The 62,596-nt window shown below is 41.2% G+C and overlaps 1 protein-coding gene and 1 long non-coding RNA gene across 2 annotated transcripts; both read left to right on the forward strand.

Moving 5' to 3' along the window:
• On the forward strand, positions 39,733-53,380 carry PHAX (phosphorylated adaptor for RNA export). Its single transcript, XM_021381054.1, has 5 exons — positions 39,733-39,913; positions 41,348-41,967; positions 48,177-48,297; positions 50,031-50,114; positions 52,083-53,380. Exons 1-5 carry the CDS (start codon positions 39,809-39,811, stop codon positions 52,350-52,352), a joined length of 1,200 nt encoding a protein of 399 aa, XP_021236729.1. The 5' UTR covers positions 39,733-39,808; the 3' UTR covers positions 52,353-53,380.
• LOC110390196 lies at positions 56,465-59,815 on the forward strand. Its single transcript, XR_002433626.1, has 2 exons — positions 56,465-59,128; positions 59,470-59,815. It is a non-coding gene; the product is annotated as an uncharacterized LOC110390196 (long non-coding RNA).

The raw sequence follows: 62,596 nt of genomic DNA on the forward strand, positions 1-62,596 counted from the left end.
GTATTTGTCTCGATTCCTGAAGCTGTGTGGTGCAGTCATCATATGTGTTCCTGCTTTTTTTTTTTAATAGCTTGGCAAGTAACAAACTTTTATTTCAACTTCACATAGAAACTGTGACTATCATATATACACCTATCTCCAGAGGCTGAAGTTTAAAGAATGAAACTAAACAGGTAAGACAGGACTTTGGGTTTCAACCCTGTGATCTGAAGGATCACAAGAAGCAGAAACTATGACAATAAAATGGGTGTCTTTATTTAACCAAAATACTTGTGTAATAATGCCTAAAGAAGTCATGTCATTTGAGTTAATTTGCAGGCACCATTTCAAGTATAAGCACTCTGCATTATATGAGGCCAAAACTTCTCCTCCATGGGTAACATGACTTCCCCTGACAGAGGAATAAACCACGCAAAGGAGATGGGAAAGGATTTTTTGACCTCATCCTCCCAATCCCAACTTGCTGGCAAAACTCATCTCAGCAGCTGCAGAGAAGGAAACGGTCACTATGGATCATTTCTCTTTGCAAGGTAGTGCAATCACATGCTGCTTCTCACTCGGGGTCACAGCAGAGGCAACAATGAGCTGCCTTGCATTTTCTTCTGCAGCTTCACTCTGAAATGCTCCAGGCTCGTTATGATATCATCTAAGCTTCACAGTTGTCTTAACATAAAGAGTAAACAGTGAAGGCTACATCCTGATTTTTTTCTTTTGCTTTGCATACCCTCGCATTGAACATGCTTGGTTTTAGTGGAGAGAGACTGGGTGTATCAGGAGTTGGTAATCATTTGTCTTATTTTCAAAATGCTCATAAATAAATTTTGGTTATGGTTACACCAGACTCGCAGTGCTTTTTCTGCTACACACTCTTCTTTCTGAGAGAGTAATCGTAGAGTAGCAGTATAAAGCAATTATGAAATGCTAATCTTTAACTCTGTTCATCAAACATGTTTACTTATGAATTTTCTCCTGAATAGCTGTAAATATTGTTTAGCATATTCTTCCAGAAACAGTATCTGTCTCCCCTGACAGCAACACTGCAAATCTATAATAGATAAAATATCAGTTCTCTTTACTTAAAGTGTATTCCTACAGAATTCACACAAACTCTGGTAAAACATTTGGCCATACCCCAGGATCCCATGTTTAGAGCCTTGGTACTGCAAGCCATTGCTCATATGAAAAATCCTTAGAGTTTTTTGTCAACATTCTCACACATATTTATTAGACATTACTCAAGGGAGTTACTCAAAGTCAGGAATAAATATTGAGCAAAAATAAGTGTGTTTAGCTCCGTAGAAATGAGTAAAAATGTGGACAACTGAAAACAAAACAAATATACCTCAACTTTAGCACCTTTAAAATTGAGAACTTATTTTGTAATAGTTCATAAGTCTATGTGAGCCATAATGTAAATAGCCTTAAAACTCAAAGTACATCAAATTGAACAGACAGAATTTTAATTGAGAAAACAATTTACGGCCACATAAGGCTCGGTGCTCAAATAAAGGAAAGTACACAAAATAATCAACTTACAGTAGTGGAGACAAAAGCAAAAAGAGAGATTGTGAACAGCAGATAAATATTTACATGAAAAGATATTTCTCTTTCATTTAAAAGAAACAACAAGTGTTTATTGATATATATTTTGCAATTAAATTTTTAAGTAAGCTTACATGAGAAGAATCCCAAATTAGGTAGGGCATCACAGCGCCCAGTAAGGCATGATTTATTTCCTGGTGTTACCTGACTGAATATTATGTTTCAAGGTTGCACGTTTATTTGTCAGTAAGCAGCATTTTCCCACTTTAGATTATAACCAAATGCGTGGAATTTGTGATTCCCCCACATCTTCATCTTGATACCAGACCCCAGCAGTCAAAGATGAATAACTGAGGTTGTAAGTCTGGTGATTGGTGATCTGGACACAGGCACTTTGCCTTGTAATCTTATTTGTGCTGCAGAGCTAGACCTACCACTTTTCCTCTGAATTCCTACTTGATTTTCTCTTGTTCATCTCTGGGTAGACTATTCAGGCTGTGTTCAGACTTTGAAGTGAAACATCAAAGTGTATGTGTAAGTATTTATTGCCAGGCCAGGCAAAGAGACTTGACACTGTGGAGAGTTTAATCTTTATTTATGCTTTTAAAATCCCTGTATACAATTAATTATTTGCACACTATACAGTAGTCTGCAACTGAACTTTTGTTTCTAGGAATCAAAGCATGATGTTAAGAAAAGAGAAATTCAAGCAGAGTGCTGGGGTTCTCTGGTTCTCTGGGCTTCCTTTGTTTTGTTTAGTTCAGTTTTGTTCCATTCTCTTCTGCTGCCATCTGTCACAGGAGAACAAAAAAGCAAGACCAGGCTGGATGGGACTTTGAGCAACCTGGTCTAGTGGGAGGTGTCTCTGCCCATAGCAAGGAGTTTGGGACTAGATGATCTTAAAGGTCCCTTCCAACCCAAACCATTCCATGATTCTGTGATTCTGTGTAACAGGGTACTGGTGGGAGGTTCAGCCTCTACTGCCATACCACCAGTGTCCACCTCTGATGTCATGGGCCAATGTCATAAAGTAAGAGGCATTATTTTCAGCAGTGGCAACAGCAATATGAAAGACAAGCCATGTTCTATATGGCCTTGCAGCTTGTTATGAGCACAGCATGCAGCGCCTTGTTCATCGCTGGTGAAAATACATAGATAATGGTGGTGACTATGTTCAAAAGCAGTGCTTTGTAGCTGAGAATTTGCTCTATCAAACAGCATAATTGTGCTCTTTGTGTCTGTTGTAGTTTCCATGGAAATAAATACAAGGCATTACTTTCAGAGCAACCTATGTACTTTTGTTTGGCTTTACCTTCAGATATTGCTATTTTGATAAAATATCTTTTCTTTCTTCCTAATTGTGCTCCAAAATTTGGACCTGCATCTCCTGATGATTTTTTTTTCCATCTATGTGCACTATGAAGCAGTACATACAATCAAGAGGAAAAAAAGTAAATCTTACGTTATCTTGATTGTGTATTGGTAGAACAGGCATTCTAACTTTCTTTTCTATTAATATAAACTAATATTTATATTTTGTAGTTACAGTGTCCGTATTCAGCCCCCAAATGACAATTAATTAGTTTGAATTCAATTGAGTTAGGCTGACAATCACAGGAAGATTTTTAATCCTTTGGATCTGACTGTGTATAAAATGAGCATTTTATGAATTAACGCTATAAATGTAATTGTTAGTGATATGCAGATTTATGCAATTGTATAAGGATTTCAAGTATGCAAAAAACCTGAAAATTGTAGAGGAGTTTTATGTCAGACAGTAGATTTATGATGATTTAAAGATCAAAATCTGGTAATGCATGTGTCATTGCACATTTTGTGAGCGTTGTTCTTGTCTCATTATGTAGCCATTTCAATGCAGTCTTCTATTCACCCCACATCCTTGTGTTCCACCTTGACCAGTGGATATCAGCTCTGTACAGAAATATTTCATGTGATTTCCACTCAAGTCCAGGCATGTTAGAAGATAGGTATGGACGTAAAAATTTCCTCATCAAGTCAGGCCATGGTGAGCATTAGAGATGTTCCCATCTTTGGCTCTGGTACACATGCTGCCTAGCATTAACTGGAATTTTACAATCATTATGACTTATGCAGTTATTTGAAAGTAACTTATTATGTGAAGTCAGCTTCTGTTGGAAGTGCCTCCTGAAAAGCAGAGTGATAGTTGCATTGTGCTCAAGGCTGAAACAGAAGCAGCTGGATTAACTTTGTACCACTACAGGAAGTCATCCGGACCAATCAGCATGAGGAAATTTGCACCAGGCAAATTTATATGCATCAGGCATAATTCATTCTAACGTAGAGAAAAACAGTTCCAGGTAGTGAAGGCTTCCATGACTGATATTAAACAAAACAAAACATAATGAAGGTTATCGGTTGTAAAATCCGTTCTTATTCTTCTTCAAAACCACAGCACATGTCATGTTCATAAAACCAGAGACTTAAGCAACTCCTTTTTATTCCTGTAAATAGAGAAAATATTAGGTAGTTCTTCCTGCCACTTGGCCAACAACCTTTGGAAATGGCTATTACACACTGGGAGAAGAGAGTTTCCAAAGCACTGTAAGGATAGGAGTTTTGAGAGAAAAACGTTTCTAAAGACATTAGGGTCACTGGTCTGTTGGCTGATTGCCTGTATCTGATAGCAACTTTTGAAAACTTCCTTCTGTGTCAATATTCATGGCATTTGTTCTGATCCTGTTGCAGTGTTGTTGGAAAGCTCTGCTATGTAATCCATGGCCAGGACATTAAAACAAACACGGTTTCATGTGTCAGGATGGAGAGCCTTATCTGTATAAAAGCTTGCCGAAGATAAATGTAAGGAAGGAAGGATACAGAAATTTTCACCTTTTGATAATTAAAAGGTCTTTTTCTCTAAGAAATGGAGCCAAATTCCAGCAGTCTTCTCCTTTCCTTACCACTGATATGCACTGTCTCTTTTTCTGTATGTAGATGGCTTAACCAGGAACCATAAGGTTCTGGTTCCTGTTCACAAAGTGCTACCATGATCCCACAGCCAGAAAACTGGGTAAGATTAAAGTTACCTTTCAGATGTTCAAGAAGGCAGTTTTCTGCACTTGATAAATAAACAAACAAACAAACAAAGAAGATACATTATCAAAATATTATTAAAATATTTTCTTAAAGGGAAGGTACGTTGGAGGGATGCCTGGTATTTAATGGCTGGAGTAACTCTTGCTATTTTACAGTCCTCTCCTATTTTTTTCTTTTTCCTGAGGATATCCTTGCAAGACCAGACAGATATTTTCTCCCTCCTGAAACAGGACCTGCTTCCTGATGAGGAGCATCAAGCTGGGAGTAATCTCACCGGTTCTGTAGGGCATCAAAGCCCAAATTGAAACAATGCTGCTGTGGCAGTGTGAGACACTTCTCCACCATGATCTCCCCACATTGCTTCTTCTCTTCAGCTGCTCTGCTAGCTACTACAGCCTCCCCTGGGCTTGGTGTTGAATCAGCTCCCCAGCCAGGTCACACACAATATTTAGGAATATATTATCTATTTACACGTGCAGATCGCTCTAAAGAAGACTTCCATTTCTTAGCCCCCAGGTAACACTTAATTTTAAAACAGTTTTCTCCTTCCATTAAAAGGAAACTTGTAAGCAAAGACTTTCACTCTCTGAGTTCTTTTTTAGCACAAGGTTGGAATCTGTTCCCTGAGATGTGATGGGAACAGGCTTACTTAAATCTTGTTATGTAGGCCAGATTTTCATTTCCATTACTGCTGCAAACCATTACCATTTTTCCACTTTCTGGAATTCCCCTTCCATTTATTTTTAACAGAATTCCTCCCATACACAATAAAACAACATATGTAAAATGTTCAGGTCTGTCTCTTAGCCCTTTCTACTTATTTCCTCTTCTTTCCACTGGATGCCTACAGGGTATTTTGCTGTTTTATGTAATCTTTTTGGAATTTGTTTGTTTTCCTTTCTCTTTTGGGCAGATGATTTCTCTATCAGGTGCCAGGGACCAGATTTTTATGTCCAGTATACAGTATATGCAGAATCCAAAACTGATGAGGCCTTAATAAGAAGTTCCCTATCCTCTTTTCTACCCCAAAATCCAGATCTTGGAAGATCAGAGAGACAGCCTGGAGAAGAGAAAGGGAACAAAGGAGGGCAAGTGGACATGCCTGAGTGTAATTTGGTTGCATTTCCATTTTAAAGAGTGGTCATGTCATAAAGGAGCAAAAATATTGTGGATAGAGTTACATCTGCAATTCTGAGAAGGTATGCTTCTAATTGTGCTGGGTTGGGCTTCCACCCTCATCTCATGTAGAACCATGTATCTCTGGAATGAAAAATATATTGTAAGAGAGATTTGTCAAAGATTAGCCAAGAACAGCAAACTGGAGGAATTACAGCAACTTTTTAGGAGCTGATAGCAATTGATCACATGTAGTTTAAGTGATACTTTACTATCCAGCAGATTTGTAACAATGCCACAAGATTTGATGTTAAAAGAAGCACTAGAAGGCTCCTGAGGTTTGATAGCAGGAACTCTGGAGAACTTTGAATAATTAATATTCCACTTTAACGAAGGAATAGTTTCTTATGATGCATTACACTAGCTGTATTCCTTTCCTACTTTCTGAAAAGTAGTTCTATTTTCTATTTGTTTCATACTTGCAAGCAAGCGTTTCTCAAGTTTCTACAGACAAATTTATTTTCATTAGTAAAGAAGCTGCTGAATCTTGCAGTTGAGGATAGGTAGTCATGTAAGAGTATGTGACTACAAGTAAGAGTTGACACAGTAAGTCAACACGAGGATGGAGATTTCTATTTTTTCTAAATCCTGTAGCTGCTGAAGAGTGCTTTGTTCCTCCTTACTTAGTCCTTTAGAAACAGAGAGCAATAAATAGTACAAATGTTGCTGTATCCATCAGGAAAGCAAACCACCTTGGGTTTTTCTGAATATCAGAAATCAAAGCTTTTGCAGAGAGGTTTCATTCCTGTTAACGTGTATGGAGTACAGGCAGGGATTTGGCTGGAGCAGCCCTTGCTGTGAATACATTTACAAAATCTTGCTGTGCCCAAGCTGGGGCACCATACCTGCAGGTCCTGGTTCCTCCATCAAGGAGACTGAAAATCCCCCCAGCCCCCCAGGGCAAACAAAGGAGGCAATACACATCACCATCTCTGGTGACAGAGCCTACCTGCTCCACCTTTACAGGCTTTGACACTGCAGAAGTGAGCTGCTTGATGAAGACTACAAGCTGTAGAATCCCCAGGCTACAGCTGTTTCCAGGTATGGCAGTGCCCAAGGGCTACTGAGTTGTGCTGAGGTGTCAGAGGCCTTGTATGTGAGCCTGGCCTCAACTCGTTCAGATTTGTGCCTTGGGAAACATCTTTAAAGCCTGATCTGAGGCTTCAGCACTGTTCTGGTGGCTTTGCATCTCCAGGTCTGCGACTGTGGTCACTGTTCTCCCCCATGTGCCAATAATAATAATAAAAGTCTGAAATCCATGTGAGAAAGGAGAAGAAACAAATCATATGGGCAATTTGATTTCCCACAAGGCCTTGGTCTGAAAGGCAAAGTTTCCTCTTCATACTTTTTAAAATTGAAGGGCCCAACATCCTTGCTTTTCCTGATCGTCCTTTTCTTCTTTCCACATTGGCTTGGCTCTAAGAACTGAAAGAGAGGGTCAAAAAAACTAGGAGGGAGATATATATGGAAAGGAAGAAGACTTACTTGTCCTACAATGGGTCTGAGTATTTCATTGGATATTTATTTTTATTGGTTTGTTGTTTTTTTAAATTTGGTAATAGCAACCTCTGGTGGTTCATAGCAACTTCCACAGTTCTGTAGTGAATGTGTTTCTATAGAAGTGCTTGTTTCAGAAACACCACTATCTACTCCCAGATGGAAATTGTATTTTACTTTGAGCCAGCTTTCCAAGATTGGAAAACGATCCCACTCTCTTCTCTTACGCCCAAATTTACTGTGAAGTACTGACCTCTTCCCCAAACAAGACCTAGTATTTCCTTTTTGAGTTGGTGATATGCTTCAGATCATGTCTTATTCAGAAAAAGCAGGGGGATGCAATTGAAAGTGATCCCACATCTGGCCTCTGCTTTGAAAGCTCTGCCAACCAGCTAGTGAAGGCGGATGCAGGAAGTATTGTTATCCCAGTTTTACAGATGAGAAATATAGGCACAGAAAGATTGGTTCCCAACCTGAGTAGTGTATACAAGGAATGGAGGTGAGCAAAGTGGCAATCTGTACTTCAAAAACTACGGAGAAAACAAAACGCACCCAACAGCTGCCTCTGTTCTGGTTTTGTTATCAAAGTTTACAGCTCAGAAAAAAAAAATGGGAAACCTGATTACAACAAGAAAGGTATAAGCAGAAACATCCTAAACATTTCCTGCTGTATTCTGCCTTTTTAAATATTAGATGCACATGCTTCAGGCCTCGTGTGTCTGCTGTAATATTGTGTTAAAAATGAAAAAACAGGAGCATATTTGCACAGTTCTTTCAGTGAGACTGCGGTCCGTGAGCTCTCCCTAGTGGGATCACAGGTGCCTGCACTGAAAGAGCTGGCACTGTCTGTGCTATGTTTCCCCCGTGACTTTCCTCCAGTACTCACATCTAATGGCCAAGTATTCACAAGAGTCCTGTACTGCAAATGAATTAGGTGCAACGAGGAGCAGGGCTTCAATGAAGAATCTTAATTCTGAGAGATGCACGCATCTTACTGCATGTGACCCTCCTGGAGAACTGAGGATCCTTGAAAAGATTTTTTCCCATGCCTGCAAGAAAGATGAAATGAGTGACATAGACAGCAGCTTCCAATGAGAGAATAATTTCAGTTTCTCTGTGTTATTTGGTTTTAATGATAAAATTTTGTATCACTGATTGCTAAACAGAGTTCTCCTTTCTGCCCCAGAACCCACATGTACTGCAAATGATAGTACTAATAATAAGCAAATCTCTTTCTCAGCGCTCTGAATCCTGGATTTGAAAAAGTCAATGATTGGAACAGACTGTGATTTTAGATGAGGGATCTGTCACATAAAATTTGAAAGTACAGACACATCAGCTAATCCCTTGTTAAAAATCTTGCCAATTTTCAAACTGAACTGTGATTTCCTGATGGTTCTGCAGTGGTCATGGATATCTCTTCCTAAAACTGCATGTGTTTTTGAGGTGTGTTAACTTTCCTGAGGGTGAAAACAGAGAGCTGGCAAATGAAGATAGGGACGTTTAAATTAGAAATAAGAAATACATGTTAAACACTGCAGGAGATTAATCAGTGACAGAGCTAATACAGAAGAGGACATGTTTGCCATCTCCTAATGCTTTTCATGCAAGTTGGGTTGTTGTTCCAGAGATAGGCCTCAGCCCACAGCCTGAGTGGTTGAACAGGGTGCAATAGTAACTGCACAGATTTCCCTGGCCTTTAGTCTGACCAGATGAGTTAATGGTCTCTCTGGCTCTTAAACTATGAATATATACATTACAAAGGTTTAAAGAATTGATCGAGGGAGTTATTTGTGGTACAGATGTGCTGGATTTCTGCCACAGTCACTTTCTCAAAATGAAGAATATATTGATTTTAGTAACTGTTCTTGAACAACCTTTTGTTCATCATGGTTAGGTCAAAATGTGGGTTTTTTTAGATAAAGCCTGGACTATCTGAAGTTATATTTTTGAAACTATGAAGACAGCTGACTTCTAAAGAGTACTGCAATTAACTAGAGAAGACACGATTTCTGCAGAGTAGTGTAATCACATGCCTTGGCCTCAATAGCTTAATGTAAACAACACAGTCTAGGAGTATCTGTTCCTTAAGTAACTATCCTCTTACATTAAAATAATTCTGCTATTGCAAAAAGTTCATTGATAAAAAAAATTCAACGAGATGGACACATACGCACAAGTTGAAAATATTTAGACATTAATATTTCCAAATACGTCTTTTTAGAATGTCAAAGTCTAAAACAATCCAATGAAAACAGAGATCCCATCATGGTCTTTATCTAATGGAGAATAACAGTATTTTGGAGGAAAGTCATTCAGAGTGATGGTTTTAAATTAAATTCTTGTCTTCTGAAGTGTCCCTGTGGAATAGAGAGGAATCTCTACGAAGTTTATTTGAAAATGAACAAGCACATTCAATGCCTGAAAAACTACAGATGACTCGGCGTTCAGCTCAGCACCTTATCAGATGTTATCTTTGTAGGTGTCCTATCTGCAGATGATTTAGAAAAAAGAGGCTTAACCTCATATCCCATTGGAACAATCACTTCCTGGCCTTCACATATATTCAAAGAACTTCTCTTTAACATCTCTGAAGTTGTCTGATTTAAATGTTCCACTTACATAATGCAGCACAGAGCAGTAATACTGAGGAATTGTATTCCAAAATCCTGCAGGGACTGTGTGAGGTTCAGTGTGCATCTCTTCGACCAGGACTGGAACGTATCAAAATACCAACTCAAGCCAAAATGTTGAACCCATAGCATTTCTAGGAGAAACAGTTTGGCAGAAATTGCGATCAAAGAGGGAAAATGCACAGCGCTGACTGCTTTTCTTTTCGCTATATAATTCATCTTAACATTCCTGTTCTAAAACTTCTCTTAGACAGCCTATGGGCTCTGACAGACGAGGTAGTAGCTATAGCTTAAGACCCTGTGGAGCAGACAGAGCAACGTGAACAGGTTTCTCTGTTTTTAAATTTGATTTGTTGTTAACTAAAATCCTCACTCAATCCTCACATGGTCTTCTAACCTCATGTTCAATCCTTCTTTCACATGGAAGACTGATGGTTAACACCTGCAAAAGGAGATCACATTTTTCCCTGTTGCTCCAGAGGTCTGAAAGCTGAGGAGAGGAGAGAAAACAATAAAACATGTTTAACTGGCATCACGTTTTTGATGTTCATGCTGCATATGATAACGCAGACTGTAAATAGGGCATAAAAAGCATTGCTGTTGAAAATGTGAGAGTATATCAATATATCAACATGTAAGTGGAATACTCTTCTTTGTGAAAGAACCAGCTCACCTTTTCACTTTGAGGGGAAGTAATAGCTCAATCAGCACCTTAATTGTTTGATTCTATTTCAACAGGCATATGGACAAAGGCCTAATGGTGGTGGTGACTGCTGTCAGGCCCTCTCACTGCCAGCTGTGTGCTGGCAGAAGGGCTACACCTCAGGGGTCTGTATACACTGCTATTACCTGCCTGTTCTCACTCCTAGTTGATTTCTGCAGTGTCTGCAGTGAGGGACTCCTATGCCAGAAAAGCTTTATGGTCTCCACCTCTGTCTTTGAATCCACAGTCAAGATTTGACCTAAAGGACATTGAAGTTAATATAAACCTTTCTTTGACATCATAAATAATGTTTTTTAATGAGCTATATCTACGAATACACTGATTAGTTTGAAATGCTTTGTGAAAGGAAGACAGCAGCTAAACTAGGTCATGATTTTCCTTCAGAAGGAAAACCATCCAGGTGAGGGTCATATTGCAAGACACAGGTGTGTCGCAGCTATCAGTGACTGCTTGGCTTTTATGCAAATCTGCACCGTGCATTTGAAATACAAGATTATTCTTGTGTTGGTACAGCTCTACTTCCAAACTCTTTTTGTTCTCTGTTATATAGAAGGAAGAGATTTTCCCCTTCTTTAGTTCATGTGCATACCATATCATCCCTTTCCTGAAAGGCTCAGAATTTGTTACATATTTCATCTGTACCTTTACCTGCTTTGCACAGTCACCCTCTCTGAAGAACCAGCACACCATGGTTCTGAAGTGGAAGATGAGACCTCAGGGTACTTTTTCATTACCATACATAACTTCTTCCATGATCAGTGCAACATTCATTGAGTGTCATCTGTGACATGAGCTGGAAATAGGGGGCACCATAGGAGTAAGGTCCATCTCTGCCAGGACAGCATCCACGGAACACAACTGGAGCCATCCCACCAAATTCTGTAGAAAAAAAAGAACATTATGCTGGAGAAAACATTCAGAATTAAACACTCACTAAGAAATGTAAATTGTTGTTTATAGTCTATATTCTCATTCAGTGCTTTCTCATCAGGCAAGGAGACACAACTGATTACAATACCTTACACTACCTTGTGTTCTAATCAGTGCATACAATAACTGTATTTGTACCTCTGCTAGGTGCAAATGAACTCTTTGTGTCTCCTCCCTAATTTAGAAATCAAAGTGTGGAAGAAATCGTAGTCCCCTCCATGCTCTTATACTGATGTAATTGAAGTATATCCATGCACAGAGATTGAATGTGTGCTATGGTGTCAGAATGACTATAATACAACAATGCAGAAAATAATCCATATCTTGGGTTGATGGGCTCCTGATCTTGGAAGAAGTAATTGCCTGTGTATTTGAAGAAACAGTAGCATATGTAAAAGTAATTTTTCAGCTGAAGAATCTTGGCAGGAGGTAGGAAATTATTTCTGATGTACCACATAATGGAAAAGAACAGCTCAGATCCTGGACCAGGACCATCCAGTCCTGAGGAAGGTGGTGAGACAGCCACTCCTGCTTATGTGTGCATGCACAGTCTGCATGTGCACCCACGCACGTATGTAAACAGACTTTCATTATGCAGGACAGAAAGGATGCCTGACTTTTCATCATGATTTCTGCATTTGCTGTCTTTCACAGGAGGTAAGAATGACAGGATAAAATATGCCTATGTCGAAATGTAATTGCAAAGAAGAAAACTGTCTGGAAAAAGTAAAACTAGCTTTCATGATACACAAAGAATAGTGTCACTAATGAATTCCATACCAAGAGATAGAAAAAATGGGCATTGAAAATAGAAATAGATCTTCAGTAGGACTCTGTTTTTGTCCTTTCAGCCCTTCCTTTTCTTTATTCATCACTTGAGGTTTAATTTTTCACCATGAGTGTCATCCCTAAATTGATAATAAGGGAAAGACAAATATCCTTTTCTTTTTTCCTCCCTATTCATTGAATAATAACAATAATTTTAAAAATCTGATGTTCTGCTTTGATATCTTTCCAATTATTTATGTGTAAAATTCAGGAAAATATCAAAACAGGATTCAGAACTACAAATGTGTAATTAGCAATTGTATCAGAGGAAATAGTTTGAAGCAGAAGAAACCATTAATAGACAGGGGACAGCAGTGCTGGGAAGTCCCAGCCCCGCTGAAATTGGCAGGACCAGAATTACAGTCAGGTAATGGCTTCTTCTTATTTTAGACCAGCCCTTTCTACTCCACTCCAAATCTCTTAAAAACAATAAAATATTTTGATTTGCCTTTCAGTGAATGGGAGAGTAACACCTGTTACAAAGTGACCCCTGCACATTATTTTTGCGGAACTACACGTGTGATTGTAATCTGTTCAGATTGCCTCTGCTTCTGTTGTTTGCATTCTTTAATCTAAGATCCAAGAACAAAGGGATGACAGAGGGCACTCGGAGTGTTTCTAAAAATGTCTTCTTCTGTGATACTCTCTCCTGCATGCTGAGGCAGGAAGAGTTGAGGGCTTGAATCTCTGTACAACTCAGTTTTCTTAATGCCAGTTTGGCTGCAAGAAGGGGCATTCCTTTTCCTGCTGTCAAAAGGAAATACTTTAAAATCATTTGAGTTCCAGTGTGTCAGGACTCCGTGCATACCCATTCCACCCCAAAGGTCTGCCTGCTTAATCTCACGGTAGTGTGTACAGTCTTGAAAAGAGCTGTTGAGGAAAGCAGTGAGAAGTCTCCACAAGACATGCCTTCCTTCTCTGGAGCTCTTTGCCTGAGCTGTGCTGCAGCTATACCTGAGCCTGATGCTGTGTACTGTAGATCACAACCCACTGACTTGCCTTCCTGGATTGACCATGGACCTACCCCATCCTTACAGGCTTGCACTCATTTTCTGCAAACCTTCCATAAGCACATGACTGTCTCAAAGTTCTTCCCATTCACAAGAGCAACCCCACACCTGGATTTGGTGGAACCAGACGCTTTTGTATCTTTGATTAGGGTGAATCCAGCAAACACGCTTCACATCAAGGCACGCAACACCGCACAAGACTGCTCTCAGGTTTCTGTGTTACATAAGCCTTAATCTTTCGTTAAAAGAACCGGTATGTTTATCTCCCTGAGTTAATTTCCCACTGCTGGGAGAGGCTGGGAGAGTCTACCTGTCCTGTCAGTGCTTGCTCCTTTCATCTCCCCTGGAGCCTGGCTGGTCTCATCCATGCTTCCTAGGTGGTCCCTTCTCCTCTCCTCCTGGGACAGCAGCACCTTTAGCCTCCCCATTCACAGTCAATTCAAGGCTATTTTCCAGTAAAACATTTTTCCCTGAGGTTTACTGGAACCTCCTATTGCTATGTCAGTTGCACTGTAAATATCACTGGGCCTTCTGTCGGGGTAATATTTTCAAAAGAAATTGATATCTGCATACCATTTGTGCAAGAAAAAAAATTACTCATTCCTTCTACACCACATTTTGCATGATCTTCATTTGCCACATCCAGGGCTGAGTCCAAAACCATTAGAAATATTGCTTAGAGCAGCTTCTTGAACAGGCCTCCACTGGAAGCAAAATATGGGGGGGGAAAAAAAAATCCCACTTGTCTGCAGATGTTAAAGGGCTGATTAGCCTCCTCCTGCAGCTCGTGCCTGCCATATGTCTGGAGGGCCACTGTGGCAGCTGCTGCTCATGTTGTAATGGACACGTGAAATAGCAGACTGGCAGCAGTCTGTCCCTGCAACAGTTGGGCAGAGGATAGGCAATGCAGAACTGCTTTCCACACCTACTAGATTTTGAAACAATGATAATAAAAGTAATATTCAAGGTGTCGTCTGTTCTGCCCATCCCATCCCATCCCATCTGGCCTTTTTTTTTTTTTATCCTACTTCTTAAAATACCAAAGCAGTCGCGAACTTCAGGCAGAATGGCAATTATGTCCTAACAAATTAGAAACCTGGAAGATAATGCAAGGGTAGTTACCTTTAAGCTATTCTTTCTCAAATAGCCAGCCAGTTGCCAGGCAAAGGGTAGAAAGGGGAGCTGTACAGCTGTCACAAAGAAACAGCGTGAGAAAAGGTATCCTTCTCAGTTACAGTGCCGCAGTGTGGGTTAAACTTGGCTCTGTTGGTTTGTGGTGTTCACTTGCCCTTTTGGGAGAACAAATGTCAACTTGTATCATGCTTGTCAAAGGGGTAATGTCTAGTGCTAGATTCTCAAATGAAAGTACACAAATTAAGAAAAACAGCAGCAGTGAGCTCTAAATCCTTCATACTCCGTTGCAGAAGATGCTAGTCACCTCCTGTGAATTAAGTGTAAGCAGGAATCGACAGCACTCAGTGCTGTAAGAAATGATGGCCTTTGCTGGCTAAATAAATGTACTGTCCAGAACAGCGACAAAAAAAATCCTGTTAAAAGAGATCACACATCCTCTGTTAAAAGGGATCAATGGTCAAGGCAACAGCATGTGCTGGTATATTAAATCCCATCTGAGAACATTAAGCACCTCTCTAGTCCTCATTGACATCTAAATGCTCTCTATCTGTATTTTCATTTCAATTCTCTGAAATCAGGATGATCTATCAGTCTTATTTTATAAATCAGATGAAGTTGCAGCGTGTATCATGATTGTTCTTCTGCACAGGCATCCTCAGCACAGCAAGCTACACTTTGGTTTCTACAGGTAAAAGGGTCTAATATTTCCAGCTTGCTTATTCCAAGTGGCTTTTTTCTACTTGTTTTGCATTCAGCAAAATATATTATTTTTTTAATAAGGAAGTGACTTTAAGTATTTGAAAAAAAAAAGATATTTGAATAGTTTTTGTATTCTCCCTGTCCTTTTAATATCCCAGCAGATTCTTAGACCAGTATTCATCCCACTGCAATTAAATAGAAGATAAAGAGATTGATAGCCCAAGGATTACATCCTCTATCGTATTTTCATTTTAACATTCCTGGTGTCTGGCCTGCCATGAAAAAAACTCTGTCTGCCTTGATTCCATGCTGCCAAATTACTGAGCTGCACTGTTTAACTCAAAATAAAGAAAAAAAAATAAAGCTATTAACCATGATTGGAATTTTGACTGCTGTTTGTGTCACCAGTGTGTCTACTTCCATGCAAGAAAGTATTTACATGTTCACATTGTCACAGACCTCCCCTCATTAGAAACTGACTGCTCCCATGGCTGATACAGCCTGTGACAAGGAATTGGCTTGCCTTGCCTTCTCCAAACATTAAACTGTATTCAGTAGTCCTTGTTTTTACTTGCATCTTGACTCCCGCATTAGCTCAGTTTTGCCTGCCAGCACAGTCATGACAGACTCTGTCCATTTTGTATGTTTTGTTTCTTTCTAGAACAATTGCAAAGGTGAAAAAGATTTCATTTAGAGGAGGCATTTTACCCTGTACTAACACTGGTTCCCACTACTCTGTCATGTCAGAGTAGCTCTGAAAATCAGGATGATCAAAATAACAAAACATCATACACTTTTTAGATTAAGAAGCTTGTGAAGTAACCTACATGTCTCATGCTAATGCTGCACTTCAGAAACAGAAATCTAGAATTTTTAATAGACCGAAAGGGGAAAAAGTGATGGGCTTTTATAAATGAGTCAAGAATATCTTATGGAATCTTCACAATTATCAAAGTAAAATTGAGGAATTTAAGTTGTCCTTTTTATATTTGCTATCAATTTGTGGACATAAATTATTCTTCCTGCAATGGACACAGTCTAACTAGGAGCAGTTTTTTCCACAAAGAAAGATCTATCTGCAGCGACTATTTCCACAGTACTGTTTTGACTGCTACGACCATGATATTTTCTCTTGCTGAGTGGAGAAAAGCTTGCTTTGCAGTTCATTCAACTGAACCTCATTGTCACTCCAAGGTGACTTTGCTATCATTTTTGAGGACAGACTCTCTGTTTGGTTTGCCCTTCTCCCTGAGCCAGGAAGCACTGCTGAAGGGGGAAGGAATCCCAGCTGACTGGAACTGGACTTGAATTACACATTACAAGCAACTCACTAAGCCCCATGTGCAACTCCAGCAGTTGTTAAAGTCACTAACCAGAACATATATTTGTATTGTTTACGCTGGAATTTAACAATCTTTTAGAGTCACTGAATACTGTAATTCTTATGATATTCATCTGGTTATGCAATTATTTATGTATTATTTAAATGAACAAGTGCCTAGAATGAAGGTATCTCATATCTCTAATGTAAAAGCTGCAATAACGGGTACCAATAAAAGTTACAGCAGAAAATCTAAAAGGTACTAGAATTTATTGTGGAAGGTTTTCATTTTCTTTGTTTGGAAGTTGTTCATTTTTGAATGCCAACGGATGATCATTTTCATTAACACATGTCGCTTCCTGAAGATGATTTTCTAAACTTTTGCTGACTTCCGTTTGTCTGTATTTTGTGGAAGTTTTATCTGCAGATTCCTCTTCACTCACTGCATTCCAGGTAAGCCAAAGACTGGACACCCATGCTCTAGATCATTACCAGTTTGAGTTCCTGTGGCTGACAAGAGGGTCAGCTCTTCCTCTCACCATTGGCAATGTGCTCCTGTCCCCAGTCTCACATCAGCACTAGGGTGTTCATGGTTACACATAGATACATTACGGTAATCATGGCCTGAGATGTTTAGAAAGCATTTTTTTTCTTCAAGCACTAGTTGTCCTTCTTTCACATCTCATAAACCCTCATTGTTACACTGATCCAGGTCCCAGAAGGACTGAGGTGTAAAAGGGAGAAGTGAGCTAAAAAAAAAACAACCGTGCTGTTTTAACTGGGATTATTGCAGTGCAGCCTTATTAAACATTATTCTGGCAGAGGAAAGAGGTTAATGGACCTCAGCACACTACAGATGGAGCAGCTGGAGGAAGAAACGTTTTCATCTGCTTCCACTGCCAGAGAAAACAAAGAGGAGCCCTTGTCCTTCTGTTGTTGTACTACGTTGCCATTGTTCCACTGATAAAGCCAAAAGAAAGGCAGCCTTAACCAGCATACACTTAGTATTTCTGAGAATCTATTGACAGCTAGATTATTCCACAAATCTGGTTTACAGAGTCATGCAATATCCACTTAGTTTGACCTACCATGTCTATAGCACTATAACTGAACAAGTCAGCAAAGGAATCAGCTTGTAAGAGCAGTTAGGTTTTAAAGGGAATTTTCCAAGATTTCATAGTTTATTTTTGAAGATTTACTTTGAAGCTACATAACAGGAATGGTTAGTTCTTTTTTTCTTTTGCTTCTATCCCCAAACACAAGTCCTCTGAACTCCAGCACACTGGTGTAATAGCAGAAGTCTCACTTGAGTAAGTATTTACAGCTTAAAGCCATGACAAACCAAAGTGTAAAATCTGTTGTCTGTCTTCCACATTTTTGTGCTCATGCAGTTAACAGTGTGGGGCAAGATTAGGGGCAGCAGTATAGAGTAGCTTCCCAGCAGCTGCAGTGCCCAGTGAAGCACCTCCAGGCCACCAGCTTTTAGGTAATCCTTGTTCCTCCATCATCTGAGCCAGCTTCTGGTGCAGGTATCTCACCTTTCCTGCCAGGACAGCAGATTGTACTTTAGATCTAGTTCTGATAAGATTGTCAGGTGAGACAGCTGAGCTGATCTAATAGCTGAATCTGGAAAAATCCTGTGAAGAGCCACGTGTCCCCTCAAGCCCTCCATCACTTCTTTTGTTCTTAGTGAGCCAGATCAGATAATGAGCATGGCTGGCATCTCAGACCCTTTTGGAGGAAGTAGGCTTTCTGCTGGAATTGAACCTTTCCATCCCCTAGGCCTGAGTGTGAGAGCCCATGAAGAGGATGTCACAGCAGTATGCATCTGCTGCACCTCAAAAATCTGACTGCTACAGCATGAAAGACCATTTGGCAATGAGTTTTGATTTAACATATGACAGAAAAATAATGATAACTGCAGGTCCAGTCTCATGCATTTGACAGCTCAAGCATTAGTCAGTCTTTGGTTTAGTTAGTCATCGATAAGTTTTTGGTTAGGTGGCTCATGCAAACTAGTCTCACATTTTCTTCTTTTAATGAAGATTTCATTTTTTTTAGTGAGGGAAGAAAACAAGAGCAAGCAGATATGAAGCTGTGGCCATGGCTGTTCCCTACCTGTCATAGTTAAGATGCATTTTAGAAATTCAAGGCAAGCGGTATAAATGAGCACAAAACAGAGCTCTGTTCTGCATTTGCGATATTTTTCCTGCTAAAACACCAACGCTATGGCTTTCTAGAATAAACTCACAGAAAAGACATATTTGGCAGCTTTTGTATGTCTGGAAGGAACAAGTACAAATTATAATGTTCTAGGCAAACACTGCATTGTACTGTACCTCAGAGGGATCCAGGACCTGGGAGTTGTCCAAACTGCTGCAACTGGTGAGTAGGAGTGGTACTGACATTGTTCTGCAAACACAACTGAACTTGTCCTTTTCTGTGAGGAGAGGGCTTTAGAGAGGAAGAGGGGAGCCACCTGAACCATCAAGTGGAGATGCAAAAGGGAATAAAGCTGCCTTAAGAAGCAGCTGGAGTGATAGGCTTGTGCAAGGTAAACAAGAAAACCTTAAACTGCAGCTGTGCCTGCGAATTCATGAGAAGGGTCTTTTCCCAAATAAACTTAGTAATGCACAGTTTTCAGGGTAAGAAATAGAAAGAATTTTACTTAGCCATTGACCCATGCAACATAAAAAAATGATGACTTATTTGACAGAGATACAAACTTAAAGGTTCATGTGCTGTATTTAACTGAAAGACCAAAAAAGAGAAACGCATATTCAGTTACACTTTCAAGAGCTCAAGCATTCACACATCACAACTTCAGCATGAGTATAATTAAGAGAAACACAAACTTTTGTGAGATCTCTTTTTATTATGCAATCAATATAATGTGTATGCATCACTATAAATGAAGTGATATGTATGTTTAGAGACATCTCAGCAATTCAACCATTTCCTTGTGACTTTTAACTAGGAAATCTCTCTCCTCTCCTCTCTGCTCCGCTCCCCCTCCCCCTCCTTCCCTTCCCAGACTCCTCTCTCGTCTCTTTTCCCCTCTCCTTGCATTATTTTACTTTCTGCTAAGGTAAGGATAAAGACTTGGAGTTTTTTATAAACCCTTAGCCTGGCTTGGATTTCAAAATACCGTTTTTCTGATGCTGCCTCTTGTCTTGTGTACCATGGTCAAGAGAAATGGCAAACTTACAGGTTTCCCATAAAAGCTAAGTCACATGGCCTAACCCCAAAGCCTTAACTGTCCCCTGCTCAGTGACAAGATTCCATTTACTGTTTACTCTCAACTCACTTATTCCACCACAATCATCATAATAATCTGGTGGAAGACTTGGTTAAGTCCAGTCAAGCACCTGTGGGAATGTGCTAAAAGCTGAGACAGAGCATACAAAATAATCACTTAATTTGATGCATACAGAGGCTGAAACTATTAAGTCAAAGGAAATGTTAGTATTGGCAGGGTGAAGGACCCAGGAACTTGCTTTCAGCTAGTAAAAAACCATCAGTGGTGTCTGAATAGCCACTACCTCTAGAGAAAGATGACCTGCAGCTTAGTAAAACCTGTGGTTAAGATTTTTTGCCCCTGGGATCCCCTTCTGGGAACCACAAGGGGAGCTCCCAGAATTGTTCTAAAAGTTACGATTCAGCAGAAACTTGCAGTGGGAAAGAGATCTGGGGTTTTAAAATACAACCAAAAGAGGATGCTATGAGTTTCACTTTAAGTCATTAAATTTGCACATTTTAGGAATGAAAAACTGTTTACCATTTGCAAACTTTTTACTCTATATAGTCATATGGGTTGAAGGCAATTAATCTGACTCTTCATGATAATATTTTCATTTTCCATCAAAGGACTGGTTAAAGTCCACGGTTTTAAACCACCAGCTGAATAGGTAAAAATGTGCACCAATGTCAGAATAGTTTCTTCAAATTTATTTATTTACTTATTTCCATTTTTTTTTCCATGTAAGACAAGTAGAAAAGTCCAAGGCAGTCTGTGATTGCAGTTAGTGACAGAAGGGAAAAACAAAAATTAAAAATTTCATATATAACTTAAATTTTCAAAATGTGCTACCCTTTTGGAACAGGTGGGAGGAGAGAATTCAACCAGTAGATTATCATGAAATAAGTGATTACTGTTTTTAATGGCTATTTCCTAATCTTGGTTCTCATTTTTATGCCTTGTACCAAAATTTGGCTGCGGTAGATACGCCTGTGGCATAGCTGCTGCATAATTGCTCTCCTGGTTAGTAAATACAAAAGACTGTTGTATATTAGTCTGGAAATACCCCAATGTGCGGAGCGGCAGTTCTAAGGCAGTGAAAACATCACTGCTGCTAATTGTCCTTGCTTGTATTTATATAATGACTAGTAAGTTTATACAAAATCTCTGCTCTCTTGACAGGCATGCAAGCTCAGCTCCAAAGAATGGAGGAAAACTAAGTGGTTTTATTCCACCTACAGGGAATTTTTCAGGCCCAGCTCAGACCAGTATCTGGGTAACTCTCAGACTACACAGGCAGGCTTCTGAAGACAGGCACTCACGCACAGAATGTCTGTTTAAAAGAAAAAAACAAACAAAGCTAGTTTATTTGTATCTTGACATAAAATATTGATCTCATGGGGAAGCAAATATCTTAAGAGTTGGTTATAGCGGAAGAAGTCCCTGTTGCAGGGACTTGCAACCTACACTGCTGAATAACAGTTTTTAAATTATTCTTGGCACAGCAGGAACTGCCCTGAGATTAATTCTTCAGGACAGTCAGAAATTCCTAACCAGAGACCTCCTGCACCACTTAGTCAGATCTGCTGTGAGGGTGGCTAGGAGCTCAGCCACTCACCTGCTTCCAAACTGGTCCATTTTTATAAACCAGTTCATTATCTCATCTATGAAAATATCTAGAAATTGAGTTTCTGGACCACCCAGGGAATTAATGACTAAGGTGAACCAGGTGTGCACACAGGCGTTGCCCTTATACCCAGGAATACTGTAATTACAAGTAAATGATTACTCATACCTCACTTCTAACTTAAGTCCCATAAATCTTGAAAAACTTTAGTATAAATAAAAGCAAGAGGTTCAGCTTCTTCTGTGAGGGGCATGACATTAGTCCTAGTCACCAGCAGCAATTCCACTCACTGCTCAGCAGACAACAGAGTGAGTAAATCCTGACTTCATAGAATCATAGAATTGCTTGGGTTGGAAGTGACCCTAAAAGACCATCTAGTCCCACTCCCCTGCGCAGGGACACCTACAGCTACATCACATTGGTCAGAGCCCCGTCCCACCTGATCTTGAATGTGTCCAGGGATGGGGCATCTACTGCCTCTCTGGGCAACCTGTGCGAGTGCCTCACCACCCTGATTGTAAAACACGTTTTCCTCATATCCAACCTAATCCTCCCCTCTTTTAATTTCAGATCATTTCCCCTTGTCATGTCACAACAGACCCTGCTAAAGAGTCTGTCCCCTTCTTTCTTACAGCCCCCTTTAGATACTGAAAGATCATTATCAGGTCTCCTCAGAGCCTTCCCTTCTCCGAGCTAAACAGACCCAGCTTTCAGCCTGTCCTCACTGGGACATCTGCTGCATCTTTAGATGCAGCCCAGGATACAGTTGTCTTTCTGGGCTGTGAGGGCACATTGCTGGCTCATGCCCAGCTGCCATCCACCAGTACCCCAAGTTCTTTTCCCATCAGTACCCCCAAGTCCTTTTTGGCAGGGCTGTGCTCTATCCTTTCATCCCCTAGCTTGGACAGATAGTGAAGGTTGCCACAATCTAAGTGCAAGACCTTGTACTTGGCTTTATTGAAACTTACGAGGTTCTCCTGGGCCCTCTGTTTGAGCCTGCCTAGGTATCTCTGCGTGGCATCCTGTCCCTCAGGCACATCAATCTCACCACAGTTTGATGCTATCCACAAACTGCTGAGAGTGCACTCAATCCCATTCTCAGTGTCACTGATGAGGATGTTAAATAGCACTGGTCCCAGTACTGACCCCTGGGGAACACAACTTGTCACTGACCTCCATCCAAACACTGAGCCACTGACCACCACTCTCTGGGTCCTATCTCACAACCATTTCCTTACCCATCAAACAATCCACCCATCAAACTCATATAGTTACCAATTGGAAACCAGGATGTTGTGGGGTACCATGTCAAAGGCCTTACTGAAACTAGATAGATGACATCAGCGGCTCTTCTCTTGTCCAGTGATGCAGTTATGCTGTCCAACTTTGACTTTAGGTTTGTAAAAATTGTTCAGAACAGACCAACCTTCCTTAGGAAAGTGACCTTCAGAGAAATCCTAGTAGCCTTCTGCAACATGTGAAGGGAAACAGAGAAAGCAGGACCCCACGGAAAGCATGGTTTTTCTCACGGGTATAGATGGGCTGGATGGAACTGCAGATCAGTTTTGCTCATTTCTCTGTCCACCTAAGTCCTGCCACACAGCCAGCCCCCACTCACAGCTGAGTCACTCAGAAGGTGTCAAGTACACTGTGATATCAAACCCAGAAAACGTGGTTATTTTCCACCGTACTGGTATGTCAGTGGTTTCCTAGAAGGAAGATGCTACCATAAAGTGTGTATGCAAAAGTGGTGGTTCAGCTGAAGAAAAGGTAACTAAGAACTTCATCTGGAATTAAACATGAATGCCTGAGTGAGCACTGAATTGTTTTTCACATCTTTTTCCAGCTCTGAACTCTTTAATTTCCGTTGTCACCTTTTCCAGTTCTAATTGGAATGTAGACAAAAAAAAAACCTATGAAGATTTTTTCCTCAGTTTGCTAATATTATCCAGCTTTTACCAAATGCAGCAAATCAACAATAATGTCAGTTATAGGGACAGTGTGGCTTTGTGACAAGCCTGGTTTTAAACCACTATGCTGTTGCTGTTGGAAGGAAAAGTGGTGAATATCTTCATGTATTTCTGTATTTCCTACTTATGCAGGCTCTACCCCAAACATTCCTGACATTTTCCTTAGCACTTTTGTGTCTTATCTGAAAACAGACGGCTGTGGTACAGTCACGAGATATTTTCTGCCCTGTTTTGCCTTCATAGTAAAGCATTACGTAAAAACAGAGACAAGTAAGATATCATGAACATTTTGTCTGAAATATCCATCAGTTGGTATGTTTAATGCTCCCTGCAACAGCCTGTTTCTAACTAGAAGTGAGCAGATGCTTCCAAGGACATAAAAAGCCCAAGACTGCTCACCAAGCAATGTTAGACTGACTCCTCAGTGCTGGCGGTTGAGAAGCTTTATTGGCAAAGCCCTAGCCTCCTGGAAGCATCAACTGCTACAGCTGCTTTGTACTTTTACTGATGTAAGGGATCTGGGTAGCAAGTGTTGCTCAATCGGTGTTGCTCAATCAGGCAACAGATTTGTACTGGGCCTAGTCTTACTCAATTTTTTCATCAGTGACCTGGAAGAAGGCACAGAGTGCACCTTCAGCAAGTTCACTGGTTATACCAAATTGGGTGGAGTAGCAGATACATCAGAGGACTGTGCTGCCATTCAGAGAGACCTCAACAGGCTGCAGCGACGGGCAGAGAAGAACACCATGAAATTCAACAAGGGCAAGTGCACAGTACTGTATCTGGGGAGGAATAACAGCATGCATTAGTACAGGCTGGGGGCTGACCTACTGGAAAGCAGCTCCGCAGAAAAGGACCTGGGTGTCCTGGGGGACAGCAGGTTGGCCATGAGCCAGCAGAGTGCCTTCCTGGCAAAGAAGGCCACTGGCAGCCTGGAGTGCATTAAAAAGAATGGGGCCAGCAGGTCGAAAGAGGTGATCTTCTCCCTCTATTCAGCCCTGGTGAGGTCAAATACGGAGTAGTGTGTGCAGTTCTGGGCTTCCCAGTACAAGAAAGACATGGAGCTCCTAAGGCAAGTACAGGAGAGGGCTACAAAGTTGATTAACAGGCTGGAGCATCTCTCTTATGACGAAAGGCTGAGAGACTTGGGAAGGTTCAGCCTGGAGTAGAGAAGACTGATGGAGAATCTAATCAATGTGTAGAAATATCTTAAGGGAGGGTGCCAACAAAATGGAGTCAGGCTGTTTTCAGCGGTGTCTGGTAAGAGGACAAGAGGCAATGAGCTCAAACTGAAACACAGGAAGCTCCATTGGCACATGAGAAAAAACTTCACTGTGAGGGTGATAGAGCACTGGACCAGGCTGTGCAGAGAGGCTGTGGAGTCTCCTGCTCTGGAGATATTCAGAACACACCTGGATGTGATCCTGGGCAATGTGCTTTAGGTGACCATGCTTGTAGCAGGGAGGTTGGACTAGATGATCTCAAGTAGTTCCTTCCAAACTTAACCTTCTGTGATTTTGTGGAGCAGTAGGCTCTACAGAAGGAGCAGTAAGGCTGTGCTAGTTGGCCTGCAGACACACCATTCAGATCTACTCTTCCACAGACTGCAAGTAGGTTTTTCTCATGGATTCTTTCAAAGATTGCTGTTTATCCTTTTCCAGATTTCAGTAAAGCCTTGGGAGCCGTTTCAGTTATGGTTTGGTCAATTTTTAACCACAATATTTCTAAGAGATGATATTTCTTTTTAAATAAGTAGTAGTTTCTTTCGAAATATTTCTTTTGAAATGGCAAAACAGAATTGTCAAAACCAACGAACCCCTTTGCAGCATGCAAACAAGGATTTTACCACTTGGTGTCACTGTAGCTTTTGATGTTTGTAACTTCTTGCCCGTTTCTGGCTGTACTGTTCCATCGTTCTTCTATTTTTTTTTTTTTATTTTTTTTTTACCGTAGTTATTGCTGCTGCTCTTTACAATAATGAAAGTCATCGATTAAAGAGGTAGTTCCTAGCAGCCCTCAGATCTAATAATGAATTTCGTTGAGCCTTCAGGCAACAGCGTAAAGCCTTGGGCACCGAACTGATTTGCAGTAAGCTGATTTAGCAGTGAGCGGAGCCTGCATAATTCAAGGCGCGGAAATCTCTCAAATCTATTCATGTAGTTATAGATGAAATTGAAAAACTACACTGTACTCTTCCCTTTATGGCTACACCCTTTTCAGTCTTCTTAAAATCAGTATCTTCTGACACTGATGCCTCTGTCTATTACTTTGTGCAAACTCCCTTATTTGAAAACCATTCAGACTGTAAAAAAAATCCACTTCAGTGACCATCTCTGTCCTTTGTAAAGTGTTTGGCATGTGAGACAGCTCTCTTGTCTGTCTATCCTAATACCCATAGGCATTCATCCTTAACTTTCTGTGAATTGAAAAAAAGAAGCAAATGAAAAATTCCATTATAAAATAAGAATATCCTAAAACTAAGGCTAGTAGATGATGACATGCTTATGGAGTAAATGCAACCCCTTGGTGCCAATAGGTAACCGTTCTTTTCCAAAGGGTGCAAACACATGGATGTTTTTAAATGATTTTTCACTACAGCTGTTATTACATATATGTTATTACATTTTTCCCCGCATGCTCCATCTCACTGACCTCACTTGCTGCACAGGCATACTTCATACTTCATCCCCATTAGTTCCACAGTAAAATGTACAAATGAAGGTTCTAGTAGAAATACATAGTCTGCTTCAAAAATAATGCCTCCTGCTTATTTCCATGGAAACTACAACACATCCAAAGAGCAAAATAACACTATTTGATTGCGCAAATTATCAGCTACAAAGCAGTATTTTTATCATCACCACCATCATTAGCCATGCATCTTTTACTAGTAAGAAACGAGAACTGACTGCTACACAGCAACAAAATGTAACAAGACTTTGGTGGGAAGGTTCAGCCTCTACTGCCATGCCGCCAACATCCACCTCTGATGTCATGGGCTAACATAAAATATAAGGCATTTCTTTCAGAGAAGCCATCAAACGTAATTAATATTGGAACAGACAAATATTTTAAAACATGATTTGTTTTCATTTTCATCTTCAAACTTTTGCAATATTCTGGCAGATTAGCAAGCTTATTTCTACCAGTCCATAATCCATAGTCTTTTTCTAGTGCAAGAAAACAGTGATCTAGGGATTCCAGTTTTATTTACTCTTCTAAATTTAATACTCTCTACACTCAAACATAATTCTACATGAAAAAAAAGTCATTGTTACTTGCTGACTGAATAAACTGACATCAGAGAAGACCAGAATGTACTGACAAGATTCATCAGAGGGCTGGTAAGCTAGCTCTAGGCATTTAAGGTGAAACATAGGAAAGAACATTGTCTGATCGCAATTTGATGAACAGAATGTCAGATTTAGTGCAGGATGGAGATAATTCTTTAATCTGTAATAAGTCTTTGTCTGCTTAACAGTTTCAGAATGTTCTGGTGTGGAAGGCTACTTCCACATGAATTTCTAGCTTTGAATTTTTTTCAGTGTCACATAAAGGACTAATCTAAAAGGACTTGTCTAATATGATCAATATCTTTTCGCAAACAACATACATTTTCTATTAAAAAAATGGCTATATGGACTTATGTCTTCTGTTCTTACACTACAGTTTCAGAAGAAATTGAAACAGACATTCTATTCTTGAGACCTATCTCACTGTACCTTGCTTGTTCCTCCTCTGAGTGAGCCTGAGGAGTTCAAATGAAGAACCTAAAACACATCTGGAAACCTCACCTCTTGTTTTCAGGAATGGGATCTGATAGGCAAGCTGCAGTCACAGGACATAAGAGTAATCACATCCCTTGAAAACAGATTTTCAGATTTCAGTACTTACAAAATATGTGGCTAAGTGATTCTATTTCAGTGAATTCCTCTGAAAGCATTCTGTAACATTTCTTTGAGAGTAGTAGACTAGGGAGGGCACAGGCAAATATAAATGTTACAGCAATTCTGTTATATAACAATAATTCGTCATTCTTACTCTCATAAAAAGATCCCTGAAGGATTTTTTAACTTAATACAGGGCAGGGAGTGGAACACAGGCAGCTGGAATAGGGCTTTAACCCACACTTCACCTCTAGAATTGGATACTCAAAGTTGATTTTGAAGTATACATGAAATAGGAATTCTGTTTCCAAGCCTTTCTTTGTTCAGGCATGAAAACCAAAACAAAAAATACCTATATACAACACAATTTTGAAATAAACATGCTAGTAAGGTCAAAATGTAGCATCTTGATGTTTCTCTTTTTAACACTGGACAAGAAATTTAAGTCAAAATAAGTTCTGAGTTGCAGAAGAGATGCAGAGGAATGTTTTACTGATTACTAATATTTACTGCTTCAAACTGGCAGGTCTCAGGAGGGAAAGAGGAGTAATTTCTCCCACCATCCATGTCTTTTCACTTCAGTTACCTTACCTAACATAGCCTGTTTCTTGCAACTGCTTTCAAAGACAGAAGCATGTGAAGCAAAAATCAACTTTAAGCCAAAAAATAGACCTCTTATTTCACTAAATCATCACATATTTAATTCTGTCATGCTACTTATTCATATGGATGCAGAGGAAAACCAAACACATTTATAGGGCTCCATCAAGTGCTAGAACCACCTCTTCTGAAAACAGCAGCTACAAAGGTAACATGTTTGCCGCTGCATATTGACCTGGCTGGCTTAGAGGAACACATGATTCAAGCAGCTTTTAAAAAATTCCCATGATTCTGCATCTTCTCCAAATTCCTCCTTGCCACTTCTCCTTCTTCTCCATCACACTGAAAGGCTGGACATCCCTCTGCTGCAGGAAGTTTGCATGCTTCTTCATCTGGAAGGCCAGAGTTTCATATGCTCATTAACAATGCAAAATAAAAAAAAAGCCGATCTGTTTATTTCCTTCCTTCTCTCTTTTCAAGGTACTGCAGATCACAGAATCACAGAATCGTAGAATCGTAGAATCACTGAGTCATAGAATCATAGAATCATAGAATGGCCTGGGTTGAAAAGGACCTCAAAGATCATCGAGTTTCAACCCCCTGCCGTGGGCAGGGTCCCCATCCACTAGACCAGGCTGCCCAGAGCCACGTCCAGCCTGGCCTTGAATGCCTCCAGGGATGCGGCATCCACAACCTCCTTGGGCAACCTGTTCCAGCATGTTACCACTCTCTGAGTGTCAAACTTCCTCCTAATATCCAACCCAAACCTCCCCTGTCTCAGTTTAAAACCATTCTCCCTTGTCCTATCACTACCTACCCATGTAAACAGTCGTACCCCCTCCTGTTTATATGCTCCCTTCAAGTACTGGAAGGCCACAATGAGGTCCCCCCGGAGCCTTCTTTTCTCCAAGCTAAACAAGCCCAGTTCCCTCAACCTTTCTTCATAGGAGAGGTGCTCCAGCCCTCTGATCATCTTGGTGGCCTTCCTCTGGACCTGCTCCAAGAGCTCCACATCTTCCTTGTTCTGGGGGCCCCAGGCCTGGACACAGTACTCCAGATGGGTCCTCACAAGAGCTGAGCAGAGGGGGACAATCACCTCCCTCTCCCCGCTGGCCACATCTCATGATAGTCATCCTTTCCTTCTGCTCATAAATGAAGGCAGATTAAGGTATGTTCCACCTCTCTCCTCTACCATTTCAACCTTCCCGCATTGCTTCTTTATGCAAATAAACAAAAGATTCTCACGTTCACATGCTCCAAGATTCTTATTACACATTCCTGGATCCTTTCTTGAAATGACAGCTGCCATACAAAGCACCTTAGCTGGAAAGAGAAACTTTTGCTGTTGTTTTATTATGTTGATCAGGCGTTGTTAGATTTGACAATATTTAACTAGCTTATGATATGTTTTCAGTTAGTTGTTTGATATCTAAATGGGGAAAGCAAAATATGATTTAAAAATCAGTTATATCAGATGCATTTTTGTGCATGTTGTCCCCTGCCACAGCTGTGTAAGAGGTAGCTTCCTGTAATTCAGAAGTGTCCTGAAGCACAGGAAAGGTAAGAGGCTGTGCAAATTTCCCACTGTGGGAACCGATATGTATAAGCATCACTACGAATAGGTAAGAAAAATTACTTCCATATCTTACTCTTGTAGTTAAATTTCTCAGCAATTCATAAAGTTCCTGCCACCTCGTTGATCTGTCTGCTGCACTGATGCAGCCACCAGCAAAGAGAATTCATGCAGCCTGCTTCATGGAGGAAACAACTGCTGCCATTGTGGTTTCCGCTGATGTCCTCTGCCCCACCAGCCAGATTCTACGCTCATAGTCACTCCAATAGATGTATGAGAGGGAAATGAGCAAAAAAGCAAATGGCATCCGCTCCTCAACACTGATTTTTTTTTCCAAACCCAAATAACTGGTGTCCTCTACTCCATCCAAAGAAATAAATACCACTCCACTGATTCAGGCATTACCAGAACTAAGAATAAAGGAAAAACAGCTCTGACATTCCCAGAGATGACCTCTCCAATATTTGCAGAGTCTGTGTTGGCTCTGTGTGTCAGCAACCTAATTCCTCCCACAGCACTGGGTCCTGATCGCCTGCTGCAGACCCTGGCGCAGCAAGTTTTGGAGGTGCCCACAACAGCATGCATTGCTGATGACATCTGCCTACAAAGACTAGCCTGGTACTCCCTGGGACAGGCTGGAATACAAGGCTCCATTCCTCCAGGACAGTGGCTGTGTCACTCTAGCTGCAGTCCTCTGAGAAGAACCAAGGGTGTTTCTTGCCACTGCCAGCTATCAACTACTGAAGATGCAGGCAAAACACGAGTGACTGTCCTCATTTTAACCACATCAGACAAAAGAAACAGGTTAGGACTACACATCACATAGGGGATTTCTGACTCCACAGACCAAGAACAGAGTCTACTGCAGCAGCATGTGCTGTGTGTGCAGCTGTGACCTCTGAAGGCCACAGCTGAATCCTGCAGTTACAGAAATGGTGGCGAGGTTTCTCTCTGGGGAAAGACAAGCTGGTTAACACACTTTGGGATTTCCAACCCCAATTGCTCAGTTGTAGCACCAGAAAAGCTGGACTGAGTCTGGGGACTTCCCTTTTTGCTGACTCCTTTCCAAAGACATATTTTTTAAGGCTTACCAAAAATAATGTGTCACTGAAAATAATGTAAAGATTTGGGGCTTTTCCTGAAGATGAGAAATATGGCTGGTAGGATTTCCTGCCTATTTTCAGGTTTTCAATGCAAAAGCTACGGATTTGTCTTTTGTCTTTTGTAAAGTATCTGGATGTGCTTGGGTCTTCTGGGAGTCATAATAATAATAGGAGATCTAGGGTGAAGGTTTAGTGAGATAAAAGGTTTTGTCCTGGTAGATAGGGATGGGGAACAAAACAGGCCCTTCGTAATCCATGATGAGATGGTTTTGGACCAGCTTCGAAAGCTGGATGCTCACAAGTCCATGGGGCCATACAGATTGCATGCTGGAATGCTGAGGGTGTTGGTGGATGTGGTTCCTAAGACACTCTCCATCATCCTTCAACTGTCCTGGCTAACCAGGGATGTCACGGTGGACAGAAGACTGGCAAAAGTGACACCCACCTTCAAAAAGGGCCGGAAGGATGATCCCGGTAGCTACAGACCTATCAGTCTCCCCTCGGTGCCAGGGAAGGTTGTGGAACAGATAATCTCAGGAGCCATCATGGATCAATTAAAGGTCAACCAGGGGATCAGGCCCAGCCAGCATGGGTTCATGAATGGTAAATCCTGTTTGACAAACCTGATTTCATTCTATGACAATGTGAGGCCCCACCTCGAGTACTGTGTTCAGTTTTGGGCATCTCAGTACAGAAAGGACATGGAGGTGCTGGAGCAGCTCCAAAGAAGGGCAACAAGGCTTGTGAAGGGCTTGGAGAATATGCCTATGAGGAGTGACTGAAGGAACTGGGGCTGTTTAGTCTGGGAAAGAGGAGGCTGAAGGGAGACCTTATTGCTCTCTTCAAATACCTGAAAGGTGACTGCAGCAAGAGCGAGGTTGGTCTCTTCTCAGTGGTGACAGGTGACAGAACAAGGGGAAATGGCCTCAAGTTGTGCCAGGGGAGGTTTAGGTTGGATATCAGGAAAAACTTCTTTCCAGAAAGGGTTGTTAAGCACTGGAATAGGCTCCCCAGGGAAGTGGTTGAGTCACCGTCCCTGGATGTGTTTAAAAACCATTTGGATGTGGTGCTCAGGGACATGATTTAGCAGTGATTGTTAGAGTTAGGCTAGTATGGTTAGGTTGAGGTTGGACTTGATGATCTTTTCCAACCTGAGAAATTCAATGATTCTATGAAAGGTCTAATTCTCTGATTTCAGGACATGAGGCATTCTCCATGTTGAATGGCTTGAGTCCCTACAGACCAGGAATAAGTGATAACTTAAGCTCATGCAGCTGCTTTCTCAGGAAGCAGCTGACATGGAAATAGACAGCAATGTTATTAAAAAGTGACTTGCACAATAGACTAGGGGTGCTGTTAATAGTGGGAGAATCTGCAAGGGATTGCATGGGTCTCTTGTGCTGTAGTCAAAGCTCCTGGCTGGGTAGTCAGCTGCAACAGCAACTATCTCCAGATAGGTATGGGAATCCACAGTCATTGTCCAACTTGAAAACACTTCTGTTTTATACAGGTCACTTGTGCCTTCTCCTCATGCACCCTCTTGAATGTGAGAAGCTAGGAAAACTGACAGAGTGAGTGATGAATATATCCTGTATTAATGAGAATCCTGTGTAAGATATTTGGAAAGAGCTGGAGGAGCATCCAAACTGCAGTTTCATCAGTAGCTGCATTAACAACAGAAGTGAATTATATCATCCACTGACCAAAAATTCTTTGTGTTTATAAGTTTTTGATGAAAAGTTTAAATTTACTATAGTAAGTGATAAGTTTATTTTCCCAGCCACTTGTTCTATCAAGCAAATGAGCACTAGCTTGAGATTTCTGCCTACATGTATTATCATTCACTTCTTACTAGGACTTTAGTGCATTAGAGTTGTTTGGGGTCTGGTATTCTGATCAGAGATGAAACTTGGCTATGACTGATATTCAGCACTAAAACTTTGCTGTGAGAGGGGAGCAGCATGGAGTAGGGAAAAGAGCATTCAGACGGAATTGCTTTCAAGTGGGTAATTAATTCGTGTGAAAGCTGGAAATAAACAAAAAGCTACAACAAAAATGTAATTATGTTCTAATACCAGATCAATATGTTTTTACAATGTTGGTTATGAATAGAAGAGTTAAAGTAATCTAGATAAAAGTAGCAGTGTTATTGCTGCACAACGTTTTTTACTAGATTCCAGTTTGCAAGCTTTACCATACACACAACACATGCACACAAAACTTGCAAGCATTATGAGAATGTCTAAATTCCTAACTAAACTTTAAAGGCTCCGCTGCATTTGCAGAAATTCTGCAATACGCAGAATATGCGTTCTGCCTTACTGTAGGGGATGACTATAAAAAACATGTTGAAACCACTGGGCTAAACTCAAATCAGCCAAGTACCTCAGCATAGATGTGAAAAGATCACAGAAGCTTTCTGTTTTGCAGAAAACCCCAGTGCAACATATTGTTTGTGCTCTGGCATATGGTAATAGCCTCGTAAGGTAAAGCAGAAGGTTTCACTTGTAAAGTTGAATCTCAATGTAACCAGTAGACACTGGTTTGTAACAACTTGCTTTGCTCTCCTTTTACATGGACTAGAACAAAATCATATGTCTGATATATCCATTGCTAGAAGAAGAGATCTGAATTCACATTCTTGCACTTAGGATGAAGGTTGGGGATTTGCTGTGTCAATACTAGAAATACGTTTTAAAAAGCAGATGGCATTACAATCTTTGGTCAAGTGAAAACATGAAACAGAGCATGAACTGTATTTTATTCACCCAACAGTACAAAGGTACATATCTACAGATGTTTGTTACAGGTAAAAGAAATCAGCTTGCTCTGGACTTCTAATCAGTATTGTTAGAATCACAGTGAGACAATGGGCTCCACTTCCACTTATTTTTGTCCTCTGACAAAATGACAGTGGCATTTTTATGATTCATCACATCAAGTTGGGTACAAGTACAGGTAAAGTCACAGCATGGGTCTTAATCCAGACAGAGTCTCTTTACTTAGTTGTATTGCCTTTGATGGGATAAGACACTGGGGCAACAAGGAATCTGTGAAGTCCTTGAGCTCAAATGTTTTATAAAACTGAACTCCATAATAATGATACTGATAATCAGGCCTGACAATCAGGCCTTTGGCATTGTTTTCACATACTTCAGTGTGACAGCAGACATAACAATTATACTTTCACCTTGACAGAAGCATTCAAATCCCAATAAGCAGTGCACACAGAACCATATGGAAAAACACAATGTTTTGGAAAACACATGAAATCTGCTAGGATGATGAGAGGAAAGGCTGCCTTGAAATTGAAGTGCTGCTGTTCTTCAGATCCAGATGACTGCTTTATGTGGCAATGATTGATTAGCCGATGTTAAGCAATTTTTTACAGCCTTATCATACAAATTACGTTTTCTTTCCATTTTCTGTCCCTCTTTGTTTCCTTGAACTGGGATAAGCAACTTTCTTGGAGAGGCCAGAAGAAAAATTCACATAATATTTGTCAAACTTGTCAGAACAGCTCCTTCCGAACAGTTTGTTCATGTCTTAGTTGGGTTTTGTGTTTTTTTAAATGACCTGCACAGAAAGGGTTTGGTTTTTTTAACCTCCATTTAAGACTAGCTTTATTAATTGATTGCACACTCTTACCCTGCAGCAAACGTCATTTTTGAGAACGTACAGAGGAGGTAAAGAACCACAATGAAAGTAACCCACATTTGATTTTGTGGGTTTCTTTGGTTTATGGGAGCCTTTAGGAAATTCATGAAACTGGCAGCTGCTATTCGTACAGAGTTGATATTCCAAATCCTAGTCTTAGTAGTATCAGTTGCTCTACAACTATATCTGGCATCTGGTCAGTATATCACCTGATTATTGGCATGCAGCTTTCATTCATCATGAAGATATGCCTGTTACAACAGCAGTATTAATTCTTCTGGATAACTGCAATCACTACAGTGAGCAATATGTGACTTAGCCTGTTGCTGTAAGAGTTAGGTAGGGAGGAACACACACTCTATAGCATATCTGCAGTGCTGCATGGGACCCGCAGAGTAATGGAAGACATCTTCAGTGTTTTGCTGTGTAGAAACACTTGTTTGTGAAGATAATAGTATTTCCAGACCTTACACAACTCAACAGACAAACAAATACAACTTGCTGCAGGGGCACAGGTGTATGAAGCACAGTGCTTGGAAGGTAGGTACTTTGGAAGAAACGCTAAAAAATGTGTGCAATTCAGCCATACTGACTTTTTGGTGTCTGAAGTTGACAGTGTTCAAGTTTCTTCATGATGTCCACTCACAGTCCCTGTGACAAATTCTTACTGTGCACCTAGTACATGAAGTCAGGTTCACAAAGGTGTAACTGAATATTTGAAATGTAATGTAAGTCAGTAAAATGTGGTATAAGCAGGTATTATTCACTTCATTTAAGCATTGGTTTCTTAGATCTTGAGTCAGAGATTGCTCAGAACACAGTTCTTTAATGCTACTTTTTAATAGCTTTTTCTCTGGTTGTGGGCCAGTGGATCAACAGGGATTAATTTACTGAAGATCAGGGGGCAGAATTCTACTCCAGCTGACTTTCTGTTTCTTTCTTTTGCAGCATAACAGTATACAGCAAATGCTGGTCATTGTTTCTTTGATGAATTTGACAGATAATGTAGATCAGAGAAGGCTTAGATCTTCTTCGGCAGGTGCTAGAGTGTTGTTGAAGGAGCACAATTTGTTGAAGTTACTGTATCTTGGACAAAAGATAACTTACATGGACCTTACCTGATCTAAATTGGCTGATTACAGTACAATCCCGTTTAGCCTTTCCCAGACATGTAGTGCTTTAAACCCTCAGCTAAAATTATCAGAGAGGGAAAAGCAAGTGCCATTTTCGCAGCTTTCATTGTTTCTATATTTGGACTATCATATAAGCAATCTTTTCTTTAAAGAATGATAAAAGAAGAAAAAAATTAATCTGCACTGTGAAAAAGAGCTGGGAAAGTTTTTGTTTCTCATGGATTGCATTTCTCTTCATGTTTGTATCATGGCACAGACAAACTACCCTTGCCTACTGTGACCAGTACCCCTCCTCCTGACCACTATAATATGGTTATCATAATTACACACCATTTTGTAAAGCAAACAGTCATTCTCTGTGACCAAGCTGGTCACGTATCAGTCCTCTTTTCCCTCCTCACCAGGCCTTGAAGGTCCTGCTCACTAGGCAGACTTCTCCCCCTCTCCATCAGCCTCAAGACTCCTGGATGCCAGGCTGGCTTCTTCCCTTCCTATCAGCCTTGAAGGCCACAGACACTCCACTGGTCAGGTTGTGATGACCCATCACAGAACAGGGAAACAGAGCACCATCAAATCCAAGCAGCTGCAAGCCCAAAGTGGGCCTCAGATTGGCACTGCTGCTGGACATCAAGGCCCAGGATCCCGAGGTGGCCAAAGATGTCCCTGCTTCCTTTGAAGACTGGGCGAGTGATTTGCATTCTTATACATGTTTCCAGTCTATATTATGATTGTTATGTTTTCATGCCCAGAATTAAGATTTGACCCTCTCTGAAGAGGGTCCAGGTGATTAGGACAAACACTTCACTGCCCAGTGTCCCTAAAAGAGCTTGTCTCTCCCGTAAAGTCAGTGACAATTAACAAAATATAACTAACAAAGCTCTTAGCTTAGCGTCAAGGAAATTTTGTGTTAAAATACTAAGTTTCCAGGTACAGTTCTATCCCTGGCTATTTGGGCTCGTGCATTTAGCAGGCAATGAGATGAATCAGATTTCATTCAAGTAACAGTTCCAAATATGCTGAAAATCTGGTTTTATGAAAAATTTATTTAATAAGAAGAGGATTAGATGCTGTCATACTTCAGTTGCCTTCTCACCCTTCAAATGCAGACGTGCACTTTTGAAGGGCAAAGAACAGTAACATCTTAGCACCTGAGTGCTAATGACAAGAACAAGATACCCTGAAGTTCATCAGTGTTCAGATCAGATAAAAATCTGTTCTCTTAAGGTCAGTTCAAGTCAAGAACAGAAAGTAAAAAGCATGGGTTTGAGAATTTTTTTGTTTTGTTGCTGTTGTCAGAACCAACTTGGAGATCAAATTGGTTCTGACAACATTCTTAACAATAATGTTTATTGTGACGCTAGGTGAAGTAGACAGTTCACATCTGCTCAGCAGATTTGCTAGTTCTAGAGAAAAACAAAAGCTGAACAAACAAAAAGTACAAAATGTCAGAATGTTCAACATAAGCATTATCTTGGATCCCTGGAAAAGAGATTAGCCCTAGAACTAGACAAAGAGCTCTGAAGACTGGAAAGCCTTGTGTCCACGCTGAAGAAGATGACTACAAATAAAAAAGTTTAGAAGTCCCCGTGAATGGCATCCAAAACATTTTTTTTTCCTTGCAGGAAATAACCATCCTGAGTGCTTCAGTAACTGTGTTACTCCATCACCTTTGCTGCAATTACCTTGGAGATGAATGCATATTCTGCTCAAAGAGGTAGACCTAGCTTCTCTTGGTTAGTTGTGCCTGCATTGTCACTGCTGTCTAAAGAGCCAGGGAGCTGACCTGGCCAAAGAACAATGTGTTCTGGCTAGTTCAGTTTTCAGATGGGCCACTTCCTGATGTAATTCCTGTGTAACCTGCCACATTATTCACGCGAAGGCATAGAAATGCTGCTTCAGTCTGTCATTTTTATGGTTTGCACTACTTTTACAGCAATATTTACATTTTGTCTGTTGCATGATGGGATGTGCCATGTTTTATGGTACACTTGGCATTTTGTGTACTGTGAGATCCACATCATGTGTTGTCTGTTGTGTGATGGGATTTTTGAGTGGAATCTTTGTGTTTGACAGATACTTAATGTACTCACAATTCACTGAATATTTTAACTCATTTCATATTTCAAGAATAATTTATCATCAATAAATTAACATTTATCTGTGTACACACAGAAATCAGGCTGCTGTTGGAGTAGAAGAATTTAGCCAGCTAATCACTGTGAAAGTTGGATAAGGTGCATATTACATTTAACTATACTATCTTTCTATTTTGTATTTTGTATATTATGTATTTGTATATTCATTTTCTCCTGCATCAAAAAAAGGGCATAACACTAACTTTCTAGCCATCAGACCACTGGATTCTGTTTTCAGCATCAAAACTCTGTGAAGAATCTCTGAAGTTCTGAAAATTATCCCCATCCCACACTGCCAATGACTCAGCATTTGAATGTTAATCTGAACTTAATCTAGATTTAGCACAGTAGGGCACTATCTGTATCACGCTTTATTTATGCAATAGCAACTTTTTTTCATCCTTCAAAACAAGATGGGTCACCATATAGACTGGAATCACCAATAATATTTTAAATCTTATAGAAAATTGTCCATCTCCTACGTAATATATCTTGTCAATATTGGACAAGCACCTGGGAAGCAGCAATCCTGGCTGTACATACAGACTGGGGGATGCAACAGTGGAGAGCAGCCCCACAGAAAGGGATCTGTGTGTTCTAGCTGACAGCAAGCTGAACACAAGGCAGCAGTGTGTCCTAGTAGACAAAAGGACCAACCGTACCCTGGGGTGCACCAGGCCCAGCGCTGCCACCAGGCGAGGGGAGGGGCTGTCCCCTCTGCTCTGCGCTGTGTGACCTCACTTCCAGCACTGCGAGGAGTTGGATTTGATAATTTTTAAGAATCATTAGAATAACTGAGGTTTGAAAAGACTGGTCCACTGCCAACCCACCACCACCATGCCCAGAAAGGGTCCCTTCCAACTTGGCATATTCTGTGATTCTTTATGATTTTCTGTATTGTAGAAACAGTGACAGACATAATGCTAGTCTGAGATGTCAGGCAACAGCAAAATCTGGTCTTTTGGTTTAGTTGTTCTCATTAGCTATATCTGGGTGGTTCCTTGCTTCAGGTGTTAATGAAGATTTCTGCTTAGCTCTCCACTGCATGAGGATCCTCAGTGCCTAACTCAAGATTCTCAAATGTCACTCAGAGACACAGTAACCCGCACACCCCACAGCTATGGGACTATGTATATATTCATTACTGAAGAAAGACATAAGCTAAATTGATCTACCTGGCATCAATCAGAGCTAAAATAACCGGAGTCACTGAGTTTAGCAGTGTGCCTACCTGATTTGACATGGATTAGACTGTTGTGATAGAGACAAAAACAACTCCATTTCTGATTATCAACCCCTTGAACAAACCATTACTTTATTTATATTCATTGCCTCACATCAAAGAGCCAGAGATATACCGTTGGAGACTTACTTCTTATCTTTGTACTGCACCAAAGGCAGCTTCTGAATATCATCTGAAGTAACCCACAGAGCCACACAGTAACTCTGGCTGGTAACGGCCCTGGGTCATCTTATAGGGCACTAGAGACATGGTTTAGTGATACAAGATGGTGCAACACTGTTAAGCTTGCTAATGCTCACTGATGGATAGCCCTCTAGCTTGTTTAGAAAACAGGAACAAGCTGTGCCCTTGTACCAAGTAGATAACAATGATGTATGGTCAGTACACTGTACACATACAGTGCCCTTATGCCAGGCAGATACAGAAGTTCCGCTTGATCAGCTGATTGTGTGAAAGCAGGAGCTAACTGAGCATGCACGAAGACTGTGCTCAGCCACTGAACACAAGTGAGGAAGACTAACTTCATCCAGAGGGCCTCAGGACAACTACCACAAGAAGACTGAGCAAGGAGATGGAACCCTATGTTAATGATTTCGGGGGAAGTACTTATTAGACATGTACCACCCGGGAAAATCTTTGCATATGAAACACAATGCATAGAAGATAATGGTCCTTTGTTCCAATTATGCGTGATTAGGTGGAAGGATCCCCTCGTGCATCCAGCACCAAAAGTAAAGAATGTTGTCTAACACTCCAGCTTGAGTCTTAGAGAGTTTCCTGATCGACCGATTAACGGTATCAGTTGGACTACATGATCTTTGCTTGTTTGTTTATCCGCAGTCTCCTTTGCGCCTACAACACCAGCCACCTCCACAATGACGCCGACGAAACAGCGCAACCGCAACACGGCGCGGCACCCAGCGCCACCTCCGGCCCCCGCGCGCACAAGATGGCGGCGGCCCGAGCCGCGCCCCTCGCCCCGCCCCGCCCTCCGGCGCTCCCAACATGCCCCGCGTCCCCGCCCTGCCTCCGCCGCTGTAGGGGATAGGTGCGCCGCGCCGCGCCGCGCCGGGATGGCGTTGGAAGTGAGGCGCATGGAGGGTGATGTGGAGGATGGCGAGCTTTCCGACTCGGACTCCGACATGCCCGGCGCCGGTTCTCCCAGGGACCGGCAGCAGGTGGGGAAGAGGAGGGAGGTAGCGAGGCCGGCACCGGGCGAGGCCGGCACCGGGCGAGGCCGGCACCGGGCGAGGCCGGCACCGGGCGAGGCCTGGCCTCCTCTTCCCCTGCTGCCGGAGCCGCGCCGGAGGCCCAGCCCGGAGAGCGGACGGGTGCGGGCCTGCTGGCGGCGGAGGGCGGCGCCGGGCCCGGTGCTGTGCGGATCGGGCCTGGCCGTGCAGCCGGGCCGGGTGAGCTCTTCCTGAAGCCTGGCCCCCCTGGCCGTGCCGTGGGCCCGGCGGGAGCGGGCTGGTTCCCGTGGCTCTGAGGCGCCAGTGTCCCAGTTCGGCCTTACGAGAACAATGGGAACGAAGTGTTTGGCCGCACGCGGGAGCAGCATGTAACAGTTAGCGCTGTCCTGCGAGTGTATGCTCTCACCCATAAACTGCTGTTGGTGATTCTGTTTCTTCCTGAGGGTTTAATGGCTTCCATGTTAAGTTGTATTATAATATTTAGGCTTGCTCTGCTCTCTCTTCTCTAGTAGGAAGGGAAAAAACGGTGAGATGATTAAAAGCAATTTTTAACCTCTGATTGAAGAAAGTCTGATCTTAAAGATCTCAGCATAGCATGTAACTACAATAAGAAATCAACCAGGGAAAAATGGAATTAACTGTTTAAAAAAAAAAAAAAGTTACTGTAGAATAGCATAGACAGCATGGCCTAGAAGTGCCCTGCAATGGTGAAATCAGAATTCTGGCTTGTTATTTGCGATGTGTCTGCAGATGGTGCAGATCTGAGCAGGCTTGGCTTTCTGTTTAGTTTACCTGTCAGAATGATGGGGAAGTGCCATCTCTTGAATATTTTTAGCGCAATAAGACTTGTTTGTAAAGCATTTCAAAACCTTTAGGGTTTTGCTTTTGCCCTGATTAATAATGGCCATATGAGTCAGTAGCACTTTGTTTTAAAACAACAAAATCTGATTCTTGTGTGAGGCATTACCATTACATGGTCATATCTTGTCCTTAGTGAATCAGAATCACCAAACACTGTTAGCTTTTCAGACTCTTAGCATCTGACTTTTAGTTTTTTGTTCTTTTTTTCTTCTCACTTAAGTTTCAGGGAAGATTGGTGTGATTGCACATCACTGGGTACCCACTCTCTGACACATTAGTCTCCAGAGAAAGCTTTCAATTTCTCTACTGTTACAAGAACTTCCACTGAAATGTTGTGATAGTTTCCTTTCTTAAAACTGCTGTGCACATCTGTCGTTATCTGTGTTGAGAATTGTAGTAGCTTTTCTAGTTTCCATGAGATGGTCGTAGAGGACTGCCCAAAATGCCACAAGTCAAGATTAAGAACTTCGAGCCAGTGTGAAAAAATTTTTTGCATGACTTGATGGCTCTCTTTCTTTGCATGAGTAATTGAGTTAACATACATTTACTTCTTCATTTCAGAAATCACATGATGGCAGTAATGCAGGCAGACTTTTCCAGAGCAGTGTTTCATCAGGTGCACCAGATGTTCCTTATCGGACAACCAAAAGCGTAGATTCAAGTGATGAAAGCTTTTCTGAATCTGATGATGACAGCTGTCTGTGGAAACGAAAACGGCAGAAGTGTTTCAACTTTCCTCCTGCTAAATCTGAGCCCTTTCTGCTTAATCAGAGCCACCAGAAACAAACTGCTCCAGGTGGTAAGAAAGTTAACAACATCTGGGGCATGGTGCTCCAGGAGCAAAATCAGGATGCAGTGGCTACTGAACTTGGGATTCTAGGAATGGATGGAAGTATTGACAGGAGCAGGCAGTCGGAGACTTACAATTATTTATTGGCTAAAAAGCTGATGAAGGAAGCTCAGCAGAAGGAGGCAGAGACTTTAGATAAAGAACTGGATGAATACATGCATGATGACAAGAAAACATTGCCAGCAGAAGAAGAAAATGGACAAGGCTTTCTCAAACGGAAGCGATCAGTAAAAGATAGACTAGGTGAAAGACAAGAAATGAAATACAAAGGAAGATATGAAATAACAGAAGAAGATTCAGAGGAGAAAGTAGCAGATGAAATTGCTTACCGGTAAGATAATGGTATAGCTACTTGAAATATTGCTAAACTACTGATGGAAAAGAATGCAAAACAAGAAAAAGACTTTGATTTGCTCTGTCTTTAATGTGTCATACCAGGCTACAAAAGGCATAAATAAGTGCTTTGTGGGTATTTCCAAAATCACAAAATTAAAATATAGTATTTTATCTGGTGCTTTTTAGAAACATTCAGTAATTGTCTTAACTTTTTTTTTCCTTTCTTGAATCAGTCAGGTAGAGATTGATTTCAATGATTTGTTACTTGATAACAGTGGCTATCAAAAATACTGTTTCTTGTTACTTAGATTTAGTAGTGGCTGTTTTAGGAGGTACCCCATGATTAAAAATGTGAATTTGAAGTTGGTAACTAATATACATAAGCTGTTGTCACTGTGAAAATCTGACCAAGTTGTAAATCGTTAAAACTGTAGTTGGCTTGAGTAGGGTAATGTTTTGGAGAGTGCTGCTTCTAGAATACGTGCATGGTTTACATACACAGAACATCCTATCTGCAGAGACATTTCACTGCTGCTCTGAGATTAGTAGATGCTAGCACTGAAATCACGCCTATATTGTGAAGCTCTGCTGCAGTTCTGTGCCAGTTTATGCCAGCCAGTGTTAGAGTTACTGAGCTTGAGTTTTGCACAGAATCATTGGAATTGGGAGGGACCTCTGTATATCATTGAGTCCAACCCCCTGCTAAAGTAGATTCCTTACAGTAGGTCACGCAGGAAAGTGCCCAGGCAGGTCTTGAATATCTCCAGAGAAGGAGGCTCCACAGCCTTTCTGGGCAGCCTTTTCTAGTGCTCTGTTTCCCTCAGAGTAAATTAGTTTTTTCTCATGTTCAGATGGAACCTCTCATATTTCAGTCTGTGTCCATTGGCCTTTGTTCTGTTGCTAGGCACAGCTGATAAGAGCCTGGCCTCATTCTCTTGACACCCATCTTTTAGGTATTTGTAAGCGTTGGTAAGATCGCCTCTCAGTCTTCTCTTTTCCAGGCTGAGCAGTCACAGGGCTCTCCTCCCTTCCTCATACAGAAGATGCTCCAGACCCCTAACCATCTTTGTGGCCCTCTGCTGGGCTCTCTGTAGAAGTTCCCTGTCTTTCTTGAACTGGGGAGCTCAGAACTGGAAACAGTACTGCTGATGTGGCCTCAGCAGGGCTGAGTAGAGGGGGAGGATCACCTCTTTTGACCTCCTGGCCATGTTCTTTTTATTTCACTCCAGGATATCTTGGCTACAAAGGCAGACTGCTGGCTCATGGCCAACTGGACACCCATGTCCTTCTCTGCAGAGCTCCTTTCCAACCTGTACTGCTGCACACCATTGTCTCATTCTTTTCACAATCCTATGCACTGAGATAAGAGCTTAACTGTCCAAAAGCCTGTTTTTGGTTGTTTTTTTAAGGGTTGGTTTTCAGGTAAGTTTGTTTCCCAAAGTTTGTAAGTTTGTTTGCTGCATAGTTTCCTTTGAACTTGCTCTGGACTGATACTGTGAGGGGAGAAGAAAGAGTACAAGGCAGTAGTAATTCATACTTAGATTAGTTTAAACTGCCACAGCCTTTTTTCAGCAGTAGAAGGGAACAAAGTTGTTAACTAGAGAACAAGACTTAGAAGTCTTACTGATTTGTAGGTTGGCATCTAAATAAACTGATTATGTTGATCACTGTTTATTTCTGTGATACCTGGGTGGTGTTGCCAGCTGCTGAGATACTGCAGTTAGACTAACGCTGTTATCAGATCTCAGTAGCTTTTCACTTACAAATTTGAAAACCCAGAGCGTGTCTCTTGTAATAAAAACCTCTGAACTATCCTGTAGGATCTTCTGGGAATACCTCAGAGGAGGTAATGTTGCCAACTCCCCATCTGAAACCTTCTCGTGTCCCTCTAGTAAGCAGTGGAGGAAAACTTAAGATTTCTTTCAGAGGTTTGAGTGAGGGCCTCTGCAGAAAGGTGGTGTGTCAGAAAGCCCAGCTGAGGTGCCTTTACACTAATGCACGCAGCGTGGGAAATAAGCAGGAGTTGGAAATCGTGATGTGTTTGGGAAATTAAGAGCTGGTTGCTGTCACGGAAACATGGTGGGAGGAATCTCACAACTGGCATACAGAGATTGAGGGCTACAGGCTCTTCAGAAGGGATAGACAGGGTAGGAAGGGAGGGAGAGTTGCCCTCTATGTTAGGAAGTGGATAGATTGCAAAGAGCGGTGTCTGAGTAACAGCCACGATCAGGTTGAGAGCTTATGGGTTAAAATCAGGGATCGGTCCAGTAAAGGACATCTTGTGGTTGGGGGTCTGCTACAGGCCACCTGATCAAGGGGAGCCTGTTGACGAGGCCTTCTTGCTTCAGCTGTGGGAGGCATTGTGCTCCCAGACTCTTGTCCTGATGGGGGATTTCAACCACCTGAATCTGGCGGGTGGCAGACAATCCAGCAGATTCCTGGAGTCTGTTGAGGATAACTTCCTAGGCCAGGTATTAGATGCATTGACCTGAGGTGAAGCCCTACTGGGCCTGGTGCTCACCAGTGTGGAGGAAAGCATTAGAGAGGTTAAGATTGGAGGCAGCCTGGACTGTAGTGACCATGACTTGGTGGAGTTTGCGATCTGGAGGAATGCAGGCCTGGCAAAAAGTAGAGTCAGGACCCTGAGCTTCAGGAGAGCAAACTTCTGGCTTCTCAAAGAACTGCTGGGTGGGATCTCCTAGGAAGCTGTCCGTAAGGGCATGGGAACAGAGCAGAGCTGGCAGATCTTTAAGGACACCCTTCTGTGAGTGCAGGAGCTCTCCATCCCCCAGCAGAAGAAATCGAGGAGAGGAGGTGGGCAACCAACATGGCTGAGCAAGGACCTGCAGCTTAAACTGCAGGGAAAAGTGGGAAATGTACAGGAAGTGGAAGCAGTGTTGTGTAGCCTTGGAGGAATACAGGGCTGTTGTCTGTGTGTGTAGAGATAGGATTAGGAAAGCCAAGGCACAGATGGAGCTGAACTTGGCAAGGGTTGTGAAAAATAACAAGAAGGGGTTCTACAGCTACATAGGCAGGAGGAGACATGCCAGGGAGAGTGCTCCCCCACTGATAAATGAGGACGGTGAGCTGGCTTCCTCAGACGTGGAAAAAGCTGAGGTGCTCAGTGAGTGCTTTGCCTCAGTTTTCACTGGTGGTCAGGATTCCCATGTCTGCCAGGACCCTGAACCTCTAGGTGTGGGTGAGAGGAGCAGATTCGGTCCCACTGTAACAGTGGAGCAAGTCCAAGACCTCCTCATGAAACTGAATGTATGGAAGTCCATGGGGCTGGATGATATCCATCCTAGGGTTCTGAGAGAGATGGCTGATGTGGTTGCTGAGCCACTCTCTATCATATTTGAAAAATCACAGCTGTCTGGTGAAGTCCTCAGTGACTGGAGAAAGGGAAACATGACTCCCATTTCAGGAAAGGTAGAAAGGAAGACTCAGGGAACTGCAGGCTGGTGTGTCTCAGCTCAGTGCTTGGGATGATCATGGAGCAGATGCTCCTAGAAGCTATGTTAAGGCACATATGAGACAAAGAGGTGATCCGAGACAGCCAGCATGGCTTCACCAAGGGAGATCTTGCCTGACCAATCTGGTGGCCTTCTGTGATGGAGTGACGGCATCAGTGGATGGGAGAGAGGCAACAGATGTCATCTACCTGGACTTTTCCAAAGCCTTTGACATGGTCCGTCACCACATCCTTCTCTCCACATTGGAGAGGTATGGATTTGGAGGATGGACTGTTCGATGGGTTAAGAACTGGTTGACTGGTCACAGCCAAAGGGTTGTGATCAATGGTTCTGTGTCGGGGTGGAGGTTGGTCACGAGTGGTGTCCCCCAGGGCTCGGTCTTGGGACCGGTGCTCTTCAACATCTTTATCAGTGACACAGAGGTTGGAATTGAGTGCACCGTCAGCGGCTTTGCAGATGACACCAAGCTGAGTGCTGCAGTCGATACATTGGAGGGAAGAGAAGCCATCCAGAGAGATGTGGACAGGCTGGAGAAGTGGGCCCATGTGAACCTAATGAGGTTCAACAAGGCCAAAGGCAAGGTGTTGCACTTGGGCTGGGGCAGTTTCAGGTATTTATACAGCCTGGGGGAAGAACTTGAGAGCAGCCCTGTGGAGAAGGACTTGGGGGTCCTGGTGGATGATAAGCTGGATGTGAGCCAGCAATGTGTCCTGGCAGCCCAGAAGGCCAACTATGTTCTGGGCTGCATTAAAAGAGGAGTGGTCAGCAGGGAGAGGGAGGTGATTGTTCCCCTCTGCTCAGCTCTTGTGAGGACCCATCTGGAGTACTGCGTCCAGGCCCGGGGCCCCCAGAACAAGGAAGATGTGGAGCTCTTGGAGCAGGTCCAGAGGAAGGCCACCAAGATGATCAGAGGGCTGGAGCACCTCTCCTATGAAGAAAGGTTGAGGGAACTGGGCTTGTTTAGCTTGGAGAAAAGAAGGCTCCGGGGGGACCTCATTGTGGCCTTCCAGTACTTGAAGGGAGCATATAAACAGGAGGGGGTACGACTGTTTACATGGGTAGGTAGTGATAGGACAAGGGAGAATGGTTTTAAACTGAGACAGGGGAGGTTTGGGTTGGATATTAGGAGGAAGTTTGACACTCAGAGAGTGGTAACATGCTGGAACAGGTTGCCCAAGGAGGTTGTGGATGCCGCATCCCTGGAGGCATTCAAGGCCAGGCTGGACGTGGCTCTGGGCAGCCTGGTCTAGTGGATGGGGACCCTGCCCACGGCAGGGGGTTGAAACTCGATGATCTTTGAGGTCCTTTTCAACCCAGGCCATTCTATGATTTTATGAATAAATATGTTTTCTTGAATTTTATCAAATTAAGGGCAGAAGCCACTTTTTAATTGCTTATAGGAATAGCTGCACCCATCTGCATCATTAGAACTGTGATTATACATGATAGCAGTGTTGTTTAAGCTGTCTTGTCTTAATTGTCTTCTGTGCCTGGATTTGTAACCTGTTGTTATGCTGTCCCACACAGTAAGCAGAAGCCAAAGAGCTTTTTTGTCTGTTTTATGCCATTTTTACCCTTTACCTTGTATGGTTCCTGTTGCCTTGCACAACTCTAAGGATTATACAGGGTTAGGAGAAGCACTAGATGGGGATGTGACTGAGCTGCCACTGCTACCAAGAGGAAGTCTGTTTAACCAGCTCTTTAAGGAATTCTAGTTACCTTAAGGTTGTCTGCGTCTTTAGGCAGTGTTTGCTCCATTTCCAATAACTCCAATATCTACATTCCTGTAGGTATTTAAGAAAGCATTTTATTTCTGATGGCTTGCCATCATTGAACTCTGTAAGATTAAACACAAATTAGAAAGTTAGTCTGGTTGGCTAAACATTTGAGTGCTTAGACCAATTGTTGTTAAATTGAGAGCTTTAGTGTTTAATTTTACATAACTCCTTTACAATTGAAGCAGTTTAATCTAGCTTGCCTGCTTGTAATTAGTTGTCCACCTTAACGGTCAAACAACTTCTATTATTATAGTCGTCGTAGAGTATGTAATTTTGTAGCATGGTAATGTCATTTAAAGCACTTGGTTATGTGGTCATCTTCAAGAATGTTTGTAGTTGATGTGATATGTTAGCCCCCCGAGATTTAAAACCACTTTGCTGTAGTGCTTGGAACTGTGCATCATTAGCTTTATCATTTAAGGAGGACAAAAGAAAAATAGAATATGACTCTTGCTCTGTACAGTTTTTATCTGGGGCTTATACTTGTTTCCAGCAGAGTACAGATGCTGGCCAAGAAAATAGATGCTGTATAAGCTGACTTTGTATTCAGACTCCTTTAGTTACAGTTTAGTGTAGCACTCCTATAGTATGCAGCTGGTTTATTGTACAGCAGACTTTCATCCTGTTGCTTCAGAGGTTTATATAGGGCTTTGCAGATTCTGATATAGTGTGATATACTTTTCACTAATCAGTAGAGGGAAAACAACCACTCACTGCATTTTTAGTAAGACAAGCTTTGAACAAAAGTGCTTTAGAGATTACTGTCCTTCAGAAGCTCAGTATTAGAAAATTCAGATTTAAGAAGCCGCTGAAACACATTTAAATGTAGAAACTCATTATTAATAGCACAGTGTTATGTCATATAGAATAAATTGCTCATTATGGAAGTACCATGGTTGATTTTACTTGAAATTCTACTGACTGTGAATGTGTTTGTTTCTCCTCCCCTTAAGGCTTTGTGAACCAAAGAAAGAATTAATAGCTCGAGTCGTGAAAATAATTGGAAAGAGAAAAGCTATCGAACTTCTTATGGAAACTGCTGAAGTGGAACAGAATGGTGGACTGTTCATAGTGGTAAGAAAAATGTGATATTGTGACAGGGGGTGGAGGGGATGCTTTTTACTTGCAGAATATCTGTGTAATTCTATTACATAGCTTTCACATCTGACAGGTTCTTCCAGGTTCCATGCATTTTTTCTATGATCATCCCTTGGGAAGTGGGTCTTTTGTCTGAGCAACGAAAGCCAATTAACAATAAGTACTAACATAACCCTCTAGCAGAGTTTGAGTAAACAATGAGATGAACGGGCTTGGGATTTACCCCACTTCTTGTCCTCAAATCAGTATCTAATTTGCAGTGATAACATAACAATTACCTGCCTTATCCTGGGATATTTCCCTCAGGACCTTAAGAATAAGAGGTTCTAAATCTTGAATAAAAGCTTGTGCTTCTGGAATGAAGCTTCTAGCAGATTATTAAGTCCGGTGGTTGTTCAGCAACAGTGAGCTAGATAGCTCAGTTAATCAGGTTAATCAGCCTGCAGTCATAGGTCAACATAGTATGTTGCAAGCATTCCTAATGTCACTTCCAAAATGTAACTCTCAATAGGGAATCTGTTAGCTTTGTTATAGGACCTGGGTACCAGCAATGCAGAACTGAGGACCAATTTCTTTTACAAGTCTTGGTAAAAATCCTATACATAATGATCAGGTTATCGGTTTCTGTGTGTGTTTTTTGTTAAATAATGAGCTGTGGGGTGAAAGTTGATTGTATTTTCAACTTCTGTGGTTGCAAGGCATTGGGGTAAGCTTTCCAGCCAGTGAATTCTCTTAAAAGCAATGTATTGTCATGAGGGGTTCAAATTCTAATCAAGTATTTACCAAGGAGATGAAAGGGCACAACTCCTAGTGGCACCTTTGGCTGCAGATCAGAGTACACCGTTTGAAAGGTAGATACAGTGTACTGTTTTTTTTTTTTTGGTTGAGATTTTGTGCTACTAGTATGATAAAAATTTGTGGTGTCTGCTGTTTCAAGAAAAGGTATAAAAATTGAGCTTCTCTGTTCTTAAGCTTCTGGATTGTGTGTTGTTTGTTATTTAGTAGAGAAGCTTCACCTTTAATTTTGTATTTGGGCGTTGGAGTAACAGCTCAACTTCATATATTGTGAATGGTAATTGTAAAATATTCCAGTAATTAGTGTTTATAATTTACAGAGGTTTCAAAGCTGAGTCTGTTCGTGCACCAGTATCATACTTCACACCGCTGTTGCTCAGCTGAAACCTACTGAAGTGTGGAACTAACATGTTACAGGGAGAAACTTGTGCCTTAGGCAGAAATGCAAGATCCTGCAGATAAACAAATGAGATTTTACATAATTTTATGAAATCAATTTTTGAAATTTTACTAGGCTTCTTTGTTAGTAATGTTCTGAATATCCAACATAATATAAACATTATTGCAGTTGGCTGTGAAAGTATCTGGAACACATCAGTACTTTGTTTCTTCGCTGTCAAAATCAGATTTAGTTTGTAGTATGAACAGTTGATAGGGTATTCTAAAGCAAATTTTTTAAAACCTCATACATTACCTGTCCAAATGGAGCAAGCTGGTTGTTGACTTTCGTATATCAGCCACAAACAAAAATTTAAAAAAAATAGCCGGGGTTGTGGTTATGTAACAGCTAGAACAGCAGAACTTCACTTTCTGAATTCTGTCTCGATAGAAAGCATTGTCTTTTGTGCCATTCACGTATCAACAATTACATTTTAATTTTGCTAACATTACTGATTTATTATTTCTCTGTTAAGAACGGTACTAGGAGGAGAACACCAGGGGGTGTTTATTTAAACCTGCTGAAGAACACACCCAGTATCAAAGAAGAACAAATCAAGGTAAAATTGTTAAGAGTGCACATGATTGTCCAAAGTTAATTTTGTGGAGTATTTTTTCTGCTAGAAAGCTTATGCCTGAATTCTCCTCAAAACTTCTAGCAAGTTTATTATTCCAAAGAAACCAGTTTTTCATATTCAAAATATAAGCAGATAACAGTTTACAAAATGCGCTGACACATGGCTAAAAAAACACCTTTTATGTATTGCCAGTGACAAAAAGATTGTTAAGGAAACTGTAGAGTCTGAAGAGTTGTCTACTGGATTTTTCTTAATTTGTGGGATTGATGATTTTATCTCACTTTCAAAAAGATGTACTCTACAACCCCTCCTCCATGCCTTTATAATTGAGTGCCTTGTTCTTCTCTTGCTGATTTTTGACAAGTGTTTAATGAGGCAGCAGTTCTTACTCAATGAACTTGACCAATGGTGTGAGACATCATTTGATACACAGTCTTATAGAAAAAATGTGTAATCTTTCATCATAGAGGTTGTCACGTGTACAGTGCTCTCACTGATCTGTATCCTTAGCATTTGACTTACAGCTCTGGGGGTGAAAAATACATGAATGTTTTCCATGTAACTTCTGATTGTCATTTAAAAAAATAAGGAAAAAAGGCATGTAGCTGCATCTAGTTAGATCTTTTCCCCTCTCGGAAACAAGGGTGAAGCTTCTAAGAGTTGCTTTATAGGAGCAAAAATGTTGCTGGGGTTCACAGAAGTTTGGCTGTAGAGATGTGGCCTCAAATTTCATTTCTGGGGAGAAGTTTTGTCAAAGTGCAATAGAATCTTTTGCTTAAGATTTCACAGTAGGTTACCTTTAACTGTTTTCTTTCATCTTGACATGAAAGATTTTCTTTGAAAATCAGAGTGGTGTAGGTTGAAAGAGACCTTTGGAGGTCCTCTGGTCCAACCCACCTGCTCAAGCAGGGCCCCACTGGAAGAGATTGCCAAGAGCCACATCAAGATGGCTTCTGGTTCATTCAAGGAATTAAATTTCCACCAACTCTGAGGGAAATCTCTGCCAGTGCTCAATCACCGCCCCAGTCAAAAAATGTCAGCCAGTGTTTAGAGGGAACATTTTGTGTTTGTGCTTGTGGCCTCTTATCCTCTCACTGAGTACCACAGAAAAGAGCCTGGCTCTTGACTTATTTGCACTCTCCCTTCAGGCATTTGTACATAAGATCTCTCCTTGAGCCTTCTCTTCTCCAAGCTTATATCTTAGTGGTCCCTTGTTGAAGTCTCTCCAGTGTCTGTATGTCTTCAGTACTAGGAAGCCCTGAACTGGACATGCTACCCGAGGTGTGGCCTTTCCAGCCCTGAGGAGAGGGAAGAGTTCATTTTCCTGCACCAGCTGGCAATGTTTGCCTAAGGCAGCTCAGGAGATCATCAGCCGCCTTTGTGGCAAGGGCACACTGCTGATTTCTCATTAACCTTTATGTCAACCAGGACCTCCGTGTCCTTTTCTGTTACTCTGTTTTCTGGGCAGTTAGCCACCAGTGTGTCCTGGTGCCTTGCGTCATTCCTCTGCAGGTGTAGAATCACAGAGTCACCGAGGTTGGAAAAGATTTCCAAGATCATCCAGTCCACCTACCACTAATATTTCCTCACTCAGCCATGTCCCTTAGTACAACATCTAAACTTTGCATTTCTTATTGAACTTCATGACTTTGCTGTCAGTCCATTTCTCCAAACTGCTGAAATCCCCCTGGATGGCAGCATGACACTGGTGTATTAGCCACTCGCACTTTTGTGTCATGCATGCTTGAAATGAAAAATTTAGTGTTACTTACAAAGTAGTTTCAAATCAAAATCATTTATGGAGCATTCTTTTTAAGTGCAATCTATACTCCTACACTGAATAATATGAATGTTCATTATTGTTGAGCAGTATTAGAAGTTAAAAGGATTTTTGCTTCATGTTTTCTTCCGGAAATTAATGTTAATTTTTAAAATTTATTTTCATTCAAGGAAATATTCTATCTGGAAAACCAAAAGGAGTATGAAAACAAAAAAGCTGCTAAGAAGAGGAGAATACAAGTTCTAGGAAAGAAGATGAAAAAAGCCATTAAAGGGCTAAACCTGCAGGAATATGATGATGCGTCTCGTGAAACTTTTGCTAGTGACACAAACGAAGCTCTGGCTTCTCTGGATGATTTACAGGAGGGGCATCATGAAACAAAGATGGAACCTGAAGATATTATAGAAATTGATAATGCTCATGATTTGGAGATCTTTTAGATATTAATGATAACAAAGTTTCTATAAAACATATTAAACTTTTTTAATTATCCCATTACTACTTGTTTTCATAAATTGCAGAAACATGGGAAATATTTGATGAAGAGGAAAATGACATAGTGCTTAGCTAAATTTAACAGCATGAAAGATGTTAACTGTCCTCTTATTTGTTCACCGAGTCCTCAAAAACTGATAAGATTTTTCTCAATAACAGCTCTGCATCAGTGTTCCATAGGAAGGTTGTTCTAGCCACATGTTAATTTTAGTAATTAACACTTTTGACAAAATAAATCCAGCTTAGTCTGCTGAAGCTGACGAAGTTGCTATCGAGTAGGGGATGTTCCTAATTCTAGTTGAACAGATACACCAGTATAAAGTTACTCTTGATGTAAGAGATTCTGTGGTGTTAATATGACAGTGTGCTGACAAGAATAGCAATGTTTATGTGATTAAGACCCATAAAATCAGATTAATTTGTGAAATTATCTGCATTTTAATGTTGGCAACCTTTGAATAACAATCTTGTAAATAGGTACTGCTGAGCAATGTACGTTTTAAATTTCTGCAGGAGTTTATTCCATTTAATAGTAGTGGTTTGAGCTTCCTAGTTGTTCTATCTAAACTTTTTCTATGAATAAACATACACAGTTTACACATCTCTTTGTTCTAAAACACATCTCTTTCTGAATAGAGAGATTGTATTAATGTGTTTGCTTTGAGTGTCTTTATACCCTACATGTAGGTATAAACATTGCAGTTCTTGTTTCCATGCTTTTTCTTGTGGTAGAATGAAGTAATGTGCAGCTTGCTGGAATTATGAAGCTTTTATTTGCTGAATCTTAAGAAAACAAAGTATGCAAAAAATAACTTCAACTTGACACAGAAGACCTTTACTTTTTAAGTTCGAAGATAATGTTTTGGTTATAAATGAAGAAAGTTTGTGACACTGATATGTATAATGCTTACAATACTTTCTCACTATTGAGTTGTGTTTTCTGTGAATAGACACGTTATTTTGCAATATAAAATACTGTTGTGATTTAACCTGGCAGGCAGTGAAGTACCACATATACGTTTGCTAACTCCCAGCTCTCAGGGGAACTGGGGAGAGAATCAGAAAAAAAAAAAAAAAGGTAAAACTTAAGGGTTGAGAAAAAGAACATACTAAGACAGAAAACTAGGGGAAAATAATGGTAATAAAATATATTTTTCAATACAAATGATGCACAACACAATTGCCACCCACTGACTGATGCCAGGCCGATCCCCAAGCAGCAGCTGCCCTCATGCCCACCCCCTGCCCGAGCCAGCTTCCCCATTTTTGTAGTTCTGCATGGTGTTGTATGGTATGGAATGTCCCCTTGGCCGATCTGAGCCAGCCATCCTGGTTCCCCTGTGCACCCCAAGCCCCCTTGCTGACAGAGCAACATGAGAAGCTGAAAAGTCCCCAGCTCCATGCAGCACTGCTCAGCAACAACATAACTGGTGTGTTGTCAACACCATCTTTCTCCAGAATCCAAAACACGACACCGCACTAGCCATCATGAAGAAAATCAACTGACCTAGCTGAAACCACAACAAATATTTTGGCATTCTTAATGGATTAATTCACTTTTAAAGCCAACAACATATCCATAAATTTTCCTCACCTGGGAGTTCTGGGATTTCAGAAGCAAGGCCTATCACTGAAACGCATAATGAAATTATAAAACTGTCATGACTGGTATTTAAAGAACAAAGTATCTTGAGAAAGACTTCTTAAACATACAGCACATTCCATTATATGCTTTTAAATTTATTTAAGAGTTATGCATTTTTCTGTTCGTATGTCTGAGCTCCCTGTTACTCATCAGGTGTAAAGCATGCTTTTGCTGGAAAGGTTCTTCTACTACTGTCACTGCAGTAGTAGAAGGATTTGATTCATTCATTAGGTTTCCTAATACAGTTGTAATGATCAAGTGTACTAAATTGATAACTCGTAAAATTTGGTATCTTACAGCACTTGATTAGTTTGAGACAGTACTGGTTGGTCCTAGTTCTGGTAATTGCTTGGTAATGTCTTCAAAAAATGGTATATAGAACACCAATTTTTTATGGGTTAAGGTTTCTGTTTATTTGTTGTTTGTTTGTTTTTTTTTTTCCCCATTGTTAGATTATTTTCTGTTAATATGGAGTGTGTATTTTTTTTAAGTGTTAATATTTTTAGCATTGACTTCCTAGGTAAGGATTATTGAAACAGTGTATGAAGTCATCTCTTTAAGGAAAGAATGATATAGAGCATCAGTTCCTTCTTTGCCTGTCTCGTGTTTTCTCTCCCATTTTCTTTGGCTTTTGCAGTGTTCCTTTCAAAAGGACATGCGTTGAAAATATTTGAGCATCCAGTCTTCATTCCGTTTTCACCAGCGGGTATCAAAAAGATTGCATTAAGTAAGAACAGTTATTGTGTGTCAGAGTAGTGCCCGGAGTCAGGCGTTGGCTGCTCAGGACAGTCCTGGGGCAGTGTTCACTCTCTGCAGCCTTTCCTACCAGAGTTTGGTATCAGCAAGCTTTGGGCTGAGTATGGGCAGTCCTGGAGCTGAGGAGCCCAGAGATTTCAGTCTGGTGCATAAGTCAACATTCCTCCCTCTTATATTTTCTTCCCCCCAAAGCTACTGCAGGAACTAGAAACATGGAGTAAGATTTGAGTGTTTTTCTCTCTCGATTCCACATACCTTTGTTTATTCTGTCCTGGGCTGCTGCTTGCAGAGACAGTGGCTCTTTTTCCAGTTTGGTTTTGACTGACCTGGACTGTAGGTTGTGTTTTGTCTAGAAGGTGATGTTCCTGGCTGTTCAGGATTTTAGTAGCAGACACTTCACAGACTAAAATGCAAATATAAGGATTGATGGTTTTTGTTCTTGGGAAATTTCCGTGATGGACACATGTGAGTCACCCGTCAGCTTTTCTACGAGGACAGATTCTGTCCTCCATCTAGGGGGGGTATACAAAACCATCTGTATCACATGTGAAGCTGACAGTGGCAAATGGGGGAAATATCCTGTGATTTGAATCTGCTGCATCCTGTCTCCTGTGTGTCTCACCAGGCCGTAGAGAAGTATTGCAGAAAAAAGCTTCCCAGTATTTACAAGGGACACAGTTGAAACTTTCTCACTTTATTTGCAATACTACTAGCTGACACTTTTTTCAGAGCTGTGAGTATTGCCCAACTGAAAACAAATCTAGAATCACACCTGGACCTGAATGCTGGTAGCCAGTGGAAATGACGAATACATGTCTGAAGTCAGAGCACACAAATTAGGTATTCAAGATGCTAACCTAAAGTCACAACTATTGGCTTTTAGTTGTTTTTTTAGTTGTTCTTTTTTTTTTAAGTTATCATTAAATGAATGCAGAAAAATGCTTCTTATCTTGAAAAATTTTCCCTTGAAAGATATTTCTTACCTTGAAAGCTTGTTTGTGATTTGGCATATCAGCATTCTTCTTTAACACATCATACCTTTGGAAAGGTGTAGTTTTTTTTCCAGAAACATCATTTTGTAATCTGCCTCCTAAATTTTTCATTTCTTCTACAAGTTTGGTGTTTGTTTGTCTGTATGCCAGTTTTTCGAAATGACAGTACAGGTATTTACAGATACTATTTTGTAGGTCTTTCATTACCACTGCCTGAGTTTTCCACAGGCAACCTTTCAGCGCTGGTATTCCTTTTTTCAGCATGCAGAACTTGCTGGAGTACATACTGGAGCTCTGGAAGGCAGTTTGGTTTTGGAGGCTTAGGAAAGACTTTGGCATGAAGAAACAAAAAGCCTCCAAAAAAAAAAAAAGTCTCAGGCAATCGTACAATCGTAGAATCCTTAGAGTTGGAAGGGACCTTTAAAGGTCACCTAATCCAACTCCTCTTCAATGAACAGGGACATTCACAGCTAAGTAAGATTGCCCAGGGCCTGATCTAGCCTCACCTTGAAAGTCTCCAGGGCCATCCTTTTTGCTGATCTTAAAAATGGGTGTGATATTGACTTTTTTTCCAGTCACCAGGGACTTCACGTGATTGCCACGACTTTTCAAATACCATTGAGAGTGTCTTGGCAACTACATCAGCCAATTCCCTCAGGACTCTGGGATGCATCTCATCAGGACCCATAGACTTGAGGATGTTCAGGTTCCTTAGGTGATCATGAACCTGATCTTTGCTTACAGTGGGAGGGACGTTGCTTCCCCAATACCCTCCTACCAAACCAAACACTTGAAGACTGTGTGATGAGCAGTTATCAGAGAAGACCGAGGCAAAAAAAATTGTTAAGTACCTCTGCCTTCTCCTTGTCTGTTGTTTCCATCCTGCCTGTGTCACCCACTGTGGGGAGGTACCCCCTCCTGGACTTTATTTTTCTGGTTCAGGTTCCTGTAGAAGCCTTCCTTGTTCTTCTTGGCACTCCTTGCAAAGTTTAGTTCAAGCTGGGCCTTGGTTTTCCTGACCCCATCCCTACACAGCCTAGCAGCTTCCTTACAGTCTTCCCGTGGTACCTGCCCCAGTTTCCACTGCCTGTGCATTTTCTTCTTGCTTTTCAGTTTGACCAGCAAGTTCTGATTCAGCCATGCTGGTCTCTTGCCTTCCTTTCCTGACTTGCTACACCTGGGGATGGAGACCTTTTGAGTGCTAAGGAAAGCTTCCTTAAAGATCTGCAAACTCTGCTCTACACCCTTGCCCATGAGGACAGTTTCTCAGGGTGTTTTGTTGACTAACTCCCTGAAGAGTTGGAAGTTAGCTTTCCTGAAATTCAGCATCCTAATTTTACTCTTTGCCTGTCTCACATCCCTCTGGAGCATGAACTCAACCATAGCACATTCACTACAGCCCAATCCTGATGTCACCGATCAGTTCATTTGCATTGGTGAGCAACAGATCCAGTATTGCATCCCTGCTGGTGGGGCTGTCAACTACTCGAGTCAGGAAGTTATCCTCAATGCATTCTAGGAGCTTTCTGGATTGCCTACAGCTCGCTGTACTACTGTTCCAGCAGATGCCTGGGTGGTTTACGTCCCCCAGTGGGACGACTGCTTGTGATCATGATGCCTCCTGTAGCTGGAGGTAGAAGGCCTCATCAACAGGCTCCACTTAATCAGGTTGCCTGTAGTAGACACTGATCACAAGGCTCCCTTTGCTGCCTCGGTCTCTAACTGTCACTCATAGGCTTTCAACTTGCTCATGACTATTATTTAGGGACTGCTCTTTGCATTCTATTCCTTTCCTGATGTAGATAGCCACACCTCCTCCCTTCCTTCCTCATCTGTCCCTTCTGAACAGCTTGTAGCTGTCAATAGCCACACTCCAGTCATGAGAATCATCCCACCAGGTTTTGCTGAAGACAACTACATTGTGGTTTTCTAGTAGCACAGTAGCTTCCAGCCTCCTGTTTGTCTTCCAAGATGTGTGGATTGGTGTAGAGACACTTCAGCTGGGCAGCTGGTCTTGTCACCTCCTTAAAGGATAAATCTTTAATTCCTTTTAAATATTTCCCTTGATTTTCCCCTTTGCCTTCTCCTATTGCCCCAGCAGCCACTGCCTCATCATCACAGGTTTTCATATGTGTTGCAGTGTTGCCAGCACCTCTCAAGACAGCAGGTTCTTCAAAGCCCCTGCTAGCACCGTCCCTCAAATCCAGCTATGACATTCCACACCTTGTCATGGGAAGGCTTACTATTCCCCCTTCAGACCTTGTTTAAAGCCCTCCCAATGAGCCCCGCTAGCTTTTCCTCAAGGACACTTCCTTGAGAAAGGTGAACCCCATCCAGTACCCACAAAGCTCGTGCCATATAGGCCAATTTGTTGTCAAAAAAACAGCCACAAAGCTAGGTATTTAAAGATAAGATCCTTTCATTTGTTTACATGTCCTTACCCAGTACAGGAGGCAGAGAAGAAAAGATGATCTGCAATGTTACTTGCTGATATCCCCCATACAATTTAATTTCTCCACATACTGAACGCCTGTGATTGCTCTTGCCTACAGAAGAAAACTAACCTTCCTTTCGCTGCCCATGTAACCAAGTTGGAATGGTCTGTAAGGTTTAAATTGCATAAAAAATAACTAAACTGTTTCATGGCCTACTTTTTGTATGGACAAGAGTAAAAAAAAAACGTAATTTAAAATTGACCTGCTGTTCTTCATAAAGGATATGAGAAACCAAAGTATTTTGAACTTGAGATTGTGGTGGAAAATCAAATGTAGATGTCGATGGAGAAGAGAGAGGTATCAGCCCAGTCCCATGCTGTCTCCTGATGACTTTCTCCCATTCTCCCTGCATCTTCTGAAAGTTATGCCATTCATTCTTCTTACCCTTTTCAATGCATTTGTCAGATCCAGTGAATTTTCTTGTTTAAGAAGTATTTCTATTTCTCTGTCTAAATCAAACATAATTAAAACACCTTTTTGAAAGATATATATCAAATGTACAGTTCTGCAGCATCAGCTTCTGAAAACGGTGCAAATCATATTGCTTTGTTTCTTACTCCTTTGTAGAGGGGATAAAGTGTTCCCAAACATACAACAGTGAAGTAAAATTTTCTGAAGGAAAAATTTCAGATCTACAGCTACTGGCAGCCCATAAAAGAAAATTAAATGAGTGCAGAAGTATTCTCAAGGATGATGAGGGATACTGTGCTGCAGATCTAAGTGAAGAGTAATCCACAGCAAAAGAAGACATAAAATAAATGAGCTCTACGAATGACATTGGTTGGCCGCAGCCACCTGAAGACCTGCCCTCTCATGCTTTCAGTCCAAACCAGGTATACATAAGAAGAAATGCCATTTAATATTGTATTGTAATTCTTTTACCAATTCCCCACTGTGGAAATGCAGTTTAAAGCTGTAGCACAGCAAGTGGGAAATCATAAGAAGAACTTGTTATTTTCTGAGGTTTTGAATATTTCATGCTTTCCAGAAAGTTTTTAATATCCTGGATATCTGTTTGACAGGTGATATAATTAAGTTTTTTATTGAGGTGTTCATTTAGATACCACATCATTGACTTTTAAAATAGGATATACTGTAGCTTTATTTTAGTTTACTCTCTACAAAAGGCATTTTATTCCAGTTAACTGTATCTTCATATTCTGTTTTGTTGCAGACTTCATGAAACTCAATGGACAGAAGCTGGCTTCAAGGCTTTTGGTAATAAAAATTCAGAATTGGCATGGAAACTATGATTAGGAGGGCTTTGAAGATTTTCTACAATTACTATTAATTTAGTTTTGTGTACATAATAATCACAAAATAGTGTGCTGTTTTTTTCCTTGAGTGCCTCAAATCTAAAAAAAAGTTGTTTTTATAATTCTTCAGGAAATTGTATTGCGTGTATTTTGTACTTTGTTGTTTCTCCCTGTGGAATTTGTCATGGTGGATACAAATCTATGGCCGATACAAGCTTCTCTTCTAGAGAAGGCAATAAAAATGAGATAATATTGCTGTTAATAGTAGGTGACTCTGTTTTCCTGCTCTCAGAAAACATAAGGTGTTCTCCTGTTCTATCTTTATTTGATTTTACTTTTTGACGCTTTTCCTCTGAGCAATCTATTTTCTGAAAAGTACTTCATTTAATACATTATCCGGAATTATCCAGAATTTACCCAGTGAAAGGTATTCAGGGTTAATTTCTGTGTTAGAACACCTACAGTGCCCTTCACAAGACCAATGCTTCAGTGAAGTCTTTTTTTTTTTTTTTTTGGCAAAATCTGTGGGGGTAAATCAAACCACGTTTGTGATCAGTTTGCATTTTATGCAGTGAGCCATTGGTTGCACAGTGTCAGTACATTCAGTCTGGAAGATTACTTCTGAGGAAATCAGGAAGAGGAACAGCAGTGCCATATTCCTTTTTTTTTTTTTTTTAATGGGTCAGGTATAATTACTTGTTGTCAAAATGCTTTAAATGGGAATTAGAGTACAGAGTGCATTTGTGAAGTTTTCCACAGAAATTATCTGACAGCACCTGCTACTCCAATTTAACATCTTACTCTCTTTCCTCTGTGGGTTGCAAATTGAAGATGTTCTTGGCATCCTTCAATTTTTGCAAGCTTGTGTTTTCCCAAACTGGCCGAAAAGAATGTAGCAGATGAATACCTGAGCACCACAGCTGCAGTCCTCTAATCCTCTTAGCGCTTTTCGGCATGATTGAGCTGAGAGAAGCAGGGGCCAGCAGGCTAGGAAAGAAGGGGCCTTAGCGCTCCCTACCTTTCGTCCTCAGCTGAACGGAGGAGTTTTTCCTGCACTGCTCTCCCTGCCCTGGCAGTCTGCCCTAGCTCTCAAGAATTTTCTGTGCTCAGCAGCTGTCCCTGGCAGTGCGCTTCCTGCAGATAGGTATGAAGGCACATACTGGATAGGCAGTAAGCCAGTTTGCCTGACCTCTGTGAAGTATGTTCCTTCCTCCCTTGCTTCCTTCCTCCCTGCTCCAGTTTTGTGTAGCGGTTTCCACCAGCGCCCAGGCATGCAAAGCCTCAGCAGAGGGATCCACACATAGCAGGGAGGCATAGGCCCATGGAACTTCAGTCTGTAGAACAACTCCATAGAGAATAGAGGAGTATGTGCATAAGATGAGCTGTAGAGTGATGCTAGAGTTCACTTTAGCAATTACATGAGGAGGTACACAGCTAAGATAATAGCCAATATAAAAAGGATGTTCTTGTAATTAATATTTTACCCTGCTGATTTCTACAAAATCATTGTTTCTCTCCAACAGCTTTCTGACAGTGAAACCAACAATCTTCTCAAACTAGCCTTTAAAATGGGATGAAGAGAAGCCCTTTGCCCTTCGTGGAGTTGCCAGGTCTCTGGGAAATCTCAGCACTCCTGGATAAGAACTGAAACTAATAACATGGCCAAATCATCTCTGTAGAATTACTTGAGATGAGGAATTAATGATTTTTTAATTTTACAAGGAAGTTAGCTTAAAAGGGCAATAGCAGAAATTCTCTGTAGATATAACTACATGCAGTTTCAAAATTGCCAGGTAACCAGAAATGATAACTGCTTCTTCAGGAATGCTTTAAAATAAGTAGGAGTAGATCTATGTGTCTTGACCTTATTGACCAAGAGAACATGGCTGGAAGTTAAAATTCAACTCCTTTAACTTAGAACATGCAGGATGATTTAATGAACCTCTTTCAAATGCCTTTAACCCATCTACAGTCTGCTAGCCACACCTTGCAAGGAAGTGCTACGGGCCTGAGAAATGATGTTCTTTGCTGTGTATGTACTGGAGGGTGCGCTAAAGAGCAACTCATAAAGAAAATTTCACCTCTACTTTCCTTCTCCAGCAGCTTGGCTGTTTCTGCATTGCTTCACGATTGTCTGTCTCCACTGCCTTGCTATTCATGAAGCTTTGCAATGGTCTATCATCCCTCTTTCCAACATAAGCCCAGCTACACTTTCACTCTGGTCATCAGATCAACCAAAGCAGTTATTTCCATTCTGTCTATTGTGGAGTGTCTCAAAAGGAGAGCTGGACCTTTGAAGAGGTGGCACACAGCCTCACCTGGGAGGGATTTTACTTCTCCTTGATGGACAAAAAGAAAATGTTACGGGTCATGGGGCTGGGAGCTAAGCAGTAGCACGTGAGGGCTGCCAGAGGTCATCCCAGAAGCCTGGGAGAAACTGATTTGATCTTGGTTTGATTTGGTTGGTGGTGGTTGGTTGGTTTGGTTTTTGTTTGGTTTTCTTTTGTGAAATGAAAAGAAAAATAGGAAAAGATTTTTTTTTTTCAGTGACTCTGGATCTTCCAGGCTTAAAAGATGGATAGAGACCAAAGAGAGCAGTTGCATCCTGGAAGGAAATTCTCCCTGTGTGAGGTGGTGAGAAGGAAGCCTGGATCTGATCTATGATAGGATGCTAAGCTTCCCCAGAGAATCCGTAATTGAGGAAACAACAATCTTTTATCTAAAACCTGTTGAAGATCCCCATTTTAAAGTCATACTGGGGCCTCACTCCAGACAGGGGCGCCTACCATGCCCTTGGCTCTGAGTAAAGGAGGAAAATGACAAACATAGCTGAACATAGTAAAAAAAATGGAATGATAACAGAAAGTGTGTCATCCCTTCCTGTAAGAGTCGCTCTTGCCCCAAGTCTTTCCCAGCAAAGAGAAAGTATAGATACATCTTTTCTTTTCTCTTTTCTCTTTTCTCTTTTCTCTTTTCTCTTTTCTCTTTTCTCTTTTCCTTTCCTTTCCTTTCCTTTCCTTTCCTTTCCTTTCCTTTCCTTTCCTT

The sequence above is a fragment of the Numida meleagris genome, chromosome Z (assembly GCF_002078875.1).
Source record: "Numida meleagris isolate 19003 breed g44 Domestic line chromosome Z, NumMel1.0, whole genome shotgun sequence".
NCBI lineage: Eukaryota > Metazoa > Chordata > Aves > Galliformes > Numididae > Numida > Numida meleagris.

Coding starts and splice junctions, on each gene's coding strand:
- PHAX (XM_021381054.1), top strand. CDS start 39,809: ATGGCGTTGGAAGTGAGGCGCATGGAGGGTGATGTGGAGGATGGCGAG. Junction 39,914..41,347: donor CTCCCAGGGACCGGCAGCAG/GTGGGGAAGAGG, acceptor TCTTCATTTCAG/AAATCACATGATGGCAGTAA. Junction 41,968..48,176: donor GCAGATGAAATTGCTTACCG/GTAAGATAATGG, acceptor CCTCCCCTTAAG/GCTTTGTGAACCAAAGAAAG.